The 71,688-nt window shown below is 41.0% G+C and overlaps 4 protein-coding genes and 1 pseudogene across 5 annotated transcripts in view; all 5 read right to left on the bottom strand.

The window, feature by feature from the left end:
- LOC133507575 (inter-alpha-trypsin inhibitor heavy chain H3-like) overlaps positions 1-9,511 on the bottom strand; it is an 11,282-nt gene extending 1,771 nt beyond the window's left edge. Inside the window, exons 1-19 of the mRNA XM_061832765.1 lie at positions 9,377-9,511; positions 6,504-6,661; positions 6,302-6,406; positions 6,062-6,224; positions 5,805-5,915; positions 4,856-4,984; positions 4,579-4,695; positions 4,336-4,504; positions 3,689-3,814; positions 3,390-3,571; positions 3,068-3,256; positions 2,386-2,525; positions 2,050-2,210; positions 1,600-1,629; positions 1,484-1,525; positions 1,068-1,088; positions 933-974; positions 511-624; positions 230-434 (exon numbers count right to left, since the gene is read on the bottom strand). Coding sequence (XP_061688749.1) covers positions 230-434; positions 511-624; positions 933-974; positions 1,068-1,088; positions 1,484-1,525; positions 1,600-1,629; positions 2,050-2,210; positions 2,386-2,525; positions 3,068-3,256; positions 3,390-3,571; positions 3,689-3,814; positions 4,336-4,504; positions 4,579-4,695; positions 4,856-4,984; positions 5,805-5,915; positions 6,062-6,224; positions 6,302-6,406; positions 6,504-6,661; positions 9,377-9,481 — 2,309 coding nt within the window. The 5' untranslated portion in view covers positions 9,482-9,511. The remainder of the gene's footprint in view (positions 1-229; positions 435-510; positions 625-932; positions 975-1,067; positions 1,089-1,483; positions 1,526-1,599; positions 1,630-2,049; positions 2,211-2,385; positions 2,526-3,067; positions 3,257-3,389; positions 3,572-3,688; positions 3,815-4,335; positions 4,505-4,578; positions 4,696-4,855; positions 4,985-5,804; positions 5,916-6,061; positions 6,225-6,301; positions 6,407-6,503; positions 6,662-9,376) is intronic.
- Positions 9,512-11,735: 2,224 nt separating this feature from the next.
- LOC133506915 (inter-alpha-trypsin inhibitor heavy chain H3-like) lies at positions 11,736-34,414 on the bottom strand. 2 transcript variants are annotated; one of them, XM_061831280.1, is made up of 22 exons: positions 33,332-34,414; positions 33,174-33,203; positions 30,948-30,971; positions 28,833-28,987; positions 27,191-27,295; positions 26,957-27,119; positions 26,769-26,879; positions 23,662-23,790; positions 23,460-23,576; positions 21,683-21,851; positions 21,495-21,620; positions 21,190-21,371; positions 20,285-20,470; positions 19,984-20,123; positions 16,437-16,597; positions 15,661-15,687; positions 15,466-15,507; positions 15,278-15,391; positions 14,884-15,085; positions 13,885-14,057; positions 12,363-12,474; positions 11,736-11,950 (listed from the first exon to the last, which is right to left on the bottom strand). In XM_061831280.1, exons 1-22 carry the CDS (start codon positions 33,443-33,445, stop codon positions 11,812-11,814), a joined length of 2,721 nt encoding a protein of 906 aa, XP_061687264.1. In that variant the 5' UTR covers positions 33,446-34,414; the 3' UTR covers positions 11,736-11,811. The 2 variants fall into 2 exon arrangements, with proteins under 2 accessions (XP_061687264.1, XP_061687265.1); XM_061831281.1 differs by lacking the exons at positions 30,948-30,971; positions 33,174-33,203; positions 33,332-34,414 and having other exon boundaries at positions 27,191-27,264; positions 28,833-28,896.
- On the bottom strand, positions 30,361-30,479 carry LOC133508193 (5S ribosomal RNA; annotated as a pseudogene).
- A 186-nt stretch (positions 34,415-34,600) lies between the features above and the next one.
- mustn1b (musculoskeletal, embryonic nuclear protein 1b) lies at positions 34,601-56,119 on the bottom strand. Its single transcript, XM_061831284.1, has 4 exons — positions 55,801-56,119; positions 38,048-38,120; positions 37,839-37,962; positions 34,601-35,184 (listed from the first exon to the last, which is right to left on the bottom strand). The coding sequence occupies exons 2-4, from the start codon at positions 38,054-38,056 to the stop codon at positions 35,072-35,074; spliced, it is 246 nt and encodes an 81-aa protein (XP_061687268.1). The 5' UTR covers positions 38,057-38,120; positions 55,801-56,119; the 3' UTR covers positions 34,601-35,071.
- Positions 56,120-61,061: 4,942 nt separating this feature from the next.
- stimate (STIM activating enhance) overlaps positions 61,062-71,688 on the bottom strand; it is a 31,845-nt gene continuing 21,218 nt past the window's right edge. The window contains exons 5-8 of the mRNA XM_061831283.1: positions 71,041-71,153; positions 64,862-64,939; positions 64,557-64,700; positions 61,062-62,161 (exon numbers count right to left, since the gene is read on the bottom strand). Coding sequence (XP_061687267.1) covers positions 62,048-62,161; positions 64,557-64,700; positions 64,862-64,939; positions 71,041-71,153 — 449 coding nt within the window. The 3' untranslated portion in view covers positions 61,062-62,047. The remainder of the gene's footprint in view (positions 62,162-64,556; positions 64,701-64,861; positions 64,940-71,040; positions 71,154-71,688) is intronic.

The following is a 71,688-nucleotide window of genomic DNA, read 5'->3' as shown; positions in this document are numbered from 1 at the left end:
AATTTTTACAACTTTAGAATACATAACACCAATGGAATTGTCCATCCCCTTAATCATAATAAAACCAGACACTTATTCATCATCCGCTATTAACCAGAAAGTAGGTCGCTAACTCACATGCAGTTGGGCGTACACAAATATTTCACTCTGGTTATGATGTAAAACACGGATTTCTTTCTTTATAAATTTCAGATGACGCACACTCAGTTTCCCCAACAGTTTGACTCACTCGGTGTCCTTAAGAGAGGCAACATCTGTCCACAGAATCTTCTTGAGCTGTTTTCCTTTCCGAAACATAGAGATGTCCTGAGTGTTGACCTCCAGCTTTATTCCCAGCGCCTTGTGGCTAATACCAAGGCGACCCAAGTAGGTGTGCATCTTTTGATCCGGGACAAACTTCTTCTTGCCAATAATTTCGCCATTTACAACAAAACCTGAAGGTAAAAGTGATTTGAGTCTTCCCATTAATTTCTCAGGACAATAGATAACAGATGTACGCTAGGATATTACCTGATTTGGGGTCTCTGACCAGGTTGAGGATAGTCCCGGGTTGGTCATTGATGTTGAAACACAGGGCGTCTTCCCGGTCTGGCAGTTCTACCATGAAATGTGGATCTCCATCCACTATAAAAGTATAAAAGGGATCATGTACAAACACACAATGAACTCCTTCATTTACAATTACAGTGTATTTCATAGTCTAATATGAGCTAATATTTTCACAAGATGTGTTAAACTAACTTTATTTTTTTTCCAGGTAGAAGACAATCAGTACACTAGCTACCTTAGCTATAATTTAGGCAATTTGTTTTAATTGTGTGTGTGTTTATTACTTTTGGGTCACCTTGTATACATTACAGTATTTTAAAGTGAATTCCATGCAAAGTCAAAAGCAATTCAGGATCACTATTATAGCCAAAGAGTAAAATGACCATTTGATTGACGCTGTAAACCTGCAGCATGAGCAGAGGAACCTGAGAAAAATAACACAAATTATACATACGTTGTATGTCAAGTATTAGAGGTCATAATGCAATGATTAATAAAGACAAAAGTGTGTGCCTCACCACGCGTTCGCTGTTGTCGATCTGTTTGACAAACAAAAGACAAAGACAAATAGACCTTTTTTGATTATTGTGAATCATTTGAGTTGCTTATCTAAAAACTCGTGATTTTACACTTCATAATGCTGGCATCCAAAATCAAAACTGAAACACAAAGGCAAATCATCTAGTTCCACTGTTTTGTTTCCTGGACAAAAGATAAGTTGCATTTTCTGAGTTTTCTCAAATGGGACCTGGTTCAAGGTCTCCGACCAGAAAAAAACAGAAGTCCTGGTCATTGATGTTAAAGCCCAAAACACAATTTCTGTCGGGAAGCAGTTCACATACATCACATATATTCTAATGTGATTCCTGTGCAAAATCCAAATCTTTCATAATAGATTTATGTAAATGAGTAGGCACAATGAAAAGAACTTTACGATTTGATGGATGGTGTGGTCTTGTGGCACGGGCCGAGGATCCTATGGGCAAGTCATTTCAAAATCAGTTTTGGCCAAAATGCAATGATTAATAGGTAAAGAGTAAAGTATCATACCTCTTTGTCTCTCTGCTCTCTGGCGTTGATCTGTTTAACATACAAAACACAAACACGTCTATATACCCGGTTCAGTTTTGAGTTGCTCGTAATAAAATGTGGGCAACTGCAAAGCTGTCATTCGTGTCATTCACCATCAGAGTCGGGTTGCTTATCTCTTTACAAAAATAAAGTAAGGTTTGGAAGTGTTTGTCAGGTTGCGAAAGGTTTGCCGACAATCGCGCTTGGGAGGTAGCTGCCGGTTTTAACTTTGGACCTAGTGCTGACTGCTGAAGAGAAAACGTCAAAACAATAAGCATTCACATTGAAGATGCTGACTTTCAGTTTCAAATGGTCTTGTGTAAACTGCCCCTTAAAATCTGGAGTACAGTATTTTGATAGCCTAGCAATCTTTTTTTGTACTCAGTAAGAGTCCAATGATGAATTGTCAAACTCAACTGTGTCTTTTACCTTCTGTCAGCTTATCGGCGATAAGGGGGCTGTCTGGTCCGTCCTCACTTTCAGGCTTGGTGACCACCATGGAGGTGAGAGGGGTGACAAAGTTGTAGCGCAGTGACATATCCAAGGCCCTAGCTGTCAAGTTGTCTTTCTCCTGTCGACTAGCGATGCGGCTGTGGAGAAACTTGGTAGCTTGAATGTTACATAGAAAGCAAAAGGAAAACTTGCTTTCCCAGAACACTTTTAACACGTTTCTTATCCATGTGTGAGATTGCGATTGCTTTAGGGAGAAGCTCCAGTCCGCAGGGGTCGTGATAAAACCAAGGGAGGCGTTTGAAATGAGCAAACCTCTTCTCCAGTAGCTGCTGAATGGTAAGGTAAGCCCATAGACGCTCTACGAAGTCCCCAAAGATGTACTTGTCTTCTGGATAGATTACATTCCAGTCTGCCACTCTGGCCTTCCCCTGCACTCGGAAATCCATCTTTGGCTGCAGTGGGTGAGAAACAGACCTTTTTTTTTTGTTTGTTTTTATTGTCAGGAGATGAATAGTGTTCCGTTCAGGGATGCATCATGATGACAGCTACAATATTTGCAAACAAAATCCAAGTTGATGGCCAGCGCTCAAGTGACTTTTAAGTGTGCAGAAGAGAGGTCACAATTTTTAAAGGAACATGTTTTGCTTTAGGAATAATAGAGTATTTACCCTACCTAGTCCAACATTTACATTATGAATGTTTTGAACACACTATTTCACAAAATGTATAAATATATAGTCCATGAAGGGACATATGAAATCCATGTAATAGATTCTTTAATGGCAAATTTACAATCCCTTTTTTGAGAAGTAGTGGAAATGTCCCTTTATTTTCAGTCAATTGTCATTTTTGTGAATGCTGGCAATCAGCTCTAGTTTCATATTTGGTGAGAACATTTTTAATTGTACTTTTTTGCTGGACTACTTGGAACAAGTTAAACTTAGTCCATTTGCCAGCAGGACAAATTGGGTTTATAACAGTGTCATTCACGCACCCCCTGGGCAACCACGCCCACAAGGAAGTTATCAAGCTCTTGGCTGTCGTCCAACCGACCAGCCACCACAATCTCAGAGCCGTTGAACAAATGCCCGTGGTGATTTTTGGTCAGGAAGTCAACGGCACTGCCGGGATAACGCATGTCGATCTCGAAGAGCAGTGGACTGGACACTTCTTCGTAGAAACCCTGGAACACAAATCAAAGCCATATACAGTACAACTTACTGTACTTACGCAGCCCATGACCAACGTTGAGCATTTGCATGCCCCCCCCCCCCACCTTCCTGGAAATATTTCCACTCTTTGTTTTTTTACTTTACTTGGAGTTGAAGAGCTGCATCCGAGGCCTCAAAGATTCTGCGGGCCAGCCCTTTATTTTGTTTGCTCATCACATCCAGAAAGGAGTAATCCACGTCATTTCCAAATCCAAGACAGAACAGGGACATGTTTCCACCAATGGCCCGCCGTACGTTTTCCTGGATTGTTTTGAGGTCGTACACCCCTGCATGTGTTAAGGAGTCGTGTGAGCATTCGGTCACATCATCCCGAACCCTTCGCTTATTTTGTTTTGAGGCCGATGAAATGAAAATACACCAATTCTTCTGAGTATGGGCCTCACCGTGGTTTGGCATCCCATCAGTCAACAGAATAATCATATCCACACTCCTCTCAGGAAGCCGTTTGTGTTTTCTTTCCTTCATCAGCAACGTCACTGCTTTCAACAGGGCACCGTTGATATCAGTTGCTGAAAGATAAAGCGGAAAAGAGCAGATTAAAGATCACATCAAATGGAACACATTTTGCACACAGGCGTCCTTAGATATGATTTACAATATGTTGGTCCTTACAGTATATCTGTAGTTAAAGTGTTCCCTAGCTATTATCTAAAATACCAAATAGCTCTTGAGCCCCCTTTAAAATTGCTTTTTGAATCTTAAAGGACCTATAATATTTTTTTGTAATATGTTTGTCAGATGCTAGTGTAGAACAGAGGTGTGCAAAACACAGAAGGATATATGACACATGACAACCAAAATATCCCATAAATATTGTGTGGTTGATGCTTAAGACTAATGGATCAAATTATATGATGGTTTATTACTGTTTTCTCAAAAACAACAACTTAAAACATTTAATAATTGGCCTTTTTTTTTTTTTTAATGTTGACGCCTAAATTGCCCTCAATTCTGAAATGACCCACATAGAGCAAACTAGGTTTAACCAGAGGCTTCCGGAAAGAACCAAATGTTGCCAAACTTGTCTCACCCCCCCTCTCCTTGAGTTTCCTAATGTAGGCAATGGCATCTGTCACGTTCTCTTTTGTTGCTTTCAGGACCGAGTCCTTCCAAGTGACAATCTGGGAATCAAACAGGATGACGGTGAAATGGTCGTCCTCGTGGAGGTCCTTCAGAACGGCTGCCAAGGCTTCTCGGGTCTGCAAAAGTCAATAAAATATGATGTAATAACACATACTGTACGTAGAGAAAGCCATACAGGACTTGCAGTGACCTGTTTGATCTTTTTTCCACTCATTGAGCCACTCCTGTCAACCACGAATATGACATTTTTGGGGACTGTGGGCAAGTCAGGAGGAGAGAAGAAGTGCACAAAGTAGCCGTTTACCACCTAAAGGGAAATGTACACATAGCACAAGCAAATTTTAAATAAGAAAATTACCAGGCAGTAAAGGAGCATTGCAGGTGTAACTGTATGATCCAGGTAGAAAACTTAAAAAAAAAGAGCACAACTCCGTGTTGCAGCTTGGAAGTATCAGTGGGTGTCTGACCTGGAGTTCCCCAAGGCTCGCTTCTCTTTTGACATCATACTTGACAATAAAATCTCCCTCAATTCGAGTGCCGTCACATGAGGGACAGAGCCTCTGTTGTTCCATTGTTGGTGAAAAAGTAATGTAGGCCTGGATGGAAGATACGTAGAGACACCCACATGGATAGGTCAAAGGAAGTACTTTTGTGTCTTTCCTCCTTTGCAATTGGGGTATTTTAAAAAAAAAAATGTTGTACTGATTTTTTTTTTCCAAAAGGAGGATTATGAGAATTTGAGAAATGATGAAGTCTCAATAATATGTTACCGCCCGTAGATAATTCTTGTGTTTGCTTGCCTTTCCAAATTGAAGGTGTCCAGCTCATTTGGGACATCTTGGGAACTACCATATAATACACAGTCTGATAATTGCCACACTTTTAGAAAATAACATCCCCAAATTTAACATCCATCCATTTTCTTAGCCGCTTATCCTCACGAGGGTCGCGGGAGTGCTGGAGCCTATCCCAGCTGTCAACGGGCAGGAGGCGGGGTACACCCTGAACTGGTTGCCAGCCAATCGCAGGACACGTAGAGACAGGCAGACAGTCGCACTCACAATCATACCTAGCGGCAATTTAGAGTTTCCAAATTCAATTAACCTATTGTGCATGTTTTTGGGATGTGGGAGGAAACCGGAGTGCCCGGAGAAAACCCACACAGGCACGGTGAGAAAATGCAAACCCAACACAGGCGGCACATTTAACATATTTTGTAATAAATATAAATTAAATCTTCACCTCTTAACATATTCCTTCCAAATTTTCCAAATTAATTCAAGTAATGTGTATAACGAGTACCTCTGACGTGAATTATGTTTAATGAGCCTGTGATAATATTTGTCTCTAAACATAAAAAAAGCGTCCTGGGACAAATTGGACTCGGCCGCCTAAATTCCAGCCCGAAAGGTTTACCTTTGAGTCTGTGACAGTTTTGTCCACCAGAGGGAGAAGCTGATTGGTGAAAAACGTTGCTGTCGCATCCACTGAAGTCAGGCCCTGAGGTTCAAATATGCGGACTGAGATCTACACACGCACACACACACACGCACACGCACACGCACACACACGCACACACACGCAAACGCATAATGTCCCATTTAAAAGTAAATACATTGTTGTATCATGTTGCTCCTCATTATGCTATTACGAAGACCCAAAAACCATATGACCTGAAAGTCTCGGACCGGTTGTTTGGGTTTCACTCGGGTCAGAATCTCATACTCGCCCCGTTTCCTCTGAAGGAGCTCCTCGTAGGTCAAAACAAAAATGATGTTACTTTCCGCTGCAATGTTGACAGACACTGAAAACAGCTCCATCTGTCTGCCAGATGCCCTGAAATGAATTTGTTGTAGCACTTTGGTATAATGTGCTATATCCTGTGCCCTCCTTATGCACACAGTCCAACCTACTTGACCAGTCCAGCAGTCTTTCCTGAAGAAACCGCCTTCTCATACTCCTCTTTGGCTTTCTCTTTCTCCTTCACCTCTCCAACATAAACTTGACTATCCATTTCGCTGACCAGTTAAAAAAAACAACAACAACAAAAAAGGGAGTTTGGAAAATGTGTTTTTCTGTGGTGGTACATTCCGATATGGTTCATTTTAAACTTACATGGTGAAGTTGGTGATGAAGGACATCTTTGGAAACGCCACTTCGAAGACGATTTCTCGCGAGATATTGGCTTTGTTCTGAGCCTTGGAGGTCATAACGGTGTGAGCGAAACGAGACGTCACCACACAGTCAACTCTGAAAGTGTGCACCTCGACCATCTGACAGGATTAACAGAACTGTTGTCATTGGCCTCATAATACAAAATAAATATAATCCTACTTACATAATACCTAACAATACATGATACTATAGCACACCAAACAAACAACGTACAACATTGATGGAAGTGTGACATGTGATATTATGAACCAACAAGGTTGTGGGAAATGTTGGACAAAAAAAGAGAAACAAAGGTCCAATTCACCTCAATAAAACAGACCCGATAAAACGGATATCGGATAAAAATGGACTGTCGGGACTGACCAAATGTGTCCGAAAACAGTTTCAATTTGTCTCGTAACGAAGTCTGTTAGTTGCAGAATTGGCAGCTGTTTTTATATTGGCGCTGTCCCGCAAAGCAGAGGGAATGGGAGGGATGTCATGAAGGAGATCCAGTATGACTAGGTCCAATTGGGCTGGTTTGACGGCCATGTTGAATGTGGTAACTTTTCCGCATGGATGACACTATGGCAGGAATCAATATATTATAGTAGCATATCTAGCATAGTGCTCTGCAGCAACATAGGTCTGCATATGGGCACAAAAAAAGTGCTTCAATGTACCCAACAAATGGCTTTACCCCCGCCCCCCACCCCCAATTAGGACTTTTTTTTTTTTTAATCCAGGTTTCACTCTACACAAATTTATTATTCCACACATCACTCATAAAACCTTATAGGCTTGTGTTCATTACAGTCTCAGATTCCATGCTTCTTTTCTGGAGGAGAGAACAAATCCCATTTCCATTTGTTGTTATTGCCCCCTCCCCCATCCAAACACAGCATTTGCAGCAGAGTGTTCCTTGATGTTTTGTGTGTTCAGGGAGGCTATTCTGTAAATGTGTGGACATGAAGTAACTTTAAAACCATGAAAGGAAGGGTTTTAGTAGATATTTTCCTGCTTGTGAAGTTAATCTCAACTCGCAATCGTTCTTAAATGTAGCTCCTATACAGAGACATCTAAACTAGCCTCAATGCTAACTTGTAGAACTGTTCTCAATACTTTACTGATGAAAGGAGCTTATTGCCTCACAGTTCTGAATTTCTTGTCTGCTCGTATGTGTTTTCTTCAGGTACTCTGGCTTCAACTAGCATTTAAAAATGTTTCTTGGGTTAATTAAAGACTTTGCATTCTGTATCAGTGTAAGTGTGAATATTTGTTTGCCTCTATGTGTCCTAAGATTGATTAATTGATCGATTAGTCTCTCTACTGATAGATGGTATGCTGTCTGTTCCAGTTCACCTGAAAAACAAATTGAAGACAATGTGGGATTAATTAAAAACAGACTTGGGTGCATTGCTTTCCTTGCCTGGTGACAACTAAGGATGGGCCTAAGCCCCAAAATTTCAAGATCAATTATGGAGGAATTTCTCATTTTGGAGTTCTGAGCCCAAAAACTGCTGCTCTATTTAATCATGTTGTTCTACAGACTAGCAAAGACTTAACACGAGTAACAAACAACGTAGCGCACTCCGTTTTGCATTAGTTACTTTGAAAAACCATCAACAATCAATCACGCAGAATCATGGGGAGTCATAATAGTCAATCAATAATTATTGTGCAGCTCCCTATTGGTCGCTTAGTATATCTAGCCAACAGAGGAAATACAGATTATATTGTAAAATGGAATATCTTCATTGACTTGTGCCCATATCAAATTTCTATTGTGAACAAAGATTGCATTACTATTGCAAAGAGTTATATGAGATTTTAAAAACCCAAATTCGTCAAATCAATTAATTATTTAAGAAACAAAATGAAGAAAATGTTGGTCCATCTGAGAAAAGACATGACTTGGACTTCTTGTTGAAAGGCTGCAGTTTATCTCTATCTGGAATCACACACATACACACGAGACATTTTGACATAATTTTTCTGCTCATATTTATACAATGAATGGGGCTTCTTTGCACATTCCAAAGCATATGTTCAGTTAACTGAAAACTACAGAACTTGTCTACAGTGACTGTATGTGCCTTTTTATTGACTGGCAACAGTTCTGGAGTGTCATCCACCTCTCGCACAGTTAACTGAGATCCGGTTTGCGGTTGTGACGCAAATGAGGGCAAGCGATAAAGAAAATGGATGACTAGATGATGGACTTATACAATTCATACAATGTATGCATTCAAAATGGCTAATTGGTGTGACGCAATCTTGCGCTAACTATAGTGCAACATATTTCCGAATTGCTTTGTGCTCTTTTGAACATAGTTGCTTTTTATTATAGCTGACTTGTTTTATTCCTGGTATTTCATATGAATTTTAAATGCTATTGGAAGATGTGTGAATGGAACTTTCAAAGTTAGAACACATGACCATGAACATCATGAGTCCTAAACCTTATGCAAATGCTATTTGGGGTCAAACAAACAAATAAATCAAGTTAAGACGCAAATATTTGCCATGAATATTTAAAGTTTTCTTTGCACTGTTATTCAGTTTTAATGTGTTCTGAATCGAAAGTGACTTTTTCATTTTCTTCCACTCCAGCAAGCTGACAGGTGTGGTCTCTAAACAAAACTTCCTTGCTTGGGTTTTCAAAGACATCCTCTCTGCAGCTGGCACGTTAAAGGCCTGACATTGGTTCTTGAAAAATGTAAATACAGGCATTCATAATATGCATTCTCTTCAAAGTATTCCACCCACAGTTAAAGTAAAATCCTTGTTTTTTTTTTTTTTTTTTAATCTTGTGGATTCAAGATTAGGATTACCTCTACAAGAGCATCTCTGTGGGAAACAAGCAGAGCTCCTTGCCCCTGAGCGGCAACAACAATGTAGACACAAGCCCATAGTTGGACTTTCCAAAACACAGGCATAACTGCGACAAGGAAAGGCTGGTCCCCGAGCATGGCTGAAATAAGTGCTTTGGGAATTCACGCAATGTGAAAGAAACTCTTCCCAGAAGAACTTTACTCCTCCCACAAATGTTCCTGGAGGCGGAACTTCTCTTTCCACTCTGACAGCATGAGTCAGTAAACATCAATGTGTGTTTTCCCAGAAATTGGCATGTGTGGCATTGATTTAAGAATGCAAGGAAGGTTTAAATACCTGAAGTCAAATCTAGACTTGTACATCCAGATGGACAGATTAGCTGAGTTGAGAGAACACGGGCATCATTGCGCAAAGGGAAGCCGTTCATAAACTGGAACCAGAAGCACTGTTTGTTTCTTTGGTGAGGGATCATAACAGTACTCTTGTGTAGTTCAGTTATTGCTGTACATTATGGGAGAAATGGAAGAGGCCAAAGATAAAAGGAAGCATCTAGACCCATATGGGAGCAACATGAAAAGGAAGCCAAGGCTAATAATGCTATGACAACATGATGAGGAACAAATAGCTAATGCCACAAACTATAACAGTAGTGGATGTTCAATAGAGGGTGCTGGGGCGCCGCCAATCTGCACATTGAAAAGAACAAGTTATTTATCCGTCTTTCCGTCCATCCATCCATTGTCTAAAACAATTATCCTCACACGGGTGGTGGCCTATCCCAGCTATCTTTGGTCGAGAGGTGAGGTACACACATTTGGGATGAGTGTTCGCGGGCCAATCACAGGGCATATATAAAGAAATAACCATTTGCACTCACATTCACATCTATAGGCAACTTGGAGTTTTCAATTAACCCACCATGCACATTTTTGGGATGGAGGAGGAAACTGAAGTACTAGGAGTAAAACTACACGGGCAAGGGGAGAACGGAACCTCCACACAGGCAAGATTGGATTTAATCCTCTGTCCGAAATACTATGATAAACCATTTTAAAATAAATGGTGTATCTACTGTTAGATGAGAAATATAAACAGTAGAGTTAATGACGAGTAAAACTGATTAATTTATCTCTTTTCTCTTATTCTATGACAGAACTTCTGATTTGGGTGTATGACTACCCGTTGACATGCACATTCCAACCTCATGCAAATCAAAATATATTTCTGAGGTATGGTAACGAATTCCCCCACCTGTTACCCCTCCCAACCTCCTGAAATGGTTTAGGTCCTTAATATGTGAAAGAAATCCTTACAGAATACAAACCCAGTAGAGCACTGAGATCGACAGACTCAGGTCAAATAGAGGAGCAGAGTCCAAGGCAAACATGGCGAAGCAGTATTTAGCTATTATGATGCACACAAATAGAATAAGTTGCCAACAGAGGTGAGGAGGTCAGCCCCAAGTGTAAATGTTTTTAAATCCAGGTTGAAAACTCTTCTTTTTAAGCTCATGATTAATGCAGTATTTCCACTTTTTAATGATGTGTTTTGCACTCTACGCTGTTTTCCTTGTACTTTTATTTTTATCTTTATTTTCCTTTTCCCTGTTTTAAATATGTTATCTATTTGTGTTCAAACATTTAAGTATGTAAAACACATGAACTTACCCTGTGTATGAAATGAGCTATAAAAAATACATTTCCATTGCTTTGCTTTCCCTGCTTACTCTCGGGCTGTGCCTCGCCGGGCCCCATGGGGGCAGGGCTGGCCACCAGGTGCTTGCCTTTGAACCTCACCTCCAACCCTGGCTCCAGAGGAGGGACCTGGTGACCCAGGTCCGGGCAAGGGAAACCTAAATCAATTAATATTCATCACAGGGGTCTTTTGCCATGCTTTGTCTGGTCCATCAACATTAGGACCTGTTTGCCATGGTTGACCCTACCAGGGGCATGAAGCCCCAGACAATTTAGCTTCTAACACAACACGAAAAAACAAACCCCTCCATCACGATAAGGTGACAGCTCCAGGATGGGACATTAGTTAAAATTAATTTAAAATATTATTTATGACCATTTATTTATTTGTTTTACCTCTTATCAAACCCTTTTCATTTTAAAGGTAAGTTGGTTAACATTAGTTGTGGCCTTGCTGTCACAATTACTGCCTTTGTGTGTGTGTGTGTGTGTGTGTGTGTGGTGTGTGTGTGTGTGTGTGTGTGTGTGGTGTGTGTGTGTGTGTGTGAGTGCGTGTGTGTGTGTTGACCCACTTTTCGCTTACCAATTAAGATAATTTCTGATTCTGATATGATGTAAAAAAAAGAATAAATCCAAAGTTTTGAATATTTACAGTAGTATTTTATTTCATGCAATGAATTCCACTGATTAGATCAGTGTTTTGTCATTGAAGGAAAAAGACAAACAATTAGGTGACTTTTCTATACAGTTTTAAAGAGACCAGACACAATGTAGTCCGAGGCCTCTCCATCAATGATGCCCGTCCCATTATTATGAATGAACCAGCAGGTAATATTTTCTCCATTCTTTACATCTCTTCTGAAGTCTCTTTGCCACCCCCTGTGGTTGAGGAAATCACACCATTGATGAAATGTGGTCACATGTTGAAACAACAGCGCTTATATTAGAACAGTGTTTTCCAACCTTCGTAGAGCCAAGGCACATATTTTACCATAGAAAAATCCCATGGCACACAAACAAAAGTAAATGTCACCAAAAATGGATCGATTAATTACTGTATGTACTTCCTGCTATCTAATAGAAGAGAATTTTTTTTGTTCTGTCTGTCATTGTGCCTCACTGGCATAAACAGATGAATAAAGATACGTTATTTCTTGGCAATAAATGCAATTAGCAATTACATAAAATTGGATAACTTCCCACGACACACCTGAAGAGTGCTCATGGCACACTAATGTACCCCGACACACGGTTTGGGAATCACTGTATTAGAACACCACCGACTTCTTACCTGGTCACGTTGAGCTCGTGTCCCTTGACAAACATGGTGGCGTCTGGCTTCTCCGGGACTTCTCCTGGACGCAAGTTGGTGACTTCATATTCAATTCCATGGTAGAACTGACCTGGAAAATAAAAAACGGGTCACCAATCTAATATCAACTTGCATTTACGTCTTGGATCTTGTCACTCGTCTGCTTCTTTTTCCCCTCAATGGAAGACCAAATACATCTAACCCATCGATCCCTCTGTTCATCTAGATCCAGCCATCTATTTTATGAACTGCTAATCTTCATGAGAGTATTTTCAATAGTGTTTGTTCTCACTGATGTTGCGGGTGAATCGCTGGGCACAATTGGACAAACATTGACGCACACCACTGGAAAAAGTAGTCTTCAAATAACCTAACATGGAGTTTGTTTTTAGCATGCGGGTGGACACCCGAGTAGAAACCCCACACAATCATGGGGAGAACGTGCAAACGACCCACGGGAAGTTCTTAGCTGAGATTGTCGTACTGACCAAAAACAGGACTATGTATTTAAAATGTCATTTCTATCTGTGCTCTGCGCTTGGCTGACGACCAGTTCAGAATGTACTGATTGATGTACAGAGATGTATCACAGGGGTAGAGCGTACACTATTTTATAAGTGGAAGCCAGAGTGTGGCATGTGACTAACATGACTCACAGTCAAACAGCTTCTGGATGTGAATCACAGCCAACCTGTTTGGTATTTGCGTATTCACCACGTCATTCTTATCCTCCCAAGTACTACAGTAGAGTATATCGTATATCTATTCTATTTTACGAAAATGGATGACATTTTTTTATAGAATTTCACATGCACCTATGGCTAAAGAGTGAAGCAAAAAGAGTTTCTGTTGTCGAAATCCAAAAGTACCATTTATGAAACAGCCTCTCATTTATTTCCTCTTTTTACAGTATCTTATTATAATCTAGCAACAGCGACCAGGGCTATCGGCTCTTTCCTGGACGATCTCATAATGCTGTTTGGGGTTCAATAAAATAATGTATCTTTTGCATCTCAAAATCAACCTTCGCTCCCAGATTTCACATTGCAGTGAGTTGGTGAGTTGGTTCAAAGTGTGTTAAGGGAATTATGATTGTCCAGTGCCATCTTGATCATTGTGAAGCAGGTTTTACAGGTTCAACAAACCTAAATTTCTTACATTTTGTTCCTCCTTTATCAAAAGCAATATAAAACTTATTAGTCAGGTTAGCGGCACTGCAAGTGCCTTTCTGGTTGAAATCTTTACATATCTCAGTTTTTCCATAACTGGTAAACTGTGGTGTCATCACCAAATAATTTAATAAAATGTCTGAAAAAAAGATAAACACATGCTTTGTTTTTCATTGATCTGAAGTCAAATGAGTTACGGTGGCAATCGCATGACATCCCATACGAAGTTTTTGGGTGACTTTTACCCATACTGTATTCATGAATTTCTGATTGTACAATTTAACATCGACGGTTCCACCATATCGACTTGAAGAGTGCATGCGTTGTAATACCTAGCAGACCGTGAACAGAAGGCGACAGGAGGTGGGTGTCCAGTGTGTAGAAACCCAAATAATCCCGGTGGAAGGGGTGGTCCTTCCACACTTTATGTAGCAGGATCAAAAACTTGACCGAATCTTTTAGCGTTATTGTTAGGCTGCGGTCCTTGGTCAAGAGAATATCCACGCTAAGGAGAAAGGGAGAGATGAGGAAAGCAGAGACATGAGGATAGCTGTGTGTTTGTTTTGAGACCGATAAGATCTCAGTCGGACAGGGTCCTAATCAACATATCCAGTCTGGATCACCAAAATGCGTCTTTTCACCCCAAAAAGTTGACATTTTCCAGTGAACTTAAAATTCCTTATCTTAATATAGATATCTCACTTGAAAAAACATATTGTTCAAGCAAAAATGAAAACATTTTTTTTAAATAACTGCAAAAAAAAAAAAAAGGAGATGTAAACAGCTTGTTGATAGGGTGGACATTTTTGGCTTATGTTTGCATTTAGCGAGCCCATGGTGAACGCTCACTTAGCAACATGATTCAGTTAGCAAGCCGTTGGTGTACTCTCACATTTCAATTTTCTGATAGGCTGTTATATAAAGTGACATTATTTTTTTGGGGTTTTCACAGAATGCACATTAATCTCGACAAGAGCCAAATTACCAAACACAAGTGCAAACTCCTACTCTGAAACTATGCTCTATCTCAGAATCCATTTAGGAAATACAAAATTCAGGTAATTTTACTGAAAGCATTAGGGGGCATTTACCCAATGGTGATGATGACAGGGAGGACAGCGGGGAAAAAAAACGTGAAGGAAATTTGCACAAAATGAAGGAAACATGTTTGGAAAGTTATTATTTTGCTGGTGTGTGTGGAAATGTTTCACAACTTATAATAAGACCTCTGAGTTTCATTATTCCGTTACATTTCCAAGATGGCTCTAATGACTCTAATGAGGACACCAAAGGAACTTGATAGATATTTTGATGCAGGTCCAAGGACTCACTTGTCTCCTTTGAGGGAAGTCGTGTTATACCACTGCAGATTGACCCGCTTGCCATCTTCGAGCATTGAAATGCTTGTCGTGCTCACTTCCAATCTCACTCCAAAACTTTTATGAATTATGCCAAAACGCCAGAAGTAGGTATTGATTTTTCCATCAACAGGAATTTGCTTGTCTCCAATGATTTGGCCGTTCACCAAAATACCTAAGGAATGCGGAAACAACACTTAATGGCCTTTGTCGGTGTTAGACTGCACGCTACAGTTTACTGTAGGTTGGCGTGTCTAACAGTGAGAACGCAAACAATCTTGGCCTTTTACCCTTTTGACATAGTAGGCTATGGAAAATAATAAATTTTTATTTTTTACATTTGGAAATGCATTATATTTGGTGTTACCTGACTTTGTGTCTTCGACTAGGGTGAAAATAGTTCCTGGTTTGTCATTGATGTTGAAACACAGGGCATCATCTTTGTCTGGGAGCTCAATGACAAAATGGGGATCTCCATCCACTGCAGAGAGACAAATCCAATTCGAGTCATAAAATGCAGTTCGGTTTTGCATAAATACACAACAGAGTACTTACCTAAATATGTGGGTGATGAGTACCCATGATGGGCCAGGCCAGCTGATTAAAAAAGAAATATATCAATTTGAATTCTCTCCAGAAACACACAAGTGCAGTGTGTGTATGTAGTTTGGAGAAAGAAAGAAAGAAAGAAAGAAAGAAAGAAAGAAAGAAAGAAAGAAAGAAAGAAAGAAAGAAAAAGAAAATTCTTACAGAATCGGTCTGCTCGTTGTCTTTCCTCTGTCAAAGAAAAAGAAGGGAAAATAAATTGCTATTTCCTAGCTTTTTCATTTCCATTTTTCTGTGATTCAGTGATTTCAAGTTTTAACCAAGGAATCTGAATTATAAATGGTCCAATTTAGCAATAAGGAACAAATCTGTATTAAGGAAAATAAATGGAAAATGTTCGATAAGTTCATAAAGTCATAAACTAAAACATTGGTAAAGCACCTTTTTTGGACAATTGCACTCAGTCTTTCTGTGTAGGAGACTAGCATGTTAATATTAATTTGGCAATATGAGCGCTCTCTTCCTTGCAAAAGTTCTGTAAATCTTAATGATTGCAGAAACGTCACTTTAGCACGTGGCTCTTCAGATCACCCCAAAGCTTTTCCACTGGGTTCTGGCCAGACAATTACAAATTTTGTTGACTCAGATGAATGTTAGAGGCTATTGTCATGCTGAATGGTGAAATTCCTTTCCATTAAAGCTTTCTAATTGTAGCCTGACAATTTGTTTTATTCTATTTGGGGGGGAGGGGTGCAGTGTTGTGTTTGTCAACCTTGTTCAAAAAAAGTCTTTTAGCATGCTTTTGCTGCTTTGACCCAAAAAAAGAAATTGCAAAAACATAACTACAGATAACTACACATTTGACATATACATGAAAAATGGAATTCGTTGGTATAGCCAGACCAGACTACCTTCTCAGGATTCAAAGTAGTAACCATTAGTGAGTAATTAAAAGCATGCAGATTTTTTCCGTGTCTCACCCTCAGTCATCTTATTAGCAATGAGAGGGCTATCTGTTTTGTCCTCAGTCTCAGGCTTGGTGACCACCATGGAGGTGAGAGGGGTGACGAAATTGTACTGTAGGGACATTTCCAAGGCCCTGGCTGTGGCATTGGATTTTTCATCCATTGTACCACTCTTGCTGTAAGAAAAACAATTACATTATACTTATTATATACATGTAGGATATTGATCCATTCATCTATTATTTCCACTACTTCTCCTCAAACGTATCGCAGGCATGCTGGAGGCTATTCCGGCTATCTTTGGGTGAAGGGCGGAATACACCCTGATTTGGTTGCCAGGGCTTATGTAAACAAACAGACATTCACACGCACACTGAAGGCCAATTTAGAATCATCCTAAATCAAACAACCTCCCACGCATATTTTTAGGATGTGGGAGGAAACTCCACACAGGCAGGGCCGGGAAAAAAATGGATGTTCTTGAGAACATGGACACCGCGACTGGCTGGCGACCAGTTCAGGGTGTGCCCCGCCCCTCACTTGAAGATAGCTGGAATAGGATCCAGTACGCCTGTGCCCCGAGCAAGGGTAAGCGGTAGAGAAAATGGATGGTATACATGAATACTGTACATACACATAAAACACTAAATATAGATACATACAGTAGTGTTGAAAATAATAGAAGTCCAATGTAACTAACCAGATTAACCCACATTTTCAGTATTTATTTTATTCCGACATGTCAAACAAGTTACCAGGAGGTGCAGTAGACCCTCAGAAAACCAAAAAAAGACCTAGCATACATGATATACGCACTTTTTAAAAGGCTGCACAAATGGGCAATTTGTTGAAAGGGGTGCGTTAAAAAATAGCAGTATGGCATTCAATCAGAGGTCATCCATTTTGTGAAAAACAGGTGTGAATCAGGTGGCCCCTATTTAAGGACGCAGCCAGCACCTGTTGAATATGCATTTCTCCTTGAAAGCCTGAGAAAATGGGTTGTTCAACATATTGTTCAAAAGAACAGTGTACTTTGATTAAAAGTTTGATTGGAGAGGGAAAACCTTATAAAGAGGGGTGAAAAATTACAGGCTGTTCAGTTAAAATGATCTCTAATGCCTTAAAATGGAGAGCAAAAGCAGAGACACGTGCCAGAAAATGGAAGACAACTATCAAAACGGATCACAGAATAACCAGAACGGCAAAGGCTCAGCCATAGATCAGCTCCAGGATGATCAAAGACACTCTGGCGTTACCAGAAAGTACTGTGACGGTGAGAAGACATCTATGTGAAACAAATGTATTGACAAGAATCCCCTGCAAAGTCCCTCTGCTTTAAAAAACAGAAAAAGGCATGTGCAGAAGAGGGTACAATTTGCCAAAGAACACGTAAACTGGCCTAAAGTGAAATGAAGGAACATTTTGTGGACTGACGGGAATAAACTTGTTCTTTTTGGGTCAAACTCTAAATCCAAGCTGCAGTAAACAGTGAAGACAGTGAAGCATGGTGGTGCAAGCATCATTATATGGGCAAGTTTTTCCTACTGTTGTTGGGCCTGTTTATTAGTTGGATTAGTTTGCATATATCAAAATACTTGAAGAGGTCATGTTGCCTTATGCTGAAGAGGACATGCCCTTCAAATGGGTAACAATAACCCCAAACACACTAGGAAACATGTAAAGTCTTGGTTCCAAACCAACAAAGTGAATATCATGAAGTGGCCAGCTAAATCCCCGGACCAGAATCCTATTGAGAACTTATGTGGTGACATCAAAAATGCTGTTTTCTGAAACAAAACAAAGAAATGTAAATCAATTGTGGAATGTTGTTAAGGAATCTTGGAGTGGAAAAATAGCTGAAAGGTGCTACAAGTTGGTTGACATGGCACACAGATGTGAAGCGGTTATCAGAAAAAATAAAAAAATCAGTGGTCATACAACTAAATATTAGCTTAGTGATTAGAAGCATTGGTAAATCCTAGAAACAAAAATGGTTGTACAAAATATTTTTGAGTTTGTAAAGTCAACAGCACACTGCAATTTTTTAACACACCCCTTTCAACAAAGTGCCCAATTGCACAGCCTTAAGAGTGTGTAAATCATCACTGCTGGGTCTTGTTGGCTTTCTGAGTATCTACTTCACCTACGGGTAACTTGTTTGACATATAGCAATAAAAATATCCAGAAAACGTGGATTAATCTGGTTAGTCACATTGGACTGCTATTACTTTTAACTCTACCATACAGTATGTACACTTGTAAAGGCACTTTCCCCCCAAAAAATTAATATAATTGAAAACTTTAAATAATTTAAATATATATATATATATATATTTTTTTTTTTTTTTTTACAGAATTTGGGGTTACAGCTTATAAAAGCCAGGAAATCAGGAATTCAAAATATTTGAAAACTGTGAAGAAATCCACCGAACTTTTGCAGTCCAAAAATTTTTTAAACTGTCACACACTAATGATCGACTAAAGTCAAAGCACCTGCACTGGTTTCCTCAGGTATCATAAAATTTGGTAGTCGCAGGTCCGCTTTTTCCAATGAAACCAAAGTGTCCCTTTCATTCAGGAATCAAGGTTCAAGGGTTTGGGGGAAGACTGGTGAAGAGTAGAACCCAAGCTGCTTGAGGACCAATGTGGAATATCCACAATCAGTCACGATTGAGTTGGGGTGGATGTGCTGGTAAACTCACCTTTCTTAAACCCAAGGTCACTGGAACAGTTTACCAGAATGTTTGAAAGGACTTCACGATTACTTCTGCTGAGGATCTGCATGGAGATGGGGATTTCATCTTCCAGCAGGACATGGTCCCTGCTCAGACTGGCAGAAACACCAAACCCTGGTCTGATGCCCATGCCATCACAGTGCTTCTTGCCAGATCTAAACTGGCATATTATCAAGAGGAAAATGAGGGGCACCAGACCCAAACACAAAGAAGAACTGACGGCATGCATCAAGTAAATTTGGGCTTCCATAACTCTCATGGAATACCACAGGCTAATAGCATCAATGCACCGGGGCGGCTAGGCAGTGACTAAAGCAAAGAGATTCCCAACCAAGTGTTGAAGATCAACATATCGTTTTGAAAGTGCTGTACCATATTTTGATTGAGTAATGTGACCCTGATTTCTTTTTTACCCCAACAAAAATTGAAAAGTAAACTATTTTTTCACAGTATTCAATTTTGTAAATTCCTGATGTTGTGGGTTTTATGAGCTAGAAGGCCAAATTATGCACCAAATAAACACTTGAAGTAGTTTAAATTGTGGGCCCCTAATCTATAATCTATGAAAGTTTAACTCTTTCTCAGGAGTTATGGAAATAAATAAATTTTTCCATGACATTCAATTTTTTTGGGGAAAGGGTCTCTAAACACACATGCTGTGAGGAAACTATAGGATTCAACCTTATGAACCCTGCCTAGCAAAATGTGTTGACGTAAATGTGACCAGGAATGATACCTTGTTTTTTTTTTTGTCACAAAGACTTCAGTTGGGCCAGCAATATAGATGGCAATGGTTCATTTTCTTATATCTGAGCTAAATCTCTGACCTCTTCTCCAATAGCTGCTGTATGGTGAGGTAAGCCCATAGGCGCTCTGTGAAATCCCCAAAGATGTACTCTTCCTCAGGGTAAATAGTGCCCCAATCCAGAGCACTGGTCTGGCTCTGCACTTGGAAGTCTTCCTCGAACTATCAACCAGGAAAACAGTTTAAGAAGCAATATCTTCTGCAAGCAACATCCATATATGGAATATGGGACTGGCGGACTAAAAACAAATCCTGTCAGCTTGTTAGGGAGGATTCAATATTAGTGTGTTGAAAAGTTCAACAAAAGTTAGAGAAGGCCTCACCCCTTGGCCAACCACTTCCACCAGGAAGTTGTCCAGTTTGTTGTCCATCAATCGACCAGCCACCACGATTTCAGAACCATTAAACAACTGGCTAAAGTGATTGGTGGTCAGGGATTCCACCGCGTTGTCCGGGTAACGTAAATTCACCTCAGAAAGCAGCGGGCTGGAAACTTCGTCATAGAAACCCTGGAATAAATTTATACAGACATTTTGTAAGGGGTATTCAACCACGGTTCATGTGTGAGGCTACACGCCTTCAATAATAATAAAAATAATTACATTAAATGGGTTACTGTGTGCGTCACTTGTCTTCAAATTTAAGGGCAAGTCACAACATATTGTTTTTACATTTTAAACAGATTACTTATTTTACACTTTTATTATGTTAACACTACAGTTATTAATCTACACAGGCACTGGTTAACATATGCAATAAACTAGTTTGCACAGTTGTGTAAGAATATGTTGTCATGCAGCACAAGATTGGAGGCTCTGTTACCACCATAATTATTGTTTTTCATTTCTTTGCTTCAGATTTACGGCCAAGAAATGTTTTTCATTCATGTATCTACTGTAATTAAGCCTCTAGTGCGCCATTAACATAGGTTAGTGAAAGACTCCGGCAACATCGTTACCCCAGATTAGTGTATGAGGTGGGTTACATCAAAGCTTCAGTAACAAAATTGCATAATAAATCAAGTATCTCTTAATTTTATTTGCGTTATTTATTGTGGAAATTTTTTATTTTACAATCAATGTATGGATGGATGGACAAATCAATTCAGACTGAGATTCTTGAGCGATTTCCACCATACTGTCCTATATTGGCGTATTGTGTTACCACATTCGTAAAGGTTGTGCTGATAGCAATACTGTAAAATTAATGCGCAGCCTCTAGTCCCCACCTTCAGTTGAAGAGTTGCATCTGAGCCCTCAAAGATTCTACGAGCCAGTCCTTTGTTTTCTTGACTCAGCACATTCAAGAAGCCATAATCCACATCATTTCCAAATCCAAGACTGAATAGGCTCATGTTTCCACTGTTGGCAGCATGCATGTTGGCCTGGATCTTTTTTGGATTAGTCTCACCTTAAGACAAAAATGCTTATATTCAATAATACCAAGCATAGAAATGACAACTCCCTTTGAATAAGTAATCAGCAAATGCAGATCATTCCACGAAAATTGAGAGACAAAACAGTGAATGCTCACTATAATTGGGCATTCCATCAGTGAGTAAAATGATCATGTCGACGCTTCTTGCTGGGATTCTCTTCTCTGCTTTGTCTGTCAGCAGCATCCTCACACCTCTTAACAATGCATCATTTATGTTCGTGCCTAGAAAAACGACAGTAAGAAAAGCATTTACACTATCACAAAATTGTTGTTCTTCTGTTCACCTCCTCTGTCGCTCAATGATTTAATATATTCTTGGGCCTCTGACAAGTTTTCCTTTGTCGCTTTGGTCATTGTTTCCTTCCAACAATCGATTTGATCATCAAACAGGATGATGGCAAAGTAGTCCTCCTCCTTCAGATCTTCAAGGATGGCTAGCATTGCCTCTCGGGTCTGGAAAGAAAACATGCTTTCAAATACCTTTATACATTCCAAGCCATAGTGATCTGTGTTCCGTTCCTTGTTCTTGTTTACATTTTAATCAAACTCAAACCAGCCATACCATTTACATGTCCCATTGATGTACACTTCTGTTGTTCTCTTTTTCAAAACAATAATCATGTAGGATACAAACTTTGGGAATGTAGATTGCGAGCGTGGATTAAATTCACTTCCTGGTGATGTGCCTGCCAGTGCACAGAACATGGGTGGCTGTCTACTTAACTTGGTACTTTACCAGGATTATGTCTCCAACCATTCGCCAAATATCTCAAAAAAGCCTTCTGTGTGGTGTGTACTACTCTACCCATGTTTGACGTTGGGCAAGCAAAGCACATCAAAGAATAGATCAAGAATAATAATTCTGATTTCCTGAGTCCTCCATGTAAGCAAATAAATTATCATTCTGTATTAAACAATTTATGGAGATCATCTTATGATAATCAACATTTTGTTGCTTTTCTAATGCTTTGAATCAAAGACTGAAAAAAAAAGTGCTACGTCCCAGTTTGAAATCCTCGGAGGCCCAACAAAACCTTATCAAGACTCTGTTCAAAATGTTCAGTACTCGTGCGGCATCAGAAGATGCATCTAATAGTAGAGCGGCTAGCGGAGTGATTTCAGAGTGCTAACAGCAAGAGACCAACCCATGGCAAAAGCCTCTCTGATGCTTCCTGGTTGTGTGCTAACCTGAAGCAAACACCAAGAAAAACAAATGCAGTTTTCTTCATTCATCTGACATGGCCTGTTTGTTGAACATGATTGTTTCCGTGTTTGTTATGTGCTTCATTTACGAAGTGTTCATGAGTGGCTCAAAAATGCATGTAATGAAAAGTTTAAAAGGAATTTGTTTGAATGGCTTAAAATTGTGTGCTGTGTGTTGGTGAGGGATAGTGTGGGCTAGCGGTGCTCGATACTGAAGAAAATTGATTCTTTTTTTTTTTAAACCTGCGATATTCATGAGACTGTGATCTACTGTATATTATTAGGGTCCATATAGGGTCGACTTAACGTCACCTTTCTGGCTGTCTCACAGCATGATCGCTTGGAAGAATGGAGTCTATGAAGCTCTGGGGCAGATTTTGGCAACTGGGTAATACTCACTACACAGGAAACAACTTCATTTTCCACATTACCTTTGCTATATATGAAACTGCCCAGGTCGCTAAACTGATCTCCAATTTCATTTTGTTGCCATCCAACATTGATCTGCCATGTCTGGTCTTGAAGACGACCTGTTACTTGTTATTTTTGTCCTGCTAATTGTCATAGTTTTTGTTTTTTCACATCTTATCATATTCCTACTTTGGTCGCTGCTTTGACCAGCCATTTTTTTTTTTACTTTTGCAGTTCTGCTTGGCTCTTAGACACCATTGTTGTCATCTGTGAAGTCCAAATTAGCCAGTCTTCTTCCTTTTTTTCAGTTGATATCCAGCTCTGTTCCACAGAAGTCTGGATGACTAATTTTTACACAATAATTGATCTATTCTTATATTACAAAATAAAAATAATTGCAAAGTATCACAGTGTGTTCGTACAATGTTTTAACATAACATTTGTTACCTGTCGTATTTTATTCCCCCACATTGAGCCGCTCCTATCAATTACAAAGACCACATTTGTTGGCACTCTTGCCAGGTTGGGTGGTGCAAAGAAGTGCACAAAATATCCGTTGATAATCTGAGGGACACAAAAGTTCTGTAAATCCAATGACAAACACCTTGCGGTTGTCCGAACAATCCGCAATAAGAAGTTAATGGCTCACCTGAATGTCCCCGAGGCTTGTTGCGCGGTTCACATCATAATTGATGATAAAATCTCCATCAAGCAATGTTTCACCACAGCCGGGGCACTTTCTCTGCTGTTCTAAACTTGGTGAGAAGGCAATGTGTGCCTAAAAGTAGAATAAAACCTATCAATCGACTTGAAAATAAAAAGCATTTAGAACAAAGCCAATCAAAGACTCATTCACACTGTGGGCTTGTGATGTTTTTTTTGTTTTTTTTTAAGTTTCATCTGAAGCATTCACATGTGTTGACCAAAGAGTTTGACAAACCAAGTCAAATGTCAAAAAAACAAAAGGGTGGATCGACACTGTATGTTTGAAGAGACAATTTCAATGACAGTGAACGCGGGGAGCGCACAGAATCGTATGTCTTTAAATCAAAATCCGGCCTCTTCCAAATTTCAAATCAGCCTAGCGAGTGCAGCGTAAACAGACAGACTGTATATACTGTCGATGCAAGCTTGATACCATCCAAATATGTACTACTACGATCGGTGATATACAGCGGAGGAAATAATTATTTGATCCCTCACTGCTTTAGTAAATTTACTCACGGATTAAGACATGAGCGGTCTTTAATTTTAATGGTAAATTTATGTTCACTGTGAGAAAAATAATATCTTGAAGAAGATCGAGAAATTCACATTTTAAAAAGATAAAAATGGGTTAGCATTTCACTGATTGAAATAAGTATTTCATCACCCGACCAACAATAAAGTATTCTGGCTCCCACAGCCTAGCCCTATCACTCGAAAAATACTACTGCTCATCTAAACGTGTTGGCTGTAACAATGACGCACACAATACTGTATCTCATCTTGTTGCCCGTAAAAGACGCCTGCCTACATCAACAATTATTCGGACACCAACCTATCTATCTCGTGCTAGGATGTCTAAGGACATCGGGGACAAGATTGTAGACCTGGAAAAGCCTGGCATTGGCTAAAAGACCATTGGTAAAAGGCTGGGTGAGAAGGAGACAACTCGGTGCCAAAACTAGAAAATGGAAGATGCGTAACCTCATCGGGTAGCAGTGGTTATGAGAACAGTTGGGCCTCAGACCTGAATTATGTGGGAAGATCATGGCAATGATCTCAAGGCAGCTGGGACAACAATCACTAGAATTGAGCATTTTTTGAATTTGAGCAGTTCAAGTCTCGATTCATCTTTCTCATTTGAATTCCAGTTTAAAATGATTCTCAGTTCTGATTCTTTCTGGGTGATGGGTCAAAAAAAAGGCCACATGCCTTAAATAAAGGGTGTCCAAATTAATAAACATCCACTTACTTACCAGCCTGCGGCATAAAAATAAGAACCAGTATCATCAGTATCAAACCTGGGTCACAAAAGGCACTGTTTGGAACTAACCCAACTGACTTAATATTCAAGTTAAATGGATGGATAGCTGCGATTGGCTGGCCACTAGTCCAGGGTGTACTATCCCTCCTGCCTGTTGACAGCTGAGATAGGCTCCAGCACACCCCGCGACCCTTGTGAGGATAAGCGGCAAATAAAATGGATTGTTGGATGGATGCTTATATGTGCAACTTTTAACTTGACTTCCTGTTTTAAGCATGAACCCATTTATTTTGAAGGGTACGTACTGGAACTCAGCATTTTGCCACGAAAAATAAATTCATACATCACAGGTAAGAACTCAAGTAAATATATAAAACTAAAGTAAATATACATAATATACATATTTTGATTTTTATAATTTTTTCCTGTTTTAAATGTTTTATCCCTTTGTATTCAAATCCTTCTTTTCATGTAAGGCACATGGAGTTACCTTGTGTATGAAATGCGCTATACCAATAAATTTGCTTTGCTTTGATAGCTGCCTCAATGTTGCCATAAAATGTGAGGATGAACTCAAAAGAACTCAAGAAAGAACTTCTGAAGAACTCAAATGTAATTTTGTTTCACTCACTCAATTGACTTGACTTGACTGAAGTTTCATCCAATATAGACTGATGAGGCTCAGAGAGGGAGGGAGCACATCTGACTTCTAAACATCGTAAAAGCTTCTTTTGCGCAACATAATCTTAATCCAGGTACTGCACTGAGGTTACATTTTAAGAGAGTTAAGACACGTTTGCCACTGGGCATAAGCACATCTTGATGTTCGTTTTTCTTCAGTAGTTTTTGTCACTTTTTTCTTCGGGATCGGTGGACTGTAGGCATTAAAACTAGGAACCGAAATGTTTTGATTTGAAGAATTCTGGGGGAAACGGAATCTTAGCCCTGGTTGTAATCGCTTCTCAAATCTCAATGCCCAACCCTAACAGTCACCAAGAAAAATATTGGTGATACACTACACCATGATGTACAGCCATCTGAAGTGTGGCAATTAATATCTGATTGGGAAGCAATATTTTTGTGGAGCTGTTTCTCTAAAAAGGGGACAGTTAACTTCACCACAACAAGGGAGATATGGATGGAGTCTCGTACTGTGAAAATCCTACAGTCGGTGACAACCTCATCATCTCAGCCAAAAAATGTAAAATGTGTCATGGATGGCACATCCAGTACAAGAATGACCCAAACCACACAGCCAAGGCAGTGAGACCAGTAGTTAAAAAAGATAATGGAGTAGCCTAGCCACTCCCCAGATCTAAACCCCATAGATAATCTGTGGAGGGATCTGAAGCTTCGAGTTGCCAAGGCACAGGCTCAAAAAGTTCGGATTTGGAGAGGACCTACAAATGACAGGTCCAAAATTTCTCCTGAGACTTGTGCAAACCTGGTGATCAACTAAAAAAATCATCTGTTCTCTGTTCTGGCCAACAAGTGGTACCAAGTCAGGTTTTGATGGGAGATCAAATACTTGAATAATTAAATCAATTGTGAAATAAATTGTTTTTATATGACTTTCTAAATGTTATTTTTGTATATTCTGTCACTCTCTGTTAAAATATACCAGTCATTAACATTATAGACTGTTGTAATGTCTTTGTCGGTGGGTAAACCAACAAAATCAGTGAAGGATCAAATAATTGAAAAAAAAAATCAACATAGCCATTCAATCGGCCTTGACCAATTGGACCTACACTGTAAATCTAACTAATGACTGTCTCAAAATGTACCTTCTTCTCTGTGACAGTTTTCTCCACCAGGGGAAGCAGCTCGTTGGAGAGGAACGTCGCGTGGGTGTCAACGTAAGAAATGCCTTGAGGCTCGTAGATGTTCGCTACAATCTGACGCAAAAGGAAACAAAAATTGTCCGACTGCATTAAGCACCAGTTGTGAGATTGGCTCATGAAGCCGCGTCAACCTGAAACTCCTGGATGGGCTGTTTGGGTTTCACTCTGGTCAGAACTTCATATTGCCCCATTTTCCTCTGAAGGAGCTCCTCGTGGGTCAAAACGAAAGTGACGTTACTATTTGCTGCAATGTTGACAGACACTGAAAACTTCTCCATCTTCCGCCCAGAAGCTCTTGATAGGAGAACAAAATAAGACATCATAACTTGAGCCAGGAAAAATCAAAGCTGCCTTTGCCAACTTACTTGACCAGTCCAGCAGTCTGTCCTGATGAAATTGCCTTCTCATACTGTTTCTTGGCTTTCTCTTTCTCTTTCACCTGTCCAACATAAACTTGACCATCAATTTCCCTGGGAAAAGTAGAGAACATCAGTTAAATGGCGTGGCAAACTTCCCCCTGTCGACAAATGGCTTCCAAATTATTGTTTGTCTGGTTATCACCACATTTTTCCACGACACTGACGTTTTCTGGCCAGAGTTGCCCTTTCATTTCATTTTTCCTTGACTTCTGGTAAAACTAGAAGGGGACTAAACAAGGTACACCGTAAAGTGGTTGCTAGGCAATCTTGCAAGTAAGTGCAGTACAGAAAGGCAATTACTGCACTGAATATTATTGGCCAGAATCGTTTACAGAAGGAAACCAAAAAAATGGCAAAATTTCCAACTGTCCTATTCAATCACTTGATGACTCTGCATCATTTCCAAATTGTCATTGTATGAGGATTAATGCTCTACTGGTCCACTTACTTTCCTCGATGAGTCTAGACTGTTCTGAGTATTTATATCCTTTGTTTAGAGATCTGCCTGCTGTAGTAATCAATTGGTTCCAACAACTGCAGACAGTCATGATGTGTTTTTGACAAATAAATATGATTCCGATTGTAATAAATACAATACTGTTGTGGTATTGTGAGCATTTTCTGCCACCAGAAAATTATTTTTGCAGTACTCTGAACAATAGTTAAATTGAACAATTATACTGTATTATTCTTGACTTCTGATTTCAAAACTAGTTATATGTTAATTTGTTGTGTATATGTAATACAATGATGAGGCAGTGGAACAGTGAATGACTGGTTAGCACATCTGCCTCCTGTTCTGAGGACTTGGGTTCAAATCCCGGCCCTGGCTGTGTGAAGTTTGCATGTTCTCCCTGTGTCTTTGTGGCTTTTCTCCGGGCACTCCGGTTTCCTCCCACATCCCCAAAAACATGCATTAATTGCAGTCTCTGAATTGTCCCTTGGTGTGTGAATGTGAGTGCGAATAGTTGTTTATGTCTGCCCCCCGAGTGGTTGGCGACCAGTTCAGGGCACACCCCACCTTTTGCCCGAAGATAGCTGGGATAGACTACAGCATGTCCGCAATTGTAGTAAGTTCAAGTGGAACGGAAGACGAATGAATGATGTCTGAGGTGATGAAACATTAGAAACATTGTACAGCATATGGTTGCACTCATAATGGTCCTTTCATGAACACCTTACCAACAGTGTGGCCCGTGATATGTTTGAACCCAAAGGAATTAAATATTTATTTATTTTAATTTAAGTCACCAATGGTGTAGCACTACATTCGCCTGACTTTGGTGCGGCCAGCATGGGTTCAGTTCCCACTCAGTGACATTGTGAATGTGAGTGTGAACGGTTGTCTGCGTCGATATGTGCCCTAGGAGTGATTGGCGGCCAGTTCAGGGTGTAGTCCATTATTCGCCCCAAATCAACTGGGATAGGCTCCAGTGGTTCTTGTCCCTAACCAGCATAAGCGATGTTTAAAACTGGATGGAAGGATTTATTTATGTTAAAACTGACACTCTGGGAGCAAATATAATTCCACTATGTTTGACACCCCTGCTGTGAAATATCATGTTAAGGTAAAACCTGAGGGCCTCACATGGAGAAGTTGGTAATGAAGGCTGTCTTTGGGAGGTCCACTTCGAAGAAGATTTCCTGCGAGATGTTGGCTTTGTTCAAAGCCACAGAGGTCATGACGGTGTGAGCGAAACGAGATGTCACAGTACAGTCCACCTTCAGACTGTGCACCTCCACCTGAGATAGAGAAGAGAGGGAGACGTAACGATTTTGAACACTCATTCAACTCTCTTGCTATCCAGTTTGAGGTCCTTGGACCGCTACACTCTTTGCCCTCACTAGTAAGACCACTACGGTGCACTTGTCAAATGACTGACTTACTAGTGAGGCTTTTTTTGTTACTGACTTCAACTACCGAATGACATTTCTGGACATTAGTTGCAGACCTCTGGCATATTGGTAGTACGGTACTAGACAGTATGTAACTAGTGAGGTAAAACTGGGCACTAGTTGACATTGCATGCTACTGGTAATAGTATTGAAGCACTAGATTTTTACTAGTATAAATTTATAATGTCACTGGTAGTACTACTAACAGACAGTTGTCAACTCCTGCACAGTTTTGGCTCACAAGTAAAAGTAAGTCCTACTAGTGAGGACAAACTGGATAGAAGGTCGATAGCCAATTTAAGGTCCATGTCTTTGTGCTCCCTTGTAAGACAACACAGCACACGTAGAATGACTATTATACCAGTAATAGATTCTCCACTACCACCTTCCATTGGACCTTGTAGTGTTACTAGTGCAGCACAGTAGTTTAATAATTGTGCAGTAGACTAAAAACGTCACTAGTAGTGGGAAAAATGTTACTCGTAATAAAGAGCCTCTTAGTTGTTTCTAGATCTTAAGGTGGATTGGAAGATATTGAATGCTTAGATGACTTGCCACAGAGGGAGGGGTTGTGGGAGTGAAACAACGTGGGGGCCCCTGTCCAGGGTAGACAATGCCCCAACATATGGTGCTCTTTTGCTTTCTTTTGAATGAGCCTATCCAATCTAACTTTAGGTGAGAAGGCGAATACATTCTGAACTGGCTGCCAGCAAATCACAAGACACATACAGGAAAACACACATTCAGACCCAGATTGGCACTAATCGACAATTTTGTGTTCAGTGAACCTAACGCATTTTTAGAACATGCAAGGCTGAACAAACCCACACAAGCAATTGTGCTATCGGGCAATTATGGTTGAGACCTAAGAACTCCACCTAGCAACCAGTGGTAAATATGACCTGCAGAAAAATACTGTAATCCTATTACGACTATGTATAACTAATAGGTCAACGAATCAAGCACAGACCTCTGCCCAGGCAAAGATTTTATTTAGTGACAAAAATGGAATCAACATTGAATTAGGTCTGAAAAAGTGGGTTAGCTACTTCATAGTTCATGGAGGATGAGGACAGTTCCATCTTCTTCTTTTCCTTTAAGCTTGTCCCATTAGGGGGCGCCACAGCGTATCATCATAGATGAATGCTTATTTGTTTGGCACAGTTTTTACACCGGATGCCCTTCCTGATGCAACCCCTTTCCATGTAGCCGAGGAGAGAAGCTTACAGGACCTGGTATTTCCAGGCGGTCTTCCTTCCAAGTACTAACCAGGACCAAACCCGCTTAACTTCCAAGATCTGACGAGATCGGGTGTTCTCAAGGTCGCATGGCTGTAAGCGATGAGGACAGTTACATGATGTAAGTAATTCAACAGTCCATCTTTTACAGCGCTAGTTTTCATTAATGTTGTAGTTCAGATGGAATCTCTTCCAACCAAGTTTGGGCAAGAAGCCAGGTACATCCTGGACTGGTCACCAGTCCATCACAAGGCTCGTGCATTATGGAGTTTGTCACTGACATTTAATTATTCAGGCTCCTCCCTGGCCTATATACCATGCCTCTGTAGAGTTGCTTACAATCTTAAAAGAAATCCCCTGCTGTCCTACTGTTGACTATTTTACATTGTTAAGATAACTGCTGTAAAGTATTTCACATGAGAATATCAGAAATTCTCACTGCTTTTTCAAGGTATTCTGCAAGGAATCAACCTGTTATTAAATACTCTTTGGAAGTGACTATATCAGTGTATCATATAGACAATACCATTAAAATAGAACGCAGTAATCCAAGTAGATCTTTTTCTTACCATGAGATCCTGCGTACTTCTTTTCTGAAAAAGGAAAAAGACATTACAGATTTGGATAGGTGTGTCAACGAACCACATTTTAGGCCACTGGAAGCTGCATTCTCTTAAGTCTAACCAAGTTTTCTGTGCTGTAAAGTCCAAAACTTTGGAGGTCATTTGCCATAATGGAAACTGTGGTGATCACCACTAACAGCATGACACATACTGTATATCTGTCCTGACTGCTCAGTACAAAATAGCAAAGTCGATATTAAAAACAAACAAACAAAAAAAGAAAAGTAATGTGAACAGACCGACCTCTCAAGCACATAAGTCCCTCCATTGGTCACGTCACCTTACTTAGCAAGGTAGTACACCATATATTCTTTCTAAGTTGAAGTGTAGGACATTTCACCGAACATAACGTAACACATACTGTACTTCTGGGCGGCAAAAGTTGGAGCTTTCCCTAATACCACCACTAATCTACAGACATAATCATATTATTTGACCAAGCCAGAGTTTCAGTCATACAATATATCATAATGATGATAGATGAGGTAACCTGCTTGTAAGTGAGACCCAATGTTGGCTGTAGTTTTTATATTTTGACAGGTATGATGAATCAAAAATCCAGACATAGTTAAGATTCATGGTTGTGTAGCGGCTCAGCAAATGTGAAATATAATTTTCTGTTTTTTTTCTGCCAAAAGGCCTGAAATCAAGTCATTTGAATTTCGTGTGCTTATCTATGTCACTAGCAAGCTCTCCGCCAACTGCTTCGCCCATGAGTCAGTTCTGTCAACATAACAAACACATATGCTCTCACAAGTGGGTCTTCTCAACAGGGTAAAAAATCAGAGGAAAGGTCTAAGTCAAATATTAAGAGAGTGGATACAAATCTGGGTCAAACAGAAGTAGCTGTCAGAGGGGCCTTTTCTAGACACTCTTGTGACAAAACCAAGGTGTTTTTGGAAACGAAACTTGACAGTTTTACACTAAGGCCATGTTAGAGAGTCACTATATGGAGCTCTAAAAAGACAAAATATGGGCTCTTGAAATATAATAACACCCATGCTGGTCACACACTTCAAAAATCTTTTAAATGTGATGGTGGCGGTTTGGCTACGAGTCTGCCCCTTTGGCTACTAATGAATACAGTCTTTGTGCAACTATTTACGATTTCCACATGATTTAATCTCCTCACCCAAAGGTTCTACAGGATTTATTTGGACAATTCTTTAAGGAAGGCAAAAAGTAAAAACTAAACCTTTCATGGAATATCTGAAGGCGCAGCCCCAAAGATATAAAATTTTGCTGTCGCTTTTTGCTTCAAGTCTGCACTCGTTACTCAATTTTCTGCTACCTAAGCGTTCCGGCATCATTGGTGTTTCTAGTCAATTTTTGAGGGCACTAAAGCACCCTGAAAATGAATCTCAACCAGTAGTAAAGCTGGCTTGAATGGCACCTTGTGTGACGCTCCTACATTGGAGTCTGTCATCAGTCATCAAAGGTGAAGTACTTTCATTATCTTTTTTTTTTACATTTTTGTGACTGTTGAGGTAATGTTGCATAAAACCTTGCCCTCACAGTTCCTTCTGCTGTATGATGGTGACGGTTTGAGATGGGAACTGATTGTTTGCATCTTCATGACTTTCTGAAAATTTGGAAATTAACCATCATCCTGGAGTAAATTACGTTTAACCTCATATTCCACTCTAGCTCTTTGTCTTTTTTATTATAAGATACACTCAGCATGCAAATACAGTGGCACCTCAACTTAAGTGCCCCCTTTCTGAGTTTTTCCGAGTTGGCTGATTTTTAGCTTTTTGTTAGGAGCCAAAATGTGAGTTAGGAGCTAGCAGCTAGCTTCAGACAGACCGCTGTCTGAGTGGAGTTAAACAAAAGAATAGTCGATGCCCTGTAAGCCGTTTAGTAAATGGGGCAAACAGCCGAAAACAAAAATAAACAATTAAAACACTCACAAAGACCATGGAACAGACACTAAAACTGAAGTAATTTTGTGGTAAATGGCCAACCTGAGCTGGGGAACATCAAGAAACGCCCCTTGAAGGCACACATCATACAAATGTTAGTGTGTACGTAAGACGTTTGGCCAAATTAACTTTTATAAAACCTGTTTATTTTTTTAATTCTTCTTTATTCTACTTTTCTATTTATATTTTACAATACACTGGTATTTTTCTCAACTCAAGGTACCACAGTGCAAAAATGTCTGACAAATACCTGCAGTGACCTAGCAAGATGTCTTCTCTCCTATAATAACAAACACAGTAGACAAACACGGAGGATAGAAATCAGAAAGCATTCCTGAAACGTGCTTCCCAAAATGAACTCCGTGTCATATCTGAGATGACATATCAGAAGTCCGAATACAGTATTACCTCGACAGCTCCATCCGATCCAGGGATGACCAAATCTCCCTGAGCAGGGCTGGGCAGCCACAGGCAGGCGCTGCCCCACAGCAGCAGAAGTCCAAGCGTCAACGCTCCAGTCATGACCGAAGCTCAACTGAATGAACACAAACTTCCTTCACTGCTGCGTTATTTCAGCGCTCTGGATAAGGGGAGGGTCGAGGTATTGACCAACTAACTATCGCCTCAGGGGACACCCAGCAGACAAGAAGGGTAAAATTCTGATTTTTGGAAAGAACAGAAATGTATGTGTGTGTGCGTGTGTTTATGTGAATCCACTGCAAAATGTGTGCAAGCTTCAATTCATAGTAACAACCTGGCTCCTGAGTGTAAGACATGCGAGCACTGCCTGATAAGTAAAATGTTGTATTTATCAGAACGTGTCACCTTGGATTTGTGTTGGGCATCTCAGATGTAGACAGGCAATTCATTTCATGGTTGCAAAGCAAAAAATGTAAGCTAATGTATCTGTGTTTGATGAACATATTCACAATCAAGCTAATTGCAATACTTAGGTGCACGCAACTGTCATATTTTGTTTTTGTGATTATTCTAATAGCAGATCAATTGGGTCACTACGATTGTGATATAAATGTTTTCCCAATAGTTCATCTCTAGTAGATATTCATATGAATGTGCTTTTGCCAGCAAGTGAATAGTAAAGTATTGTTCAACATTCTAATATAATTATTTATTATTATAATTATGCATATGCTCTTGTGCTCACTTGTGCTGAATTTGTCGAGCTGCTAGCTACATAACATTTTATCAGCCCCAGCAACTTAATATGCTGCTGTAAATCCTCATCTCGTGGCAAACCAGCTGTGTTTCATTGCTCAAATTAAGAGGGAACTTGTCATTCTTTCAGGGTAACATGCTTATTATGTAGCTGGCTGTATTTATTTACTTATTTATTTTAAATGTGAAGAATAATGGAAATCACACTCTCACCCAAAGTCAACTGGGATGGGCAAGGACTCTGGACAACGGATGGAGAGAAATTCCACTGGTCACTCTCCAACTGTTGTTGTTTAACAAAACTGGTTTGCATTCTTTATGTAAATACACTGACACATAATCGTGGTATGGTAAGGTATGATTTGTACTATAGTATATACTTCATCATGGTGGTAAATGACCAAAAATGCATTGACATTAAATTGAAAACATTATTAAAAAGTCATCCAAGCCGAAGAAAGAATCTATTCCTTTTATTTTTCAATTCAATAGCCAGTGGCATTTGAATTTTATGGCTTCATTTGTGTGAGGCATGCTTGCTAGAACGTACCTTTAAAGAGGGGAGGTCATTATTTGACAGTTCCTTTGAAAATAACTTCCACTCACAAGAACATAAGAGTCAGTCAATGATTAGAGTGTTTGTGGACTAATATTTTAACCAATAAGAGAAAATTAGTTTTAACTTACAAGAATATTTTTATTTAGCAAAACTGAAAAAGAATAGGAGCAGAAAAAGGGAGCAGAAAATTAGTAGCAAGTATTGACTGAGAGCCCATTGTGTGACTCATTCACCAAGGTTGATACACTGTGCAAATTGCAAAGTGCATCAGCTGATTAAATAAGGTCCTGTTTTGTCAATATACAACATACTGAACTTCTGCTACCAATTGCAATATAAAAAGGAAAACACCATGAGAAAACTATGAAAAAACAGGGACGAGACTACGCAGAGTATTTGAAAGCAATGACGAGCTACTTATTGAACACGCTGGCTCCTGGGCTTTTGGCAGCAGGCTTGCCCAGGGATGTCTCGGTCCCTGTCCTGACATTGCTGAACACCGATGGCGCAACTTTGCCCATCCGCTCTGAAACAATAAAAGAAGGGCAACATCCATGAGTTACCGACGCAAAACAACAATATGTGACTCTCTCTAATCATATTCTAATGTGTAACTCCAATGTTAAGTATGTGAGTGGACAAACTTGAAAAGTCATGAAAATAATCAAGGGATCTGAATTATGGAAGTAAATATGTGCCACCAGGATTTGAATTAAAAATGCCACAGAAAATTTTACATTGTAAAATTCACATTATTTCAAAGTGATCACATTTTCAAAAGCTGTATTTCAGTTTAACTTTTCAATGTCAACAAATTAGCGATATAAAAAAATTCAACCTTTAAAATTCAAACGCAATATTTTCAGTCTCCTGAGATTCAACTGGCTACAGTTTGCTGTCTGAAATTCACCGTCTAAAGTCAGTGTTAAGAAGGCAGGGTTACTTCAGGTCTTCTTAACAATGAACACTGAATTTAAACGGTGAATTGCAGACAGTGAGTTGTAGCCAGTTGATTATCCATCCATTAATTTTCCAAGCAGCTTATCCTCACAAAAGGAGTGCTGAAGCACATCTGAGCTAACTTTTGGCAAAAGACAGAAGACACCCTGAACTGGTCGCCAGTCAATCGAAAGGCACATACTGACACAGTCACTGGTGGGAACTGAACTCCCGCGGCCTGCACCAAAGTCAGTGAAAAAGGTTCACTCAGATTTAAAAACAGAACCTTGAGACCATAATCAATCATTAAAAACTTTGCAGCAGAAATAACACGATATATACTGTATATAACAAGCAGTCATTCACATTTGAAAAATGTACGGGTGTGGTCAGTCATGCTCGCAGATAAAGTTGCCGGTGTGATTAGAAATGGAATCTCAATACCTTAAAATAACTTACTTAGACGTGTGCATCGCCACGACTGCCATAAATAGGAGGCTGGCTTGCTAGAATGTGCCTTTATGTGCGTGCGCTCGACATATTGGCCACACCTGCATAAAGCGACGAGGTGGATGATAGTCGAACGTTATCTTTTTTTTTTTGGGCATGCCATCACAAGATCGACCAAAACTGCCTTGCAATCGACGCATTGAGCACCCATGGTGTAACTGAATTTCCTTTGACATGGGTCATTATGTTGATGACTTTCACATAAATGCGCTCGCAGTACCTGAAGAAGCTCTGAACATGCGCTTTTTGCATCACTTTCGGACATGCTCAGTACGGTTAACTTGCATTTCCTGTTTCCAGGTGAAGACCGATTGTTGAGGAGTAGGCTTGTTTAGTTATCGTTTATGAAATAAACACGTAAATTAATGTCTAGACTACACAAAATAAGCAACATCTTTCAATATCATTTTTTTGTACTCATAAATTTTCTGCGCGTGAGTTTTCGTGCTCAACTGTGCAGATTTGCAAGTCCAAAAGCAGTTGTACTCATCAAATGTGAGTGACTGAAATTTGTTAAAAAAAAAAAAAAGGAACAGGTCAATTATTAGTTGTCTATCTTAGTAATTCTCAAAGTGTAGTACGTGTAGCACTGGTGCTACAAGAAAGAAACATTGAATTAAATGTTCAAACTGTGTAATATATTAGTATATATAGTTTTAAATGTTTTTATTAAATCCAGTAGAGTTCAGTACATTTTCTAAGGGTGAACAGTGATTTAACTTTTAAGTGCATGAAATCTTTAAGAATGGTTTGTTTTTCAACATTAATTAGGTATAATTTTCAATGTAATTATATACAGAACATCAATTTCCAGTACTGCTTATCCTCACAAGGATTGCGGGGGTGCTGGAGCCTGTAACAGCTATCTTTGAGCAAGCGGTGGGGTACACCCTGAACTGGTCCCCAGCCAATTGCAGTGCACATAAAAACAAACCAGCAGTTGCATTCACACCTATGGGCAATTTAGATTTGCTTTATTTTGATAATGATCTAGTGATAAGTATTTGATGGTGGTCAGGGAATTTGATTTTGAATACTTTGCAAATTTTTTTTTTAATTTAAAACAAAAACACAAGTGATATTCTCTATTTTCACAGGAAATAAGAACATGTAGTTTTTGCTTGTTATAGCTGTAAGAAAATGTGATTTTTCTTTTGTAAACAATGTGTGGATTCCCACCAAATCCTACCCAAATTGCACAAGGGGAAAGGATATACCGGTACTGTATAAAGCAGCAGATCATCTTGTGGTCTCATATATATGAATATCTATAAACATTTCAGAGTTCTAACGTGGGCCTGTTGTGTAGTCTCAAATTCAGAAGTGAAATCCAACCCTAACCCTGCAAGTTCTATACTCTTCTTGTATCCTCAGTGCCAGTTGTGAGTAGTTTTGAAAAAAGCAAGAAAGAAAACACATTAACATGACATTTTACAAAAGTGCTCTAAAAGAAACAATGTGGTTAATTGGGCTAAATATGCCTAAATATTGGATGAGTCTGATTTGGGGCACATATTGTTTGATCTGTCTTGTACGCTGTGTCATTGTGTGCTGACACTTGGAATAATACCAAGCCACCCTGAAAATCAATATCGATATCTCAAAAAGCGTTGGTGGGAGTTTGCACAATCAATAGACAAACACACACACTGACGACAAAATCCCCTCTTTAGCAGAGGTAATTCACTTTAAAAAGGAAAACGTCTTTACAAAGAACAAGACATGACTTACCGCACTCCGCCATGACCTCATAGGTCTTACTCTTGACTTCCCCCTTCAGGCCCAGTTTGCTGCGGGCCCCCTTCAGGTCCTCCTCCTTCATGGGTGGGCGCTTCTTCTTTTTAACTTCGCCTGGCTAAGACGGAGACAAGCACAGAAGGGAATAACATTGCTATGCAGAGCATGTTAAAAGATCAAAAGTCCATTTCCAGTGATTTTACCTGTGACATGGTGCTCCAAGTTGTCGTGTAGGATGTTTTCAGCGTGTGTGCTCCAAGACTACCCCCTGCTAGCCTGACGTGATATATATATATATATATATATATATATATATATATATATATACAGACACAGTGAGTGACTCAGGCCCGCTACAGGGTGTATTATTAGCTGTGATGTGAGTGATGGAGCAGCTGGAATCTGGAGTCTCCAGTTGACTTTGATGAGCTGTAGGACAAACTCAAGTCTTCCCTCACCACCTCTCAAGACACTCAATGCCATTGAGATAAATTCCTTTATATTGCACAAAGAGGGAACACCTGCCACAGAAAAAAATGGTTTAGTTCTGAGATAATGTCTATATTACCCCAGAGAACCCAAGACATCCAAATCCTCTTTTAAATATGTGACCCCATGGGTTCTCTACGGTTAAAGATGTTGTGTGCCACCTCATGGTTATGCTTTGCGTCAGAATCTTGCTCAGACCAAATCCAGTGAAGAACAAAAGTATTTGAACACCCTGCTATATTGCAAGTTCTCCCACTTAGAAATCATGGAGGAGTCTAAAATTTTCACCGTAGGCGCATGTCCACTGTGAGAGAGATAATCTAAAAAGAAAAATCCAGAAATCACAATGTATGATTTTTCAACGATTTATTTGTGTGATACAACTGGAAATAAGTATTTGAACACCTGAGAAAACCATCCATCCATCCATCCATCCATCCATAATGGATCACTTTTCCGGGTCGGGTCACGGGGAAGTAGCTTCAGCAGGGATACCCAGACTTCCCTTTCCCCAGCCACTTCTTCCAGCTCTTCCGGAGGGATCCCGAGGCCTTCCCAAGCTAGCCGAGAGACAGTCTCTCCAGTGTATCCTGTGTCGTCCTCGGGGTCTTTTTCCGGTGGGACATGCCCGGAACACTTCATCAGAGAGGCATCTAGGACGCATCCGAATCAGATACCCCAGCCACTTCATCTGGCTCCTCCCAATGCGGAGGAGCAGCTCCTCGACACTGAGCCCCTCCCGGATGACCGAGCTTCTCACCCTATCTCTAAGGGAGAACCGGGACACCCTGCAGAGGAAACTCATTTTGGCCGCTTGCATCTTGTTCTTTCATCACGACCCACAGCTCATGCCCATAGATGAGGGTAGGAACGTAGATCAACTGGTAAATTGAGAGCTTCGCCTTTCAACTTAGCTTCCTCTTTACCACAACGGACTGATACAAAGTCCGCATCACTGCAGATACTGCACTGATCAGTCTATCGATCTCCCGCTCAATTCCTCCCTCAGTCGTGAACTGTCACGAACGGGGCACGAGGGTGGACCCAAATGCACGACTCCAGAGACAAGCAGACAGTGCAGAGGAAACCTTTATTCGGTCCAAGGTCTAGGATCAGGCAGACAGTCCAAACAATCAGAAGTAATAGTACGGCAGGCTTACGAGGGTGGTCAGTGGACAGGCGTGGGTCGGTGCACGGAGAGCAGAAGTCAGTTAAACAGGAGTGCGGGAACGAGGCAACAAGGACGACGATCTAGCGGAGGACAAGTCGTCCCCCAAGTCCTATATATACTGGGTGTCATCAACTGTATCACGGTGCAGGTGTGCTCTGACTAATTGGCTGGCCAAGCCCAGCCTGGGCAGGAAGCCCGGAGCATGACAGTACACCCCCTCCCCCCTCAACGGCCGGCTCTGGACGGCCCAGGAGCATCAGGGTGAGCCGCGTGAAAGTCCCTGATGAGGGAGCGGTCCACGACGAAGCGGGAGGGGATCGCTGCCAGATATATATACATAAAATCGGTGACAAAAAGCAGTCTTGGCGGTGTCCAACTCTCGCGAACGAGTCAGAGTTATTGCCACCAATGCAAAGCAAACTCTGGCACCGATCGTACAGGGACCGAACAGCTCGTATCAGGGAGTTTGGTACCCCATACACCCGGAGAACCCCCCACAGGACTCCCGGAGAGACACAGTCAAATGCCTTCTCCAAGTCCACAAAACACATGTAGACTGGTTGGGCGAACTCTCATGCAACCTTGAGGATCCTGCCAAGGGTGTAGAGCTGGGCCACTGTTCCACAGCCAGGACAAAAACCACATTGCCTCTGAGACTTGACTTCCCAATGGACCCTCCTCTCCAGTAGCCCTGAGTAGGCCATAAAAGGGTGGCTGAGGAGTGTGATCCCCCTATAGTAAGAACACCAATCGAGAGGCACTGTCCCCAATGTCCACGTGATGTTGCAGAGGTATGTCAACCAGGACAGTCCCACAACATCCAGAGCCTTTAGAAACTCTCATCCACCCCTAGGGCCCTGCCACCCAGGAACTTTTTAACCACCTTGGTGACCTCAACCCCAGCTATAGAAGAGCCCACCACAGAGCACCCAGACTCAGCTTCCTCATGGGAAGTCGTAATGGTGGAACTGAGGAGGTCTTCGAAGTATTCTCCCCAATGACTCACAACATCCTGAATTGAGGTCAGCAGCGCCCCGTCCCCAATATACACAGTGTTGACTGCTTCCCCCTCTTGAGATGCCGGACGGTGGACAAGAATTTCCTCAAAGCCGTCCTGAAGTCGTTCTCCATGGCCTCACAGAACTCCTCCCATGCCCAGATTTTTGCCTCAGCGACCACCGACGCCGCATTCGGCTTGGCCAGCCGGTACCCATCAGCTGCCTCAGGAGTCCCACAGGGCAGAAATGCCCATTAGGACTCCTTCTTTAGGTTGAGAGCATCCCTCACTGTTTGTGTGTCCACCAACGTGTTCGTGGGTTGCCACCTAAACAGGCACCGACCACTTTCCGGCCACAGCTCCAGTCGGCCGCCTCAGCAATGGGGGCGCGAACATCGTTCACTTGGACACAATGTCCCACGCCTCCTCCGGGACATGAGCAAAGTTCTTTTGGGTGGGTATTGAAATTCCTTCTGACAGAGGAATCTGCCAGCCGGTCCCAGCAGAACCTCACAATATGTTTGGGCCTGCGACGTCAGACTGGCATCTTCCCCACCATCGAATCCAACTCACCACCAGGTGATGATCAGTGAACAGCTCCGCCCCTCTCTTCATCCGAGTGTCCAAGACATGCGGTTACAAGTCCAATGACACAACCACAAATTCGATCATCGAACTGCGACCTAGAGTGTCCGGGTTCCAGGTGGACTTGTGAACACTCTTATGCTTGAAAATTCAGTTTGTTATGGACAATCCGTGATGAGCACAGAAGTCTAGTAACAAAACACCACTCAAATTCAGATCGGGGAGGCCGTTGTTCCCAATCATGCCCTTCTAGGTCTCACTGTCTTTGCCCACGTGGGCATTGAAGTCCCCCAGCAGAATGATGGAGTGGCCAGAGGGGGCGCTCTCCAGCACTCCCTTTAAGAACTCCAAAAAGGGTGGGTACTCGGCACCTGTTTGGTGCATAAGCACACACAACAGTCGGGACCAGTCCCCCTACCTGCAGGCAGAGGGAGGCTACCCTCTCATCCACTGAGGAAAACCCCAACGTACAGGCTCCGAACCGCGGGGCAATAAGTATACCTAACACGAGCTCGCCGTCTCTCCCTGTGGGCAACTCCAGAGTGGAACAGTCCAACCCTCACAAGAGGAGTGGTCCCAGAGCCCAAGCGGTGCGTAGAGGCAAGTACGACTATACATAGTTGGAATTTCTCGACCTCACGCACCAACTCGGGCTCCGTCCTTGGCAGAGAGGTGACATTCCATGTCTCTGGAGCCAGTTTCTGTAGCCGGGGATCGGATTGCCAAGGTCCCCGACTTTGGCTAATGCCCAGCTCACATTGCACCCGACCCCTACGGCCCCTCTCACAGGTGGTGAGCCCATGGGAAGGGGGACCCATGTTACCCTTTTGGGCTGTGCCCGGCCGAGCCCCAGGGGTGCAGGCCCGGCTAGCAGGTGCTCGTCTTTGAGCCACGCCTCCAGGCCTGCCTCAGAAGGGGGGCCCCGGTGACCCGCGTCTGGGCAAGGGAATCCAAGTTCCAATTTTTGTAGTCATCATGCGGGTTTTGGAGTCGTATTTTGTCTGGTCCCTCACCTAGGACCTGTTTGCCATGGGTGACCCGACCAGGGGAATGAGGCCTCAGACAACTTAGGTCCTAGGATCATAGGGACACACAAACCCCTCCACCACAATAAGGTGACGGGTCGAGGAGGGGACCTGAAAAAAACAATGTTCATATTTGGTACAGTAGCCTTTGTTTGCAATTACAGAGGTCAAACGTTTCCTGAAGTTGTTCACCAGGTTTTCACACACTGTAGGAGGGATTTTGGCACACTCCTCCACATAATCTTCTCAAGATCAGACAAGTTTCTGGGCCGTCACTGAGAAACATGGAATTTTAGCTGCCTCCAAAGATTTTCTATTGGGTTTAGGTCTGGAGTCAGGCTAGGCCAGGCCACAACCTTGATACGCTTCTTACGGAGCCCCTCCTTTGTTTTCCTGGCTGTGTGCTTCGGGTCATTGTCATGTTGAAAGAGGGTTGTTGAAAGAGGTTGTACCCCAAAATCTCACAATACATGGCCACGGTCATCCTCTCCTTAAAACAGTGCAGTCGTCCTGTCCCATGTGCAGAAAAATCACCCCCAAAGCATGATGTTACCACCCCCATGCTTCACAATAGGGATGGTGTTCTTGGGGTGGAACTCATCATTAAGTCTTCCTCCAAACACGATTAGTGGAATTATAACAAAAAGTTCCATTTTGGTCTCATCTGACCACATAACTTTCTCCCATGACTCCTCTGTATCATTCAAATGGTCATTGGTAAACTTAAGACGGGCCTTGACATGTTCTAGTTTAGGCAGGGGAACCTTCCACGCCATGCATGATTTCAAACCATGGCGTCTTAGTGTATTACCAACAGTCACCTTGGAAACAGTGGTCCCAGCTCTTTTCAGGTCATTGACCAAGTCCTGTCGTATAGTCCTGGCCTGATTCCTCACTGTAGGAATAATTGTGATCATAATTATCATACATTTGCTTCCAATAAAGAAATGCTTTGCTCTGCCCTAGATAACGTGGCAGCCTCCTAGCAGGAGATAGCAAGAAGAAAAACATCTAATCATCAGAACTGTTAGAACTGCTGCCTGTTAAAGAAATGATGACAACAGATGTATTCAGCAATCTTCCACACATGAACAAACATTTACACCTTGTTTCAAACTGTTTTGATTGTCGTCTCCTTTTTGTAACATCCATGTAAACAAGTGGTGTCTCAAAACTAAATAAATAGAGGTGCCGAGGAGAGGATAATCAGAGAGTGCAGTGGTGAATTGTACAAGAAAGTTCGTCTCCTCTCTCCTCGCGAGACTTGAACTGGTGTCTTTGCTTCCTTTTTTGTCCTGTTTATTGAATGTCTGATTGGTGAACCTGACATTTACTTGGTCCTTCAAGCCGGATCTCAAGATACCTGAGGTTTCCAGGGGCCGAGTTGACGTGCAGGCAAAGACCGTGGCCACGGCACTTGAGACCCTTTCTGGGACTGGGCCTCGAGTTTACGCCTGGAGGCTGAGGGTTGACGAGAAGCCGAAGGAAGTGAAGACATCTTTGGTGAGTAGGAAACTCCCACACTCATGAGGAATGAGTGAATGCGCGTCTGGGTGACTGCGGCAGAACCAAACCTCAAGAATACTAGTCACTATCGAGTAGACTAATTAGTCTATAAAACTGAGAAAATGGCAACGTGTGTCCTGTACGTGAGATCCGTGAAACGTGTGCATGTGTAAAAGTGTGAGTGGAGGTTCGCTACCTCATTTGAACAGGAAATTGAGTGACAACTGTTTGAGGATGCAGAGGTAAGAATTCTCCGCCACTTGTGGTAGAAGCTTGAGAATTACCTCAAACAGAACGTAATTGTCACTCTGTTCAGGGGGAAGTCAGTATAGTCACCCAAGGTGAACCACTGACTCCAACAGGGGAAAAACAAATAGCAAAATAGTTGATAAATAGCAAAATAGTTGAAACACAACATCTGAAAAAAAATAAAAATAATGATGTGTAAGGACTAGAAGTTTGCAGAAAGCAAATGTCCTACTAAAACAAAACATCTAAATTTGTGGATAACACAATATGACTTTGCTGGCCAGCTCAACATACACACAAAAAATATATATAGTTAACCTGCAGGATAAAATAAGAGAAACACACACACACACACAAAAACAAAAAAAAAACAACAACAACAAAAAAAAGATGGACTCAAGATGATGTGAAAACGGCCATAAAAGGTATCACATCTCATAAAGTTGATGTAAAATAATTCGTCCAGGGAACGGAAGACTTGAGAAAATCTTACCACTTAAATGATGTGGAAGTACAACAAATCTGGATGACAGCAAAGTACTTTCTCACAGCAGCAGGGAGTTCAAGCGTTAATATCGCGCACTTCTACTAGATTTAAAAAAATATATATTTTTTTTTTTTCTGCCATTGGAAGAGCAAAATAAAACAACAATGAACCATTTGAAGAATATAGAATTGGAATAAATGCATGTTTTAAAGCAAATAGTGGCATTTCTGAAGATCACACTCCAGGGAGTGTGTATCAAGGGCAATTAAAAAAATGCTGTTCATGAGAATTCAAATAATCCTATAAAACAATGGATTGAAAACATTGGGTTGACAAACTGACTGGCAACCTGTAACAATATGTTAACCAAGCACTACACGCAGAAAGTGTGCTACAAAATAAGAAAAAAAAAATTGACACCTTTCTGACAGAAAAAGGAGAAATTTATGGAGCTTTATGCGAAACATTTAATAATTGTGGCCGCAGATGAGGAAGAGGCAGCCATCTCCCCATCAAAAATGTCACAACTAATGCTCCCAAAATGCAACTTTTTAATTTCTCCCATATGTTTTTTGGGAAGAGATGGCTTGCTGAAACTAGGACTGCGCTTAATTCCCTCTCTGACAGGAAAAATAGAAGTAAAAAGAAAAAAAGGAATTACTGGGAAGACAGTTAAATATCTTACAAAATAGGAATCCAGCGCTCTATTATTACACCTTACATATTCCAAACAAACCTCCCACAAGAACAGGAGATTTCTTGCTGCAAACAGCTCAAGACGTGATTGAACAACCACAAAATGACGTAGGAAGTGACTCATTGCATGTGACAATGTAGTATAAGATAAACTTATAACAGCCCACACCAGACAAAATCATGATTATCTGTACTCAGATGGTATATCAGTCGTGGTGACAGGAACAAGACTGACTGACAAACTAAATGATGATGTTATGACTTCTCTTCCAGACCTGTTCTCTGATCCAGAAGATTACAAGTAATTAGTGCTATATTTTCCACCGAGTGTAAGCCGAAAGGGCAATTAGATGATTTAAAGATTCGAGCAAATGTAGGATAAACAGTAGGTTAATGTAGAAATAATTCTAAATAGTATTAAGTAACTGTTTCTGCCTGCAATGAAGAAATGCTTTGCTCTGCTCTAATTCAGTTACTGTTTCTGCCTGCAATGAAGAAATGCTTTGCTCTGCTCCAATTCAGTTACTGCTTCTGCCTGCAATGAAGAAATGCTTTGCTCTGCTCCAATTCAGTTACTGTTTCTGCCTGCAATGAAGAAATGCTTTGCTCTGCTCCAATTCAGTTACTGTCTCTGCCTGCAATGAAGAATGCTTTGCTCTGCTCTAGAAAACGTGGCAGCAAATGTAGGATAAACAGAGGGGAAATGTAGGAATAATTGTGATCATAATTATCATACATTTGCTTCCAATAAAGAAATGCTTTGCTCTGCCCTAGATAACGTGGCAGCCTCCTACCAGGAGATAGCAAGAACAAAAACATCTAATCATCAGAACTGTTAGAACTGCTGCCTGTTAAAGAAATGATGACAACACATGTATTCAGCAATCTTCCACACATGCACACACACATGAACAAACATTTACACCTTGTTTCAAACTGTTTTGCTTGTCGTCTCCTTTTTGTAACATCCATGTAAATAAGGGGCGTCTCAAAACTAAATAAATAGAGGTGCCGAGGAGAGGATAATCAGAGAGTGCAGTGGTGAATTGTACGAGACAGTTCCTCTCCTCTCTCCTCACGAGACTTGAACTGGTGTCTTTGCTTCCTTTTTTCTCCTGTTTAATGAATGTCTGATTGGTGAACCTGACACTCACCTTTCTAAGGATCATTGAGACCCCATGAGGAGATATTGCGCATGGGGCTCCACTCCGATTGAGATTGACTGTCATGTTAGCTTCTTCCATTTTCTGTTGCTCCAACAGTGGACCTTTTTTCACCAAGCTGCTTGGCAATTTGTCCGTAGCACTTTCCAGCCATATGGAGTTGTACAATTTTGTCTCTGGTGTCTTTGGAAAGCTCTTTGGTGTTGGCCATGTTACAAGTTTGAGTCTGACTGATTGTATGGGGTGGACAGGTGTCTTTATGGAGCTAACGACCTCACACAGGTGCATCTGATTTAGGATAATACATGGAGTGGAGGTAGACTTTTAAAGGCGGACTAACAGGTTTTTGAGGGCCAGAATTCTAGCTGATAGGTGTTCAAATACTTATTTGCAGCTGTATCACACAAATAAATAATAAAAAATTCATACATTGTGATTTTTGGATTTTTATTTTTAGATTATCTCTCTCACAGTGGACATGCACCTACGATGAAAATTTCAGACTCCTCCATGATTTCTAAGTGGGAGAACTTGCAATATAGCATGGTGTTCAAATACTTTTCTTCACAGTAAAATTATGATCTGGGGGGAAAAAAAAGACAGTCCCTCATTTTCTTCAAATCATTATCGCTGGGATTTGGGTTTTATATTGTTAGTTGTTAGAAAAATAATACAAAAGACAAAAATATATGATGAAAAACTCTAAAAATAGCGAAATCAGACAACCTGATATTTTTTTGGTAGTCTCTCCTCCCCACAGCTATATATTGTTCATAACCCACTGAATTTGAGATAAAAAGTTATGTCTACCTTTTACATTAAAAAAGGATTTCTTGAAAAAAAAATTGATAACATTTTCACAATTTCAGTACAGATTTTCTGATGAAATAAAAATAAGACTTCTTCTTCTTCTTTTCCTTTCAGCTTGTCCCATTAGGGGTCGCCACAGCATGTCATCTTTTTCCATGTTAGCCTCTCCTGCATCTTCCTCTCTGACCCCAACTGCCCTCATGTCTTATCTCACAACATCCATCAACGTTCTCTTGGTCTTTCTCTCGCTCTTTTGCCTGGCACCTCCATCCAGAGCACCCTTCTACCAATATACTCACTCTCTCGCCTCTGGACATGTCCAAACCATCAAAGTTTGCTCTCTCGAACCTTGTCTCCAAAACATCCAACTTTGACTGTGCCTCAAATGAGCTCATTTGTAATCCTATCCAATCTGCTCCATCCGAGTGAGAACCTCAACATCATCATTTCTACCACTTAGTTCTGCATCCTGTTGTCTCCTCAGTGCCACCATCTCTTATTAGTACATCATGGCCGGCCTCACCACTGTTATATAAACTTTGCCCATCATCCTGGCGCTGACTCTTCTGTCTTCTGTCACAAAGAACACCAGACACCTTCCGCCAACTGTTCCACCCCACTTGGACCTGTTTCTTCACTTCCTTACTACACTCTCCATTGCTCTGTATTGTTGACCCTAAATATTTGAAGTCCTCCACCCTCGCTATCTCTTCTCCCTGTTGCCTCACTCTTCCTCCTCCGCCCCTCACATTCATGCACATATATTCTGTTTTACTTCGGCTAATCTTCATTCCTTTCCTTTCCAGTGCGTGTCTCCATCTTTCTAATTGTTCCTCTGAATAGAATAGAATTCTAGCTGATAGATGGGTGTTCAAATACTTATTTGCAGCTGTATCACACAAATAAATCGTTAAAAAAAAAATCATACATTTTGATTTCTGGATTTTTCTTTTTAGAATATCTTTCTCACAGTGGACATGCACCTACGATGAAAATTTCAAACCCCTCCATGATTTTTAAGTGGGAGAACTTGCAATATAGCAGGGTGTTCAAATAATCATTTTCTTCACTGTATTCTGTTTTACTTTGGCTAATCTTCATTCCTCTCTTTTCCAGTGCATGCCTCCATCTTTCTAATTGTTCCTCCACCTGCTCCCTGCTTTCACTCCATATCATAATATCATCTGTGAACATCATGGTCCAAGGGGATTCCAGTCTACCCTCATCTGTCAGCCTATACATTTCCACAGCTAACAGGAAGGGACTCAGCGCGGATCCCTGATGTAGTCCCACCTCCACCTTAAATTCTTCTGACACACCTACGGCACATCTCACCGCTGTTCTGTTGCCCTCGTAGGGGGGGGCAGCCACTTTTACTATGGACCCATACATACAAAAACCTTGTGTTACTGGGCAGCTTTTGTCTTCTTCTTTGGCTATCCTGCCAGAAGACACACGTCTCCTGTGGGGCAGATACCTAGATAAGACCCCCGGACGTCTGTACTGTACATTCCTTTGTAATAAATCCATTTGCTGTTAACTTTTTCTAATCATTGGTCATATATTCCTCGACTCGTGAACACGTGTAGGGTCCCAACTCGCAAATCCCTACTATTTGGTGACCCCGATCGTAAGTCGAAGGAGGTAGACGAGCGTTGGCCGTCGACAAATGAGATAAAGAGAGACATATGAGAAACACAGGAGTGTTATATGGACAAGTCGAGGGTAGTCGTCTGTGCTTCTGACTTCTCCAGGTCGCGGCCAAAACCAAAAGGTAAGCAGAAGCTTGTTTACTGTCGAATTCTGCATATTGAACTGCCTAAATTTGAGAAGTCATTGTTATCAGATTGTTCATGCCTTATATGAGTTATTGAGAATCAGAGAAAAAGGGATAAAGAGAATAAGAGATAAAGAGAAGTTGTATATCCCGTCGTATGACGTATATTGTGGATGTACAATTGCACTGTGAGGTTTACCTGTTACACCGAAGGGGGATGGGATCCCTTAAAAACAGAGGGTTTGCTGTCGGTTTGAGCCTGGGACATCGCAAGGGGGCGTACGAAAAAAACGAATAGTTTTGGCTAATTTGTTGCGTGATAGGAATTTGGTTGGGTTTTGTCGAAGAAGAGTGACCACTAAATTAAATAAATAATCATGGATGTTGAATTTGATCATGAATGTGCTGAATATAATCCAAGTAAAGATGAAATGTACATTGAAATTGAGCGGCAAATAATGCTTAATGTTGACAAAAAGAAACAAGATAAAGAAAGGAGGCGCGCATTAAAATAATGGCAAAAGCACAACTTGGGTAAAATTCGCGATTCAGACAAACTGACGAAGTTATAGGATATTGACAGAGACTATGTAAATATAATATGAATATAAATGTAAGACTATGAAAGATGTAAGCGACATATTAGATAAGGGCTCATGGAACTTAAAGAGGTGAACAGACAAAGGCGCACTGCGCATTTAATGATGGTGACGGTGACAGACGTTGGAACGGGACCAGAAAACTACCCGGTGCTGGTAAGGTGGCATGTGACGTTGAGGGCATCAAGGAGCCCATGAGGAAAAGAAGATGGAGCTGAGAAAAGTTGTATTTGATATGTGGAAGCGAGTGAAGGACTGCAAAAACGAGAAAGGAGGCACATCGAACACGCACACATGCACGTGCCCTGAATCACACGTAAGTACACCACACACACACACACACACAAACACAGAGGAAGTGAGAGGCGCTGAAGGGGGGTTGGTGAAAACAGTCTTGTTGATTTGATGTGAAGCGTCCTCTTGCATTGGAAATAACACATTGACTATTATATTATTGTTATTATTATATATTATATTACTGCAGCATGGTGGCGCAGCCGGTAAAGTGTTGGCCTCACAGTTCCCGGGTTCAATCCCAGACCTGCCTGTGTGGAGTTTGCATGTTCTCCCTGTGCTTTCCTTTCCTCCCAAAAACACGCAACATTAGTTGGACAGTCAAGGTTGCCCCTCGGTGTGATTGTGAGTGCGGTTGACTGTTGTCTGTCTCTATGTGCCCTGCGATTGGCTGGCAACCATTTCATGGTGTGCCCCGCCTCCTGCCCGTTGACAGCTGAGATTGGCTCCAGCACTCCCCGCGACCCTCATGAGGATAAGCGGTAAAGACAATGGATGGATATTATATTGTATTATGATATTATATAACAAGCAAACAAAACGCTACAAAGTTGAAAACTCTTCTTTTTGCTCATGCTTTTTATAATATTTCCACTTTTTGATCAAATTACTTGCACTGTATGCGGCTTTAATTGCTTTTTTAAAATATTGTGTTTGTCATTTTTATTGTTTTTATCCCATTTTAAATGTTTTATCTTTTTGTTTTCAAATGCCTGTAATCATATAAAGTTACCTCTTGTATGAAATGCGCTATACAAATAAATTTGCTTTGCTTTGCTTTCCTTTACAATGATGCCTATGATAGAGGCTCCAGCAGGTCCAATATAAAAGCCATTTGATCTCAAAAGATGTTGATTGTCTTGCTCGCTTGTTTCATCTCTCTTCTGGTGGTAATGCATGGCTGTCTAGTTTTGTGGAAACTTTACAGGGGTATACACTCTGCATGGGAGACTGGAGACAAGCAGCATCTAGATCATGCACCAGAATTAAACACCGAGAAATCGAGACAACTGCAGGTAAGCTTAACGTACCCAATGCAACTATATTGAGAGCACACTTCAAGCGTCTGGCCGCAGCTATCAGAGAGAGGTTCCCCACTCCTGTTACAGCCGCACCCACTTATTTCCCCTATGTTAAACAACCCACTTGAGCACTTGACTAAGTTTACTAAACTTTGGACTGAATCGACTGCACATCACCCTGGACGGTCTGGTTAGGAAGAGGTTATGTTCAGGACTGCGATCCTGGCAGGTCTCCCTGAACCAGTACAGACCACTCTTAAAGCTGACCCTGACCTCCTGTCCGGAGATGAGCCTAGATTTAGACGACACTTAGTGCATCACCTCAAAATTTATTCAAGCCAACAACAGGGTCTTCCTCTTTTTCTTTCGGCTTGTCCCGTTAGGGGTCGCCATAGCGTGTCATCTTTTGCCATCTTAGCCTGTCTTTTGCATCTTCCTCTATAACCCCAACTGCCCTCATGTCTTCCCTCACCATATCCATAAACCTTCTCTTTGGTCTTCCTCTCGCTCTTTTGCCTGGCAGCTCCATCCTCAGCACCCTTCCACCAATATACTCAATGTCTCGCCTCTGAACATGGGGTAATAATGAAATTACTAAACTCCTAAAATAACTCTTTAAATTACAAGTAGCACAGGACGTAAAGGTCCAAAATCACACCAGCCGTAATTTATTGGCGGGCACGATCACCTCGACAAGCAGGTGGGTTCTAGGGTAATAGTGGATACGCAGGAAGGCGTGGAGGGGCTGGGGGGAAGAGTGCATCATCAACGTGATCAAGGGTGTTTTGGTTGTGGTTCTCTCCATCACTGGATTAAAGACTGTCTTACAGCTCCTCCACCTCAAGGTCCAATTCAAGGTCAGGGTGGCTGATCCAACAACCTAGGGGGCCAAGGCAGAGGCAGACAGCTTTGGCGGCCCACCTTGGCAGCAGGATGGACAGCAGCAGGTTGGACAGTACCACTAGGGGTGCCCGGGAAGCCAGGGGTCCAGCGATGCAGGTGCCATGATCCTCATCTCTGTTGCGGGGTGAATGTGAACACTCTCGTTGACACAGGGGCAACACACTCCTCACTCAACATCTCGCACCCGGACACTTATTGTCACAACATACTGTGCAATTGATGGGCTTCTCAGGGACTCAACAGGCCTTGCAATGAACTCAACCCCTACCGACAATCTTGGCTGGACAGACCTTCCACCATTCGTTTATAATGCCGGCAGCTGACACCGTCTGCCACTCTGGACAATGGCTTATGACACCTGACACGAGGCCCGGCACCTGGGACCTATGGCGAAACGACTGACTCAAATGACTGGGAGGACACACCACTCCCTAACGATCTCCAAATCTACAGATGCATACTGCATCATTGTTCCTGACGCACCTCCGACAACTAATATCACCATATTAGAACACGAGTCCCAAACTAGAGAACACGGACGTGACTACTCTGACCATGACAACGCCGAGTCAATGTTAAACAAACTGCCTAAATCAGTTTGGTCCTCTGGACCCTTTGATGTTGGACATTGTACTAAGACACCAGACATTAAAATCACTGTTTTTCTAGGATCTCATTTTTACAGCCCTCAATATCCTTGACCCGCAGCTGCTAACCAGGGGATGGAGGACACTCTCACTGGCCTGTGGAATTCTGGAGTCTTGGAAACATCCACCTCCTCGTGGTGTACACCACTCTGGCCAGTTTTAAAAGCAGATGGTAACACTTATCGTATGGCACATGATTTCAGAGCCGTTAATGATGTAACGACCACACCAGTGTTACCTCTACCAGACCCCCACAGAATGTTGTCTACCATCACATCTGATTTGAAATACTTAACAGCGATTAATTTGGCAAATACATTCTTCTATTTCCCACTTGCACTCGAGTGTAGACACGTGTTTGCATTCAAATATCAGGGACACAATTTGCAATAATTCAGGTTGCCACAAGGCTTCAAAAACGCACCTGGAATTTTTAATCAATGTTTGAAATCATTGCTGCAGGATCTAGAACTCGCAGACGGATGTAAGATGTATGTTGATCTCCTCTTGGCAGCCCCAACAGCAGAGTGACCTTCTTGGGCAGAGTGGTGTCCTCTGAAGGATCCACTATGTCCTCGGAGCATCGTTCTTCTATTCTACAGATGATGTGGCGGTTGTTCCTGAACACTTCAAGGAAGCTCTTGGCCTATTACACCGTACACGTAGGTCCAAGCCTACCTGGCTCGGTGCTGACGACCCCACCTAAATTGATGCTTTTGGCGTCCCCCGTGGTGCCCCAGATGAGTATAAACTGCCTGATCAGGTAGTTTCCGTGTAGATCAAGAGAGGGAATGAAGACTATTTTACTTTTATTTCACTTTCATTATTTGCTTAAATATGACCTTATACATTTAATCAACAGAAAAAGTGTTGTCCCTTTGCTAATCAGACAAGAATGTGTTGTGGAGCCGGTGGTTGTCCTTGATCTTTGTACGCAGAAAAGTGGCTGGTGCCATCCTCCTCTCCCAGGCATTGCTGTGGAGACAAACGACATCCGATAAGGAGCGGAAAGTTACTATCCCGGCCCAGGACCAGACTGCGGGGGGCAGCCACTTTTACCATGGACCCATACATATAAAAACCTCGTGTTACTGGGCAGCTTTTGTCTTCTTCTTTGGCTATCCTGCCAGAAGACACACGTCTCGTGTGCGGCAGATATAGATAAGAGCCGGACGTCTGTACTGCACATTCCTTTGTAATAAATCCATTTGCTCTTAACTTTTTCCTCATCATTGGTCATATCTTCCTCAACTCGTGAACACACGTAGGGTCTAAACTCGCAAATCCCTACAGTAGTCCGTCATAGGCTTTCTTTTGATCCACAAAGACACAATGTAGCTCCTTCTGACCTTCTCTGCACTTTTCAATTAGCATCCTCAAGGCAAAGAATGCATCTGTGGTACTCTTTCTAGGCATGAAACCATACTGTTGCTCACAGATACTGACTTCTGACCTGAGTCTAACCTCCACTACTCTTTCCCATAACTTCTTTGTGAGGCTCATCAACTTTATTATTATTTAGTTATAGTTACTGCTATTCGTGGGGGATTGGGACGTTCAAAAGCTGGAGATAATTTTAACGCTCATTATAATTGTATTCAGTCAAGAAAAGAAAAAAAACAAAACTTCACTGTAGTTCTGTAATGCTTATGCTCACTCAGGTCGGGGGATGCTGGAGCCTATCCAGCGGACTCTGAGGGAGAGCCAGGGGAGACCTGAGCTAGATGCTAGGCTTTTCGGCTGGTCTGACTGCAATGAAATCCCCGCTGGAATACTGCATGTAGCCAGGGAAATCGTAACTGTTTTCTACAGTTTGCGAGCATGCATGATTGACCAACAAGAGTCCTGACCTCAACCCGATAAAATATATTTGGCATGAATTTGAGTGTAGGCTGTGAGCCAGGCCTTCTCACAAATGCACTAAGTAACTAATTTTCACTGCCAAAAAAGTGCTTCAATAAATTCAGGGGGCCAACTGATGGTTAAGAATAGAGTATATTAAGCTAGGCACAATGCAGCAACTTCAAAATAAAAGCTTAAAATGACATTGATGCCCGACGTAGTAATATACAGTACAGTAGTGTTCAAAATAATAGCAGTCCAATGTGACGAACCAGATTAATCCACATTTTCAGTATATATATATATATATATATATATATATATATATATATACATATATACACACACACACATTTTGTTTTTGCTACATGTCAAACAAGTTACCAGTAAAAAAATTCATGAAATACATACTCTTAAGGCTGTGCAATTGGGTGATTTGTGTGTTACAAAATAGCAGTGTACCATTCAATCAGGGAGGTCATCAATTTTTGTGAAAATTTTTTTTGTGAATCAGGCGGTCCCTATTTAAGAATGAAACCAGCACCTATTCATTCAACATTCATTTCTCCTTGAAAGCCTGAGGAAATGATGATAGTCATGAACACTGACCTTAACAGAGGTCAATGGGACCTGCAGGTCTTCAGATGTTGTTCGAGGTTCTTTTGTGACCTCCTGGATGAGGCGTCGTCGCACTCTTGGAGTAATTTTACTTGGTCATCCACTCTTGGGAACGTCTGCGACTGTTCCCACTTTTCTCCTTTTGCGGCTCATGGCTCTGACAGCGGTTCGCTGGAGCCCCAACCGCTTGGAAATGGCTTTGTAATGCTTTCCAGACTGATTTTTTTTCCTCATTTCTTCTATATTTCTTTGCATCATGGCATAATGTATTGATTCTTGACCTCTTGTAGCCTACTTCACATTCTCTGACAGATTCTATTTACTGTAATTTCTCGAAAATGTGCAATTTTTTCCAAACATATTTTTTGAAAAAGTCAATAGAGCGCATTATATTTACTGTAGGTATGGATGAAATATAAAAAATAAAATCACATTGTATAATTGGATACAGGTACATAGTGGTAAAAAAGAAAAAAAAGGTATACATGTAAATTTCGATATGATATTCGATGTCTTAAGTTTCAGATTTATATATATTACGGTAATGTACACCACCAACCTGAACTCGAAACGCTGAGCTCCTGGTAGGGTGCGAGTTTTGCATTTTACGATGGTTAAGATAGGATATTTGTACCAAACATCAGAAACGGCTGCCCCTGAGTTTATTTTAACTTAAACGAGGACAAAAAATGATGACTACAGGGGCTAGTTGCGCAGCCGCTTTTTAAAGAAATGTTTCACCACTCCGGCCGATGACGTGCCCAAACCGGAAGCAAAACAACATGACCTGAAACTACGTAGGACGATCGTATGACCATTTAAAAAAAAAAAAAAAACACACAATTGAAATGTTTTTTTTAATGGCCATTACGCTCATTTCTACGTAGTTTGAGCTTTTTTGATCGCGACCTGTTTGAGCTTTTGTTTTGATCGCGACCTGACGCTATGAAGAGCTACTAGACTGTAGCCAAACGGTGGCAAGAGGCTGCGCTATTAATAAGGTGGACCTTCCCCTCAAAGCGCTGACAATAATGAGGAATAAAGGGAACCTTAGGATTCAAAACTTGTTTCCTCACCCATTCCATGGATAGCACAGAGGATGACATGCAGTGGGAGCAAGATGGGATCACTGTTCATGAATGCAGGAGGCACCAGCTCGCTAGTACGATGGATATTTTTCAGATTGGACGTGATTCAAATGCTCCTTTTGAAGCCTTGGCCAAGGATGTGTAATGTACTGGATAAACTGCACTATGCATAAATATTTTATGCATAAATCTTTAATGCAAAAAATGTTCAAGTTTAACAGTGTTAAATAGTTTTTGTTTAAGACTTTAATATGCGTTATGAACAGTATTAATAAAATGGTGTGCCATCGTTGAGCATTTATTTGAGTTGGTTAAGGGATTCTGTTCTGACAATTGCAGAGACCAGAAAATGTGTGTCCTGTGGCCTGTCCCAAGGTATATACTACCCCTGCATCAGTACATGCACAAAGATCATTATTAATGATTGTTGTACAGAATTAAAAAAAACATTTAAAATAATATTTTGAGGATATGGATAGCAACTAATTGGTGGTGCGCATTCTACATTGGTAGAAGGGTTTCTTGATTATTCAAGGTCAATTTTGGGGGTGCGCATCATACTTCAGGATGCATTTTACTCGAGAAATTGCGGTAAGTGAATTCCTGATTCAACAGGTATGGTGGTCATCAGGTTTGGGTGTGGCCCATGTTGTTGAACTCACCTTCAGGCTTCGCACACGGCCCTAAAAGTCCCTAAAAACCCCAACATTTTCGAAGGTGCATTTAGGGGCCCCTAAAAGACCTTAAAAATCTGCGAAAACCGGTCAAGCCCCGAAAAAGGCCTTAAATTAAAAAAAAAAAATCAAAGGGAGGACCTCTTCCGCCAAAATTCTCCCTAAAAAAAATTAATCTTTTATTTAAAAAAAAAAAAAAAAATAGCCGTCTGGCGTCCAAAACAGCCGGAAATTGTCAACGGAAGTCACCGTGTTCACAACTAGTCGCCATCTTGTCGTCAATATTCCATTGTTCGTTTCCGTGAGTAGGCATTTCACTTCGTCTTCGTTATGACGTAGCATACTTCTTTCATCGATCCAACTTGTATCGTGGGGAAGTGCATTTTTCAAGATGCTTGGGTTGAAAGTATGGAGTTTGGGACCTGGGTTCATCGAGATCCAAAAGATCTGCACATCTTTTACTGTCATCTGTGCAAGCAGATTTACCAGCTTGGAAAGATGGGCGTCAAAGCACTCGAGTCGCACCGGAAAAACAGGAGACACGCTGATTTGGCGAAGACTCTCTCATATTCCGTTGGTATGAATCTGTTTCTAAAATATCAAGATAGTGAAGCATCAACTTCAGGCAGTGGTATTGGCAGTGCATGCCCACCAATAGTTGTCCAGTCATCGACTTCAACCAGCCAGAAGTCAGGCTTTATGATTGTAGTTCAAAACACAAAGACAGACTCGTTAAAGGCAAAGATCGTGTGGACTTTAAAAGTGATCTGCAGCCATTAGAGTTACAAATCTTGTGAAAATAATTCAAAAGTGTTTACAGTCATGTTTCCAGACAGTGACATTGCTAAAAACTACCACTGTGGAGAAAGGAGGACATCGTACCTGGTTACATTTGGCATCGCTGCCCACTTTTCATCTCTACTGAGGCAGAAAGTGAAGGCTGAATCAGAGTATGTCCTCCTCTTTGATGAGTCTCTAAATCATGAGATGCAAGAGAAGCAGCTGGACATTCATGTGCGATTGTGGATTGATGACCGGCTCCGCACTTGCAACCTCACCTCTGAATTCCTGGGACATTCACCAGCAACGAATCTTCTGGAGCGTCTGGACCCTAGCATGTGTGACTTCGGTCACCAAAAGCAGCTCCAGCTCTCGATGGATGGCCCCAATGTTAATTGGAAGCTGTACAAATCAATTCAAGAACAAATAGAAAAGATGACCACCCGCTGTATGCTGCAGACTGGAAGCTGCGGTCTAGACATCCTTCATAACACATTTCGAATCGGTTGCGAGGCAGCTGGATGGGGGGTAGGAGATTTTCTGTCCAGCCTCTACAACTTGTTTCGCGATGCACCTGCCAGGCGCGATGACTTTAAACAAGTCACTGGATCTGACACTCTCCCTCTCATGTTCTGCAAGCACAGATGGCTTGAAAACATTAATGTGGCAGAGAGAGCCATCACCTCTAATGCCACACGTGCAAGATTATTGCGAGGCAGCAAGGACGAAGAAGGTGACCTGCCCAACCAACAGCTCCTTCACTGTTGTTCAGAAAACAGCACAGGACCCCATCTTTGTTGCCAAGCTTCACTTCTTTTTCATGTGCGCCAGGCTGGTGGAACCATTCCTGAAATTGTACCAGACTGACAAGCCTATGCTTCCATTCATCGCAAAGGACATGGGCACCCTCATTAAGACTCTGATGGAAAAGTTCATCAAGCCTGAAGTCCTTAAAGAAAAGGCAGTCTCCCCCACCAGCCTTGTCAAGATTAATGTGGGTGACAAGTCACACTGGGTGGATTTATCGAAAGTAGGCATAGGCTTTGCTGCTAAGAGACTGCTTCTGAAATCTGGCATTGCAACCGACTGTGTAAAGGAGGAATTTACAATGAGCTGCCAAACATTCCTGGTAAACATGATAGAAAAGTTGCTGGAGAAGGCCCCCATCATATAGAGTTCAGTTTGCCTACTAGGATGGATGGACCCTCGGCAGATTGCCATGAAAGATGAAAAGTAGAACAACAAAAAACTCCAATAAACCTTCAACATCATGGTGGATCACAGAATGGTAGAGGAAAGCAATTGCGACAGCATTCTGTTCCAGTATTCCAGATTGAGTGGAAAGATCCAAGAAGATGAGGAGATTAGGGTCGCTTTCTCTGACTTCAACATCTCTAAGGACAGGCTGGACATGCTCTTCCACTCAACTCTGCATCAGCAGGAAAGCCAGCAGTTCCAGGAGCTATGGGGCGTCATAAAGCAGCTGCTGCTCCTGTCCCATGGACAGGCATCTGTGGAACGAGGCTTCTCCAAAAACAAGGAGGTCACCAAGGACAACCTAAGCAAGGAGTCACTGATTGCTCGGAGGCAAATAGTGGAGGTGGTCCAGCAATATGGAGGGCCTGACATGGTTCCTATCACAAGGGAGCTGTTGGTCGCTGCGTCTTCTGCCAGAAGTATTTACGTCCAGCATCTAGAGGAGGAAAAGAAGAAGAAGGATGCATCAAAACAGGAAGAGAAGAGTAAGGCAGCTATAGAAAGCCTCAAAACCAAAAAAGCCAGAATAGAGACTGACATATCTACGCTTATTGAGAAGGCTGACAGGCTGTGTGAGGAGGCAGAAGAAAAGAGGAATCTGAGGTTTATCACCGAGGCCAATGCACTCAGAGGCAGAGCAAAGGACAAGAGAGCCACTTTGGCACCTCTGCAGCAACAAATAGAGGAGGCACTGGGTAGGCTCAAGGAGCTAGAGTAGGGGTGCTGAGACAGAGATCAGTAGAAGACATTTGTGTATACAGTTGGAATTGTAGTTAGAATCTGTTTTTCTGTAGACTGTTATGTGAAGTAATTATGTGAAGACATTGACAATGGTCATATCAATGAGAACTACGACAAGGGGCGACAGGTGATCACTGTCACAGGTACTGAGGTACTGAAACCATTGATGAACCAAGAACAGCCGATGGCACCATTGGGTGAGTCTTTTTTCCTTACTCTTGATTTCCCACGATGGCCCTAACTTTTTCATGTCGGCCCTAAATTTTTCATGTCAGCCCCTAAGAATGCCCCTAAAAAGCCCTTAAATTTTTTTGGTCAGACTGAGTATGAACCCTGATTCCTTTCCCAAATTTGCAGTTAGTCAGTGACTTTGTGATGTGAAGGAATACTCCACTGAACAAAGAAAAGCCTTAATCCGATAGGTCATGTCATTTATGCTGTACCTTGAAAATATGAGGTTAATCCGATATCATTGAATGGTGTTTTTAGAAGATTTTTATTGGAAATTACGAATTTTAACGAGGGCCTCCATTTTGGCAAGTCCCATTACTTAAAAAACAGGAAGTGATGTATCCTGTGCTCAAACAAAGGAAAACACAAACACGGACAGCACTGATTTCTCGGATTTATCCTAATCTGATGAAGAAATACCAGTATCGGTTGACCGGGAAGACGGAGGAATGCGTCCATACAGATTGGAACCTGTGGTTCTAAATAAGGATGAATATTTGGATGGATTTTCGAACGGGAATGATGCGGAGTCTGACTGGGTAACTAACCACAGGTGCAGAACGGTCAAACGCTGATCGTGTCAGAACGATAATTATTGAAACTTTTGACAAAGGTCGCTCAAAGAAAAAAATATGAGGAGTACTGAAGTTTTCAACAAGAATGGACAGCCTTTGTGGAGAGAGAGAGTGTTCTGTTGTGATCAGATGGGCAGTATGCCAAAGCATTCGTACTCGACGTTGCCAATCAACATTTTTCCAACTTCACATAAAGACAAGATAATCAAACAAATAAAAGACATGCCTTTGTCGGCAAGGACTGTTCAGCATCGTACCAACATGATGGCAAATCAAATTGAATTACGTTCACGATTAATGGATGGAAGTCTCAACGCCTGCATGATGTATGCAAGGAGAAGAAGTCGCATTAAATAGTAAGAGGTATACTTTTGTCATCACTGGTTAGCAACATCATAATAATGTTATTTAAAAGAATTCAGACTTATTGTACTCTAAAAGTGTTGGTCTTAAATAAACGCACAAATACAACTGTGCATATGTCGTACGGCTCAGGGCGATCACACTTCGCTATCCACTCGGTCCTTAAATGTTTCTTTTTCTTACTGGGCAGAATTTGCCACCGAGCTTTCCTCTGATTATTTCTATCTGAATTATGGCAAAGTTTCGCGATACAGTAGGGCATTTTAACGTGTCTGATGGTGGTGGTACTGCATGTGATGACATCAAAAATCAGCCAGGATTTACTTTTTCCACATCAAGCCAGATTGGTTTGTAATTTTCACCCTCATGGTAAATAAAATTGTCATTTAGAAAATGCATTTTGTGTTTCCTTGGGTTGTCTCTGAGTGATATTCAAATTGGTTTGATGATGTGAAACCTTTGGTGTGATATGCAAAAAAGTAGAATTCAGGAGGGGGGCAAATACCTTTTCACAGCACAACATCCCAACTTGATTGGAGTTGGGTTTGTACTACAATACAATCATTTGAGGGGGTGCTACTGCATCACAACAACCCCCAGGTACCATTCAAATATGATGAGGAGCTGATATTGGGACAATTCTTTATTGGGGAATCTATTCGAATGATATCTCACTATCGTTCCCTCTTTTCTGAATAATTTTGCAAAATGTAAAACAAACAATCCATCTCCTTGTCAAGGTCTAGATAAACATGCCAAAGATTTCCTCCTTTCAAATACAGTCCCTTTTTCGTGCTACCGTGAAATTGTCCACAATTGTGCTGTATCATCACAGTCACAGTTAATATGTTGCTCCATTTACTTTAAAGGGCTGCATCATTCACATTAACTGCAAACACAATCACACAGGAATACATTTCACACAACACCCTTTCCCCAACTGTTTGGTCCACAGTCACTTAACAGTATCGAGGTCTATGCTCATCACATTCTACATATCCGAGCCTCCTGAATTCCCCATCATGCTTGAACATCCAAAGGTCTGGTTAAACTAAACAAAATCACATCAAAACTAGCAAACAAAAGACTTGCTGGTAATGTCACTCTGGCACGTGGCAGTGCCAAAGAAACACCGAAGGAAAGAGAAACAATGTGATCAATTGTGCAAAAGAATTATGGGTAAAGAACACTTTTGGAGCAAAGCATAGTCAACCTTTTGGCCCACAAATAAAATGGTTGGGACATCAACAGGAGAAAACAAATGAAATCCGTAAAAAGAATACACAAGACAGAACGAAGGTGTATGGTGACTCCTCTTCTACGGTCATAGATTAGTTCGGTGACACGACGTCACAGCAGTTCACATATCGGAATTAGCCCAGCATTATGGACTGTATTTTCCCAGTATACTCACACCACACTCACACGTGTTTCATGTCAATATCCAACAAATAAAAAAAAAACAATCCAGGTGTGTTTAACCTCCAGGAATCATTCAGGGTACTTCAAAGACTGCCATTAAAGGGGTTCCTATTTTTGAATGGATTTTTGAGTTGTCTGCAGAGGAAGTGAGGGAATGTTTGTTGCTGGCCCAGTTTTGACCAAGGCACTCAGTCAAACGGGGATACCCATGCGCAGCTTCTTCTTTTTAATCGTCTTCAGACCCGTGAGGCGCCGAACATCGTCCTCGTCCGACTCATCCATTTCATCGTCTGCTGAAAAAAGGATCTGAAAGAAAATGAGAATGGGAGGAAGAGAATTAAAAGTGAACCCCAAGTTCAGCTCGACATAAGCAAGGCATTATAAGCTCATGTGTGGGAACATTTTGAAATCAATCAACATTGTCATTAATACTGAGTGGTGTTAAAAAGGGATATGTGACTCAGCTAAGGTGAGAATGGACGTCTTTTTATCATCTGTTAAGATCGTACTTTACTGTTTTATTACTAACGGTGGTTAAGTTTTTTTTTTTTTTTTTTTACTCTTGTACAATTGTACAACATCTTGTACAACATCTATCCATTTTCTATCCCACTTGTCCTATTCAGGGCTGCGGGGGAGTTCGAAGCCATCCCAGAGTTTAGTTTAATTACATTATTTAGAAAATCTAACAATTTCTTCTGATTTGATAAGGAAGTAATGGTAAATCTTCTGGATTTACACTAGAGGATTGAAGTGGCACAATTCTATATTTTTGGGCTCTTAAGTGGCACAATCTGGACAGGTGCCACAGCAGTGTAAAACAAAACAAAACAAAACATAAAAACATGAGATTAGATTCCTTCTGCTCTTTCAAATGTAGATAGAAAAAAAAAAATCTGACGTATATCAGATATCGGCCAATGCGATTACAATATATTCACACAGATCAGATACATACTCCGTCAAAGAAGGCTTGACATCATCAAAATGCACCAATTGGTGATGGATATGCATTCGCGTCTGCCCAAACAAAAACCGTAAATAAAAGTTACGGGTGGGATTTTATTACATTAATCGTGAATAATTCATTATAAATAAAATAGTTACAAAAATATGTATTTTAATTGCATCATGTGTTCCAAACAAAGCTGAACCTTTGTCAGGTGCACGATTTCGTCGTACCCTGATGACACTGGCACACACAAAGACAGTCCTAAAAGGACAATTTAACTTTAGGTCTGTTTAATTTTTGCCCAGGAATATTTTTGATTAGTCTTTCGAGAGTTTTGTATTGAAAAGTTTCCCTCCCCACTTTAAAAAAATAAAAAATAAAATTTACCTCTTCCTGTTCATCTGGCTGTTAGGTCCATCAGAAAGGAGAATCTGTTTCCCTTTTGCAAGAGTTTGGTAATGTCAATGGGTCATAGGCTTGATACAGTTATTGCAAGTTGGGTTTAATTATCAAATGTTATTCAGTTTGTTAATTTAATCATCTCAGTTCTAATACTTTTGCTCACTTGAAAAGTGGGTGGCTTCAAAAAAATTTGCTCTTCTGTCCCAAACTATTTAACACACACACATATTCATCTTTTGATCTGAAACAAAAACAAACAAAAACCTTGCCATTCCAATGCTTTTGGAGGGAACCGTACAAGGTAAAAACCAAACACTGCCTGTACTGCTAATAAATGATTTGTACTGATTCATTTATAAGTAAAAATGCTTAAAACATACACCAGAATGGACTGTGATCACTGACTCAAAGCATTTTATGTAACTGTCACCAATTCACCATAAAAACACCGAGCCAGCCAGGAGTCAAACTTTGAATCTTTTGATCCGTACTTAAAAACGTGTTATCCAATGTGCCACTGGCCCTGTGGTAAAATCAGGCTTTCTGCCCCTATGAAGCGACTCACACAAGAAGCCTATTGTGTGGAGTGCTTTAACCATTGACATAGTAACGGCAAGCTTTACCAGTGATGCATACAGTACACTGACCACCAAACACATTTTGTCCACTTGCACAATCCATCTTTTTTGCCTCTTTTACTCACTAGTGTCACAAGTATGCTAGAACCTATCCCACCTGACAATGGGAGAGAGGTTGGATACAACCTGGACTGGTCGCAAGCCACATTTAGACAAACAAAAATTCACATAAACTTTCAAGCCCGAGGACCATTTAGACTATTCAACTAACCTATCATGCATGTTTTTGTAATGTGGGAAGAAATTGTAGTGGCCATACAAAACGCAATGTAGTCGAGTGTGAAGTCATCTAATTCATTACTCGTCTGACTCAAGTCCAAGTTTAATGACCCGTCTCCACAGCTACCGACGAGCAACAGCAACAATGCTGAATCCCGTAGACGAACATACACTTTGCACCCGGTGTCAATGCAGCATATGCCACCAATTATTGGCTATTATTATTAAGATACTCCACCCTATGGCAAGTATTATTATCAAAAAGGGAGGACGACGACGACCGAAATTTGTCATGAATAATGTGCACCCATGAATGATACGCATCCCTGAAGTTGACTTAAAAAAAAAAAAATCTGGAAGACCCTTCTACCCATGTATAATGCATGTTTACAATGCATGCTTCTCCCTTAAACCCATATGATAAAAACGTGAATTATGATCTGTATTTTGTTAGTTTTTTCCACCTTGACTTCACACGAGGGACACTAACCTCTGACTCCGAGTCGTCGTGGGACAGAGCTCGTCTGTAGCGCACCTTGCCGTTCCCTCGTGAATCTTCTTCCCGCTCCTCCAGCTTTGCTTTGGTCCTGTGCTTCTTCATAAGGAAATTGTCAACCACCCAAAACATAAGGGCCTGTAGTCAACATGGGAAAGTCTCATTAAGTTCTTTGTACATCTTTTACCAAAGATATACTCTTCTCTTTAAATGTACATACGTAATGGAAAGATAGTAAAACGGTGTGAAAGAGCTGAAAATTAGCTCCATACAAACATAAAAAGAAGTGCCACACTTACGTTAACAAAGAATGGAACGATGAGCATGACAAGGGCCAGTTCCAAGTCAGGATTGTCTATGGGGTTGAGGAGCGCCAGCTGCAACAAATATTTCAAACACAGAGTTGAACAACAAACATACAGTTCATAGAGGAAACATACACAACATTTAACATCAAACTCAACATCAGGTCACGTCATTGTTATAATTGCCCTCAAAGGAACTATATATGATGTCATCAGAAAAACATAACTACACATGGTCATAAAATCTTATAAGTAGCACTTCAACTGCTCCACAAGAGAGACATTCACTATCTTATGCCTGACACGTGAATGTAGAATGTGAGACGATGCTGGAGTACCCAGAGAAAACCCACGTAAGCACGGGGAGACCATAATCACCCCACATAGAGAGGCTCCAGCCAAGATTTGAACCTAGACTATGAGGCACTAGCTTCATATATCTGTGTGCCACTACAATACTGTACTTTCTGTAGAGCTCTCAGATGGGTAAGCATTCGCAAATCGATTAAGGCATGACGCAAGAAATAGCTTAAAGTTCAAGTACAAGTTGACAGCCAGGTAACTGGGAAGATGAGAATGAATGAGCCAATTGACTCTGAATGAGGTGGTTTGTTTGAGGGAGACTGCCTGTAACCTAGCTCCTAACTTGGGAAAACATCAAGTCTCAAAGGGCACTCTGTACAGTATAAACCTAAACCAAGGAACATGTTATATTTCTGGAGAATTCTAAAAGTCTGGGTGAAGTCCCAAAACCTAATGGGTTCTTCCATGGAACCATACAGTAATCCTCTTTTTATGAAAACTAGGCCAGTTGTATAATTCTGTAAACAAACAAAACTACAGAGGAGTAACAACACATCGTCAGGACTGGGGCACCCAGAAGTATAGTGTATAGAATCCATTACTCGATATGAATATCAAATTATTAATTGACATCAACTAAAGAGGATCTAGGACTCATGCTTTATTTTTCCATTCAGATACAACTATGATTGTCAACTGGAATTAAGAGTTTCTTTGGATAAAATGTATGTTGGCAGGTATTTAAAGGAGGACTTTGTCGAAAATAATAGGAATGGGAGCACACATTAAAAGTTAGTAGATGAGAGTTCAGTGTTTCTTTTAATGCCAAAATTAACCAGAGAGTTCACCAAGAAACTAAATTGGAGAAGTATTATCGAAATTCCTCTCTCGCTCAGACATTCCAATGACCCTGGCTGAAAAACTGACAGCCAATCATTGTTTGCCACGTCTGGACTGCTTCCTGTTCTGACCCCCCATTGCTTGTGGATACGTTTCACCGAACAGAGAATGTCCACTATCTGGCATTCTGTGGTCGAGTTTTGTGAAAAATTATAAACAAACAAAACAAAAATAACAATGTACAATGTGCAAGCCTATGCGTTTGAGCCAGAATACACACAGGAGGAACTTGACATGTTGGCGAGGGGGCATGGCGCTGACGATGAACAATAACAACAGTCCCAATTTATAGACCGTGGATATTTTCCAGACAGGCTCGTTTCGAAAGACAATTTACTTATAGACTGTTTTCAACTGACGTCACACACCTTTAGGTTTAGAACGCGGTCGCCATTTTGGTTTAGTCAATTCGCGTAAAAAACTAACTAAGCAGGAATAATTTCAGAAACGCATATAAATGGGAGTGCACTGCTATGTTACCGGTTGCTCAAACGGGCGTTGTAAAGTGTCTTTCTTTTGACTGCCTTCTGTGATCAAGAACCAGTGCGAGAAAACGGACCAGTTATCAACCAAACGGCGACAACTGTAGCTGTCTCGTATTAGCAGAACTGATTGACCAGGCAAGTCATTCCCTTATGTCAGCATTTGCTCGGAGGATTTTATTCTTGGTAAGTATTGGATACCTTTTAGAATTTCACACGTACTTAGCAACAACCAAGTTCTGTGAAGGAGAAAGAGGACTCATGTGTGAATGCAATGCATGTCTCCAAAACCTGTATTTTCCGTTTAATTATAATAAGTTTCCAAAAAATGAGTTACCGCACCGCTAGTTGTTTCGTGAGTCGAGTTAAAAATGTAGCCATGAAAGTGGAGAAAGAGGTGTGGGCTCCCCTTGGGACTCGTCCCCGTTGAACCTCTCTCTCTCTCCCTCTCGGTCACAAAAACAAAAATAATAATCTACACTTGTTTCATTAGTATATTCAACATAATTTAACACAATGCTGACTGTAATCACACGGTACATATTTAAATTGCATTGTGCGCTACAGTAACCACCCATTGATGAATTGGTTGTACACCTCCAGACCTTTGTAATTCTTTAGTTGGGCCACGGTATAAGGGCTTGTCCAGAAGAAGAGATAGTTGACAATGTCTGGATAGGTTACCGACGCCCACATTTGTATGCTCTATTTGTGTTTCTCCAAGGCATATGGGTCAATATTGTCGATCAAAGCACACTTCTTGTCGTAACGGTTTCTTGAAACAACATCTAATGAGCCCCGATAACTTTACAAAGTGTTTTCAGCCATCATGCATCACTTTTAACAGTCATACGAACATTTTTGTAACTCCGGTCTGTATGCAAAAGCATTACAGTGAATGGCGCGTCAGTAGAGTGAACCCATCCACCATGGCCAGGTGTCCCAGATGTAGTCACGCAGTCGAAAACAGTCTATTGTAACGATCATGACATGACGTCTGATGTTTCGATGTGTTTAATGCCTATATATAAGGAGTTGGTTTAGATCAGTCGGCATTCGTGAGTGAGTTGTCATGTAGCAGCAGGCAGCAGCTAACGTCCTTAACAGCGCTCAGTCTGAATTACTTAGAACACGAACATTACATTGGCAACGAGGAGTAAACGGAATCGTGCACAGTGTCGAAAATAAAAGTGGAAAAAGGAGGAAAGTCAGAGTAGGAAGAAATACGGACGAAGATGAACTATCAAAACGCTACAGCTAACGGCTAAGAAGCTAAAGCTAATGACATTTGATGTTTCAAACGTTCTGATGTGTTTGATGCTTTTCTGAGGAGTTGGTATAGATGTAAAGAATGTACAGTGTATATCCCATCTTGTGTGGTGAATTGCATTCAAAAAAAGTTCCCTGAAGAAGATGGCTTTTACGAAGGATATCATGCCATATATTTATAATGTATTAATATGAAGACTAATACTCTGTTAAATTCGTTTATACACTCATACACTCGTGATTGAAGTTTATTTAGAATGAACCAACTTTTACATACATGCTATTCATGTCCAAACAATATTGGTTTTGTAGCAAATGACTACAGTTCTTTGCTGGTTTGTACTGTATACAAGCAACATAATGACATTCATATTAGGGGCCAACATTCAACACATTTTTAACCACATTACTACTTCGGAAATAATTTGACACATTATCTTGACTACATTTTTCATTTCAAAATTTGAGTTCGTACATGAATGAATAAAAAAGTGAAATAAATTCTATGTTGGAACGACACCTAGACATCACAACCACATTATTGTGTGACAAGAAAGACAAGAATACTAGAAGCTAGTTCCATTATTTACTGATTTTTGTCAGTAGACAACACGGTTCTTTTCTGGTCGCTCCTTTGATGCAATGTTCTGTGGGATATTCTGAGGCAGACAGAGCCTAAACCCCGGTGATGTCACGGGGCGGGCTCAAGGACGTTTTTTCCGGGTCTGGCTGTGAAAGGTGCCACATATCCACATTTTGCTTGGATTTTAAAAATGTTCTTTATTTTCTTTTTTTTTTTTAATTAATGTCCAAAATATATGTAACAATAATAGAACTTCAGATTGGAGGGTGTACTGTACATAGAAATTTTGGACAAAGTCCTCCTTTAAAAGCAATCAAGAGTCTGATTATTCATTTTAACTGTTTATTTCAATCTCATAAAATATAGATATAAGTAAACAATTTACCAACTGTATATGTATGAAAATGAACGTACTACAAAGCATAAAAGCGTGCATAGCTAGTATAAGACCTTGGTCCTGGCTTGGCCACCTACGTATGTACATTTCTTTTTCTTTTCCTTTCGGCTTGTCCTGTTAAGGGTTAACCACAGCATGTCATCATTTTTTGTCATCTCCTGCATCTTTCGCTCCCACACCAAGTACCCTCATGTCTTCGCTCACAACACCCATCAACCTTCTCTTCGGTCTTCCCCTCGCTCTTTTGCCTGGCAGTTCCATCCTCAGTACCCTTCTACCAATATACAGCGAAGAAAATAAGTATTTGAACATCCTGCTTTATTGCAAGTTCTTCCACTTAGAAATCATGGAGGGGTCTGAAATTTTCATCGTAGGTGCATATCCACTGTGAGAGAGATAATCTAAAAACAAAATTCCAGAAATCACAATGCATGATTTTTTTAACGATTTATTTGTGATACAGCTGCAAATGAGTATTTGAACACCTATCAGCTAGAATTCTGACCCTCAAAGACCTGTTAGTCCGCCTATAAAAGTCCACCTCTACTCCATGTATTATCCTGAATCAGATGCACCTGTGTGAGGTCGTTAACTGCATAAAGACACCTGTCCACCCCATACAATCAGTAAGACTCAAACTTGTAACATGGCCAAGACCAAAGAGCTGTCCAAAACACCAGAGATAAAATTGTACAACTCCACATGCCTGGAAAGGGAAAACAGAGAAATTGCCAAGCAGCTTAGTGAAAAAAGGTCCACTGTTGGAGCAATCATTAGAAAATGGAAGAAGCTAAACATGACGGTCAATCTCAATCAGAGTGGAACCCCATGCAAGGTATCACCTTGTGGGGTCTCAGTGATCCTGAGAAAGGTGAAGAATCAGCCCAGGACTACATGACAGGACTTGATCAATGACCTGAAAAGAGCTGTGACCACCGTTTCCAAATTGACTGTTGATAATACACTAAGACGTCATGGTTTGAAATTATGCATGGCATGGAAGGTTCCCTGCTTAAACCAGCACATGCCAAGGCCCGTCTTAAGTTTGCCAATGACCATTTGGATGATACAGAGGAGTCATGGGAGAAAGTTTTGTGGTCAGATGACACCAAAATTGAACTTTTTCATCATAATTCCACTAACCGTGTTTGGAGGAAGACGAATGATGAGTTTCATCCCAAGAACTCATCCCTACTGTGAAGCATGGGGGTGGTACCATCATGCTTTGGGGGTGTTTTATTCTGTACATGGGACAGGCACTATATTAAGGGGAGGATGACCGCGGCCATGTATTGTGAGATTTGGGGGAAGAACCTCTTTCCCTCAGTCAGAGCATTGAAGATGGATTGTGGCTGGGTCTTTCAACATGACAATGACCCGAAGCACACAGCCAGGAAAACCAAGGAGTGGCTCGTAAAAAGCATATGAAGGTCAGACCTTAACCCAATAGAAAATCTTTGAAGGGAGCTGAAACTCCATGTTTCTCAGCGACAGCCCAGAAACCTGTCTGATCTAGAGAAGATCTGTGTGGAGGAGTGGACCAAAATCTCTCCTGCAGTGCAAACCTGGTGAACAACTACAGGAAACGTTTGACCTCTGTAATTGCAAACAAAGGCTACTGTACCAAATATTAACATTGGTTTTCTCAGGTGTTCAAATACTTATTTGCAGCTGTATAAGATAAATAAATCATTAAAAAAAATCATATTGTGATTTCTGGATTTTTCTTTTTAGATTCTCTGTTTCAGTGGACATGCACCTATGATGAGAATTTCAGACTCCTCCATGATTTCTAAGTGGGAGAACTTGCAATATATTGGGGTGTTCAAATACTTATTTTCTTTATTGTAGTCCGCTCTCTCGAACCTTGTCTCCAAAATATCCAACTTTGGCTGTCCCTTTAAAGAGCTCATTTCTAATCCTATCCAACTTCTTCACAGATTCTTGAAGGTGCCACGTTCATCTGTTGATACAATTATACGCATAAACAAGTATATCTATCAGGGGAATGTCCAACCTGTTTTGCTACAGCAGGAACTGGAGCTCTTGATAAAATGATGGGCATCATGAAGAAAGAACATGAATGGAGATATTAAAGTAACATCTCAAGACAAAAGCCGGGGGGCTAAAACTTTGTTCGTTCAAAGGGATTTGTGAAAGATTGCATTCTGATTTTATTTACGTATTTACACACTGCCACAACTCAATGGGAATACGGGTTTGTATAAATAATACTGACCTTCTTCCATTGGGGGATGAGGAGGACCAGCATGATAAGGACTTTCTCAAACATCATGATGAGGATGTAGAGAATACATTGACCCAACCATGCTGTGCACTGTATAGGCTCTCCTAAACGCCACACAGAAGTATATAAAAACACAGTAAGGTAATTTGGGCTTCTTTATATACGGTCTCCTCAGTTCAAAAGTTTCACTCCTGTGGATACTATGTGCAAGTACTCTGAATTTGTAATTGGAATGCGCCACAGTCTATCACTAATCTGTGCTAACACAATAGTAAAGTTCTTATTAGAGTAAATATTCGTCTGAAGTCTTCTAAGCCATACAGTTCCAGTAAAACAATCACATGACAAAGTTGTAAAGTGAGGTTTTCAAAGAGCTTATAGAGCATTCTGTCACTTAGTGGTTAAATGTGATATACTGTATGTCACGTGCCCTCCGTAATTATTGGCACCCCTGGTTAAGATGTGTTTTTTAGCTTCTATTTTTTTTCTAAATGATATGGGACCTTAATGGAAAAAAAGAGAAAAATCCAACCTTCAATACAAGTGCATTTATTCATTGGGGAAAAAATCTCACATAAAGAAATAATTATTTGACATAAAATAATGTGTCACAATTATTAGCACCCCTGGTGTTAATAC

This window comes from Syngnathoides biaculeatus, chromosome 10 (genome assembly GCF_019802595.1).
Source record: "Syngnathoides biaculeatus isolate LvHL_M chromosome 10, ASM1980259v1, whole genome shotgun sequence".
Taxonomy (NCBI): domain Eukaryota; kingdom Metazoa; phylum Chordata; class Actinopteri; order Syngnathiformes; family Syngnathidae; genus Syngnathoides; species Syngnathoides biaculeatus.
Note: the sequence above shows the minus strand (reverse complement) of the source record. Positions and strands in the feature narration are given on the sequence as shown.

Coding starts and splice junctions, on each gene's coding strand:
- mustn1b (XM_061831284.1), bottom strand. Junction 35,185..37,838: donor TGAGGTCATGGCGGAGTGCG/GTAAGTCATGTC, acceptor TTATTGTTTCAG/AGCGGATGGGCAAAGTTGCG.
- LOC133506915 (XM_061831280.1), bottom strand. CDS start 33,445: ATGACTGGAGCGTTGACGCTTGGACTTCTGCTGCTGTGGGGCAGCGCC. Junction 21,372..21,494: donor TGATGGAATGCCCAATTATA/GTGAGCATTCAC, acceptor TTTTGTCTTAAG/GTGAGACTAATCCAAAAAAG. Junction 20,124..20,284: donor TGGAAGTGGTTGGCCAAGGG/GTGAGGCCTTCT, acceptor CCTGGTTGATAG/TTCGAGGAAGACTTCCAAGT.